The sequence below is a fragment of the Carcharhinus amblyrhynchos genome, chromosome 9 (genome assembly GCF_965287045.1).
Source record: "Carcharhinus amblyrhynchos chromosome 9, sCarAmb.v2.hapA, whole genome shotgun sequence".
Taxonomy (NCBI): domain Eukaryota; kingdom Metazoa; phylum Chordata; class Chondrichthyes; order Carcharhiniformes; family Carcharhinidae; genus Carcharhinus; species Carcharhinus amblyrhynchos.
The window spans coordinates 11,677,103-11,749,191 of record NC_137332.1 but is presented as its reverse complement, the minus strand read 5'-3'; the positions used below and the strand labels follow the sequence as shown (position 1 = coordinate 11,749,191).

Genomic DNA, 72,089 nt, shown 5'->3' with positions numbered 1-72,089 from the left:
GGCCAATTTTCATTTCCTAATTTTTTGTTCAGGCATCCTGATAAATGTCTAAGTTGCTTCTTGTCTTTCAGGTTTTCACGACACATTTTATATAAAGAGGTCCCATCCCCTGACTTATCCAAAGTTTGACCCATTGTTAAGAGACCTTGACCACTTGTGCTTCAGGATCTTCAGTGTCCTATTGTCCCTACACCCACTTCAGGAACTTCAGTGTCCTATTGTCTCTACACCCACTTCAGGATCTTCAGTGTCCTATTGTCCCTACACCCACTTCAGGAACTTCAGTGTCCTATTGTCCCTACACCCACTTCAGGATCTTCAGTATCCTATTGTCCAGACACTCACTTTCACGTTGGGGGGAGGATTTCCTCTCTTAACAACCAGTCTAAGGCTGCACGTTTGAGATAAGCACTCCGTTTCGATCAGCACAAGTAGTCACGTCTCCAACTTCACCTGATTCCCATCCAAGATGCAGTTAATCACAGCTTTCAAGCTAAGGAGACCCTTCACCTTATCTTAAAGCAATCAGCTGCGTTTGCACTTTTCCAGGATCTCAGCTTGCAAAACCTTTTGTACAAATGGCCAAGATCATAGGAGATTCATGGGATCCCCTTAATATCTCATTCCCTCCTTTTATCATTCCATGATAACACTAACCTCTTTAGAGGGGAACTTGTGCTCTATGATATGCTAGGCATTGGCATACACCCTTCAATAAGCCTAGCAGTAAGCAAACCACCAGGATCATGACTCCCATGTGCATCAGCATCCCTCCCAGTCTCCAAAGAGGTTACCAAAAAGCGAAGAGGATTGTAGTTCTTAAAGTGTTGCCCTTCAGTCCTAATTTTTTCAGCGGTTTTTAATATACTCAGCTAAATCAGTGATATTGTTGGAGGAGTCTGGAATGTATGTGAAGCACTCAGAGCCTATTAGGGCACAGGTGTTTCCTGTTGCTGCCAACAAGTAATCTCGGATAAAAATGGAAAGGGATGAGTGCCGTTCGAAGGGGAGGGTGCTGAACTGGGGGAAGGCGAGCTATAGCCGGATTAGGAAGGAGCTGAATGATGCTGATTGGGAGGGGTTGTTAGCGGGCAAGTCCACAGTTGGGAGGCTTTCAAGGGCAAACTGATAATGTTGCAGGAAAGGCATGTGCCGGTAAAGAGGAAGGATGGGAAAGGCAGGATTAGAGAGCCGTGGATCACAGGGGATATTGAGGGCTTGGTCAGGAAGAAGAGGGTGGCATATATTAGGTCGAAACAACTGGGAACGGAGAGAGTGCTGGAGGAATATAGAGAGAGAAGGAGGGAGCTTAAAAGGGGAGTTAGAAGGGCGAAAAGGGGGCATGAAATGGCTTTGGCTGATAGGATTAAGGATAATCCAAAGGCATTTTACTCATATTAGGAACAAGAGAGTAGTTAGAGGGAAAATTGGTCCTCTTAGGGACAAAGGAGGGGAGCTATGCATCGAGTCTGAGGGAATGGGGGAGATCCTGAATGAATACTTTGTGTCGGTATTCACGAAGGAGAGGAGCTTGGTGTCTTGTAATGTATTGGAGGGAGCTGTAGATCATTTGAGGGAAATATCCATTACGAGGGAGGAAGTGTTAGGGTTTTTAGGTATCATAAGAACGGATAAAGCTCCGGGGCCTGATGGCATTTATCCCAGGCTGCTTAGGGAGGTGAAAGATGAAATTGCTGGGCCTCTGACGCAAATCTTTGTCTCTTCTTTGGACACAGGTGAGGTCCCAGAGGACTGGAGGGTAGCTAATGTGGTACCGCTGTTTAAAAAGGGCAGTAGGGATAACCCTGGTAATTATAGGCCAGAGAGTTTGACATCGGTGGTAGGAAAATTGTTGGAAAAAATTCTTAGGGATAGGATGTATAAGCATTTGGAGCGCTGCGATCTGATTAGGGATACGCAACATGGCTTTGTTCAGGGTAGGCCTTGCCTTACGAATCTTGTAGAATTTTTTGAGGAGGTGACAAAAACGGTTGATGATGGGCAAGCCGTTGATGTCATCTATATGGGTTTCAGTAAGTCGTTTGACAAAGTCCCTCACGGTAGGCTGGTAGAAAAAGTTAAGGCACATGGGATACAAGGACAGGTAGCTAGATGGATTGAAAACTGGCTGGGCAATAGGAGGCAGAGAGTAGTAGTGGAAGGGTCCTTTTCTAGCTGGAGGTCTGTCACCAGTGGTGTGCCGTAGGGCTCAGTACTGGGACCTCTTCTTTTTGTAATATATATAAACGACTTGGAAGAAGGCGTACGTGGTGTGATCAGCAAGTTTGCGGATGACACCAAGATGGCAGGATTGGCGGATACTGAGGAAGATTGTCAGGTGACACAGCAGGATATAGATAGGCTGGTATACTGGGCAGATAGATGGCTGATGGAATTTAATCCTGACAAACGCGAGGTGATGCACCTTGGAAGGAGTAATGTAGGGAGGAGTTACATGATAAAAGGTAGACCAATTAAGAGTATAGAAATGCAGAGGGACCTGGGAGTGCAAGTGCACAAGTCTCTGAAGGTGTCAACACAGGTGGAGAAGGTTGCAAAGAAAGCTTATGCAATGCTAGCCTTTATAGGAAGGGGTATAGAGTATAACAGCTGTCGTCTAATGCTTCAGTTGTACAGAACGTTGGTTAGACCGCATTTGGAGTACTGCGTCCAGTTCTGGTCACCTTACTACCGAAAGGACGAGGAGACCCTGGAGAGAGTGCAGAGGAGGTTTACCAGGATGCTGCCTGGTATGGAAGGACTGGGGTATGAGGAAAGATTGGGAAAACTGGGGCTCTTCTCCTTAGAAAGACAGAGATTAAGGGGGGATCTGATAGAGGTGTGTAAAATAATGAAGGGTATAGATAGAGTAAACAGTGGCAGGCTTTTCCCTAGATTGGAGACAACTATCACGAGAGGTCACGATCTAAGGGTGAGGGGGGAGAAGTATAAATTGGATACTAGAGGAATGTTTTTCACACAGAGGGTCGTGGGGGTATGGAACACGCTACCAAGTAAGGTGGTGGAGGCAGGCATGCTGAACTTGTTTAAGGTTTACTTAGGCACATGAGTGAAACAGGGATGGAGGGTTATATAAGACGGTTTTAAAAAGGGTCAGAGCCTTGGGTCGATACTGGAAATGTAATTCTACATGTTAATGTTTTTGTCTCTTTTAATCCACAGGTGTCGGTCCACCTTGTTGTCAAACGAGGGGCATGCACACTGTGGGCCGTGCGTGGGCTGCTCTTGGATGTTTCCAGAGTAGCCTAGTACTTCGTGTCGATGTGTGTGCTTAAATCTGGACCAGCAGACGGGCACCACAACAGCTCAGTGACTATCACTGCTAGCTGTGCAGATACATGGATTTGGGCCTGTGTCTGTGGGAGTTTGCGCATTCTCCCTGTGGTTGCGTGGGTTTCCTCCGGGTGCTCCGGTTTCCTCCCACACCCCAAAGATGATTGGTGTACCAAATTGACCCTACACGATTCTCCCCTGAATCTGGCTACATTAGGGGTACCATTCGCATACACACGGGGCAAGGTAGGTGTAGGAAATGCTTTAAAATGGCGGCATGGGCTCGTTGGGCCGAAGGGCCTGTTTCCCACGCCGGGTTGTTCTTTGTTCTCTGTAAAGCCATTTGATTTTGGAGTGCCACCCTCCGTATAGCTGTGACTCCAGCTGAAACTTTGCAGATAGTGGTGCTTACATCCTCTAATCCATCTGCAGTATCATTAGCTATTTTCTCAAGAACTGATGCCATATTGATATGTTCACCAGGAAAAATAACATCCTCAAATCCAGCCTATTCAGCCCTTTCATAATTTTATATATTTCAATGAAATTTCCTCTCAAGTCTTCTAAACTGCTGTGAATACAGGCCCAGTTGATCTAATCTTTCCTCACATAACAATTCTGCTAACCCAGAAATCAGTCTGGTGAACTTTTACTGCACTCCTATGGCAAGGATATCCTTTCTTAGGCAAAAAGAACAAAACTGCACGCAATGGGGCGGTGCAGTGTCACAGTGGTTAGCACTGCTGCTTCACAGCACCAGGGACCTTGAAGCAAAGGCTATTGGTATGCCATTCTGGATGCAGACTGCACTAAGTATGTGCTGGGAGGTGCCTGCTGATATGTGTACTGCTGCTTTAACATCAAAATATTGTAGCACCAGAGGGGCTGCTCTCGCTTGTTTGGGTCTGCTGAAGATTGCTGTGTGCTGCTTCTGCCAGTCATGATGTGGATATGCCGGCGTTGGACTGGGGTAAACACAGTAAAAAGTCTGACAACACCAGGTTTAAGTCCAACTGATTTATTTGATAGTAAACTCACAAGCTTTCGGGTTTGTCCCTTCGTCAGGTGAATGGAGAGTTCTGGCCTCAGACAGAGCATATGAAGCACAGACAGTTTACAGATTACTGATTAGAATGCGAATCTTTACACCTAACCTGCTGTTCAAGTCCAAAAGTGGCCGACAATGTGTGTGGAAGGAGCACTGATCACAGGTTAAAGAGATGTGTATTGTCTCCAGACAGTACAGTAAGTGAGGTTTTGCATTGTCATACTGAACAGAATGGATTACTGTAAAGAAGTGTCCCAACAACTAAACAATGAGGAACACTACAGACAGTTACCCACAGATCCGACCAAAGAACACACTCGTCAACTCAACAATCTGATCAAGACCTTTGATCCGGACCTTCAGAGCACCCTCCATGCTTTCATTCCACGTACTCCCCGCGTTGGAGATCTCTACTGCCTCCCAAAGAGGCAAACACACCTGGCCGTCCCATCGTATCAGGCAATGGAACTCTGTGTGAGAACCTCTCTGGCTACATCGAGGGCATCCTGAAACCCATTGTACGAACAACCCCCAGCTTTTGTCGTGACACTACGGACTTCCGACAGAAACTCAGCACACATGGAGTAGTTGAACCAGCGACTCTCCTCGTCACAATGGATGTCTCGGCACTCTACACCAACATCCCCCACAACGATGGCATTGCTGCGACTGCCTCAGTACTCAACGCCAACAACTGCCAGTTTCCAGATGCAATCTTACAACTCATCCGCTTTATCCTGGACCACAATGTCTTCACCTTCAACAACCAGTTTTACATCCAGATACGCGGAACAGCCATGGGGACCAAATTTGCACCTCAATATGCCAAGATCTTCATGCACAGGTTCGAACAAGACTTCTTCACCGCACAGAATCTTCAACCGATGCTATACACTAGATACATCGATGACATTTTCTTCCTTTGGCCTCATGGTGAACAATCACTGAAACAATGATATGATAACAAGTTCCATCCCACCATCAGGCTCACCATGGACTATTCCCCAGAATCAGTTGCATTCTTGGACACACGCATCTCCATCAAGGACGGTCACCTCAGCACCTCACTGTACCGCAAGCCCAAAGACGATCTCATAATGCTCCACTTCTCCAGCTTCCACCCTAAACATGTTAAAGAAGCCATTCCCTATGGACAAGCCCTCAGTATACACAGGATTTGCTCAGATGAGGAGGATTGTGACAGACACCTCCAGATGCTGAAAGATGCCCTCATAAGAACAGAATATGGCGCTCGACTCATAGATCGACAGTTCCGATGCGCCACAGCAAAAAACCGCACCGATCTCCTCAGAAGACAAACACGGGACACGGTGGACAGAGTACCCTTCGTCATCCAGTACTTCCCCGGAGCGGAGAAGCTACGACATCTTCTCCGGAGTCTTCAACATATCATTGATGAAGACGAACATCTCGCCAGGGCCATCCCCACACCCCCACTTCTTGCCTTCAGACAACCACGCAACCTCAAACAGACCATAGTTCACAGCAAACTACCCAGCCTTCATTGAACATAGAACATAGAACATTACAGCGCAGAACAGGCCCTTCGGCCCACGATGTTGTGCCGACCAGTTAAAAAACAATGACTCTCTAACCTAAACCAAATCCTTTCCATCCATAAACCTATCCACGGATCTCTTAAATGCCCCCAAACTAGGCGCATTTACAACTGCAGCAGGCAGGGCATTCCAATCCCTCACCACCCTCTGGGTAAAGAACCTACCCCTGACATCCGTCCTATAACTACCACCCCTTAATTTAAAGCTATGCCCCCTCGTGCTAGCTTTCTCCATCCGAGGAAAAAGGTTATCACTGTCCACCCTATCCAAACCTCTGACCATCTTATATGTTTCAATAAGGTCCCCTCGCAGCTGCCTTCTTTCTAATGAAAACAACCTCAAATCCCTCAGTCTCTCCTCATAGGACCTCCCCTCCATACCAGGCAACATCCTGGTAAACCTCCTCTGCACCCTCTCCAAAGCCTCCACATCCTTCCTATAATGTGGGGACCAGAACTGCACACAATACTCCAAGTGCGGACGCACCAGAGTTTTGTACAGTTGCAACATGACGCTGCGGCTCCTAAATTCAATCCCCCTACCAATAAACACCAAGACACCGTATGCCTTCCTAACAACCCTATCTACTTGATTCCCAACTTTCGGGGATCTATGTACACATACACCTAGATCCCTCTGTTCATCCACACTATTCAGAGTCCTACCGTTAGCCCTATACTCTACACATCCATTATTCCTGCAGGAGAACAGTGACCACAACACCACACAACCCTGCCACAGCAACCTCTGCAAGATGTGCCAGATCATCGACATGGATACCATCATCACACGTGAGAATACCATCCACCAGGTACACGGTAAATACTCTTGCAACTCGGCCAACGTTGTCTACCTGATACGTTGCAAGAAAGGATGCCCCGAAGCGTGGTACATCGGGGAGACCATGCGGACACCATGACAACGGATGAATGAACATCGCTCGACAATCACCAGGCAAGTCTGTTCCCTTCTTGTTGGCAAACACTTCAGTGGTCACGGGCATTCGGCCTCTGACCTTCGGGTAAGTGTTCTCCAAGGCGGCCTTCACGACACACGACAGCGCAGAGTCGCTGAGCAGAGACTGATAGCCAAGTTCCGCACACATGAGGACGGTCTCAACAGGGATCTTGGGTTCATGTTGCACTATCTGTAACCCCCATGACTTGCCTGGGTTTGCAAAACCTCACTCACTGTGCCGTCTGGAGACAATACACATCTCTTTAACCTGTGATCAGTGCTCCTTCCACACACATTGTCAGCCACTTCAGGACTTGAACAGCAGGTTAGGTGTAAAGATTTGCATTCTAATAAGTAATCGCTAAACTGTCTGTGCTTTATATGCTCTGTCCGAGGCCAGAACTCTCTATTCACCTGACGAAGGGACAAACCCGAAAGCTCGTGAGTTTACTATCAAATAAATCGGTTGGACTTAAACGTGGTGTTGTCAGACTTTTTACTGCTTCTGCCAGTACTATTCAACAGCCTGGGGGAGGAGTTGACAAAGAGATCCACTACAACACAGAATAAACTTAGAAAAATAATTTGTCATACCAAGGAAGCACCGTAAAACATGCTTGTCCGTGGGAATGGTTACCTGTCATATAGCCGTTGTCTTGTCTGGGTCGGGCTTTACACCAGCAGCTGTGAGTAAAGGACCTACATAAGGTCCCTGGTTGACCCTGAGTCTATATTAAGCAGGGTTGATCTTCAGCTGTATGGACCTGATTCTCTCAAGGATGAGATGAAGATGTGTATCATTGCATTGTACAATCCCAGACCAGGGTCTTATTGACAATGGTCTCGTGAGGTGGGCCTGTGAAGAATTGCTCCGTGCACTGTGAGAAGATCTTGCTGCTACTGGAGATCCCATAGAGCATACGAAGAAAACAATATTTGTCTACTGGAGGCATGGGGAAGGGGGCAGCACAGCAGCACAGTGATTAGCACTGCTCCTTCACTGCACCAGGGACCGGGTTCGATTCTTAGCTTGGGTCACTGTCAATGTGGAGTTTGCACGTTCTCCCTGTGTCTGCGTGGGTTTCCTCCGGGTGCTCCAGTTTCCTCCCACATTCTGAAAGACGTGCTGGTTAGTTGCATTGACCTGAACAGGCACCAGACTGTGGCGACTAGGGGGATTTCACAGTAACTTCATTGCAGTGTTAATGTAAGCCTTACTTGTGACTAATAAATAAACTTTTAAACTTTAACTTGAATGTAGTAAATTTCGAGGATTCAGGCGATCTGCCAGAACCCACATTTCACATTCAGGATGCTGAAAATCTTGCTTTTGGGCATGTCTGCACTCATCCATTCCACTCTCTTCATCGGGTGATAAGGCCTGAGCAGTACCTTGTTCAAGTGCACTGGGCCAGTGCATATCATGACTGTGCTATCTCTCTTTACTGCAGCCGCCATTGCTGAAACCCATTCTATGGCCTTGTCTACAGGAGTCATGATATCTGATGTTGTCGTCAGGTACAGTTCATTAGTGACTTCCTGCTTCACAGCAGCTTTTCATTGCTCAGCAGTGCCACTCTGGAGATGCTGAGTGCCTTTTAATGCAGAACATTGCCTGGAAGCTCACAGGCATCCCTGACTAGTTTTGCTTTTGGTATTCACCCTAATTGGAGAGTGATGGGAAGGCTATCCATGAGCCTTCCCAACTTGGACCTAATTGGGACAATGACGATAAGACCATAAGACATAAGAGCATATGTAGGCCATTCAGCCCATTGAGTCAGCTCTGCTATTCAATAAGATTATGACTGACCTGATATGATAATCCTCAACACTTTCCTGCCTTGTTCCCTTTATTCCCTTACTGATTAAAAATCTGTCCATCTCAGCCTTGAACATACTGAATGGACCAACCTCTACACCTCTCTACAGTAAAGAATTCCACAGATCACTACTCTTCAGCCAGAGTACAAGAGTTGGAAAAATCATGGTTAGGCCATTTTTGGTGTATTGCATGCAGCTTTGGTCGCCACACTACCAGAAGGACGTGGAAGATTTGAACAGAGTGCAAAGAAGGTTCACCAGAATGTTGCCTAATCTCAAGGGTGTTATCTATGAGATAACTATGAGTTTTCATGCTTAGAATTTGCTGCCAGAGGAGGTGGTGGAAGCAGGTACATTAAAAACATTTAAGAATCATTTGGATGGTACATGAATAGGGAGGGAATAGAGGGAAATGGACCAAGAAAGAACAGTTTTTTTTCACTTTAGTTTGGGCATCACGATTGGTGCAGGCTTGGAGGGCCGAAGGGCCTGCTCCTGTGCTGTACTTTTCTTTGTTCTCTTCTTTGCTCTTTGTTCTTTGAGACAAGAAAGTTCTCCTCATCTTTGGCTTAAATGGGCAATCCCGTATTTGAGATTATGCCCTTCCATCCGACACTCTCTACGAGGGAAAACAACCTCTCAGCATCTATCCTATCAAACCCTTTGAGAATCCTATATGTCTCAATTGATTTGGTTTGATTTGATTTCTTATTGTCACATGTATTGGTGGGAAGTATCCCTGTTCATCCATAAGGTCACCTCTCATTCTTTTAAACTCCAATGAGTACAGGCTCAACCTACTCAATCTCTCATTAAAAAAACCCTTTCATGCTCAGAATCAATCCAATGAACATTCTCCAGCTGCTTCCAATGCCAGTAGACCTCTTCTTAGATAAAGGGACCAAAACTGTTGACGGAATTCCAGAAGTTCCTGCTCTATTGTAGTGGATAATTTGAGTCACCCAATATATATGCAGATTAAAGTCACCCATAATCACAGGTGTTCTTTTATCACATGCATCTCTGATTTCTTAACTAAATGCTATTCCCAACATTACTACTACAGATTAGAGGTCAGTAAACCACCCCCACAAGTACTTTTGCCCCTCGGTGTTTCTTAACTCAACCAATACAGATTCCACATCGTCTGTACCAATATCTTTGCTCAATGTTGTACTGATATCTTCTTTAATCGACAATGCAACTCCAACAATGCCAATGCCAACTTTAAGGGCGTTCAAATGGTCAGTGGATAGGCATATGGATAACATTGGAATAGTTTAGGTTAGAGGGTCATTAGATTGGTTCCACTGGTCGGCGCAACATCGAGGGCCGAAGGGCCTGTACTGCACTGTAATGTTCTATGCTCTAACACTTTTCCTTTCTGTCTGTCTTTCCTAAACACGGAATAGTCTTCAATGTTTTGTTCCCATACTTAGTCACATTGGAGCCATGTCTCCATAATTCCAACAATATCATTTTCCTTTACATCTAACTGTGCAACTAATTGTACTTCAAAAGTGCTGAGCATTCAGGTACAAAACCATAACGCAGGTCCTTTCAACGTTCCTTGTCCTGTTCCTACTATTTTTTACTGTAGAGTCACTTTGCTTATTCTCCTTGCTTTCTTTTCTCTTGCTCTTGGTTCTCCCTTCTCTCCCATTCTTACATGGGTTCCCATTCACAGATGTCTTTCTGAATCTACGGGCTGACTTCTTAGAAGTCATTCTCATCTTTAGACCATGAACAAGTGGTTGGGTAGCACTTTGGGTGGCCTTGAAATGGAGTGCCCATTTAATGGAGTGCTCAGCTGAAGGGAGGCTGAGTGAGTAAGAGGCCACCTTCCAAAGTTCCCGTGGTTACCCCTGTGAGCACGTCACTAACTATTCCTCTTTTTCTCCTCTGTTCCTGAATTCTAGAGGTTCCCATGACATTGGCAGCCTGTTTCAGAACAATTTTACTTCACAAAACATACACGCTTTTAGATGGTTCTGAATAGTATTCCAGCATTTGAATTGCAGGAATATTGAACTTTAGAACATAAGAAATAAGAACATAAGAAATAGGAGCAGGAGTAGGCCATCTAGCCCTTCGAGCCTGCCCCGCCATTCAATAAGATCATGGCTGATCTGTTGTAGCTCAGTTCCACTTTCCCGCCCTCTCCCCATAACCCTTAATCCCCTCTCTTATCAAGAACCCATCAACCCGCTTCTTAAAAATATTTAGCGAGGCAGCCTCCACCACTTCAACGGGCAGAGAATTCCAGAGATTCACCACCCTTTGAGTGAAGAAGTTCCTCCTCAACTCCGTTCTAAACCGCCTCCCCTTTATCTTGAGGCTGTGCCCCCTAGTCCTACTGTCTTTTTTGAGCGGGAAGAGTCTCTCCACCTCTATCCTATCCATCCCATTCATCATCTTATACGTCTCAATGAGATCTCCCCTCATTCTTCTAAACTCTAACGAGTACAAGCCTAGTTTATTCAGCCTCTCCTCATAGCTCAATCCCCTCAACTCCGGTATCAGCCTAGTAAACCTCCTCTGCACTCCCTCCAGGGCCAAAATATCCTTGCGCAGGCGCGGCGCCCAAAACTGCACACAGTACTCCAGCTGCGGCCTCACCAATGCCCTATACAGCTGCAGCAAGACCTCCCTACTTTTATATTCAATCCCCCTCGCTATGAAGGCCAGCATCCCATTTGCCTTCCTGACCACCTGCTGCACCTGCAAGCTGGGTTTTTGCGACTCATGCACAAGGACCCCGAGGTCCCTCTGCACCGTCGCCTGCTGCAGTTTTTCGGTGCTCAGCAGAAATATATTCCTATGGTAAAGAAGGAATGTAGGAGAAGGGATAATCAGCTGCGGTTATTGAAGGAAATAAAGGAGAGTATTAAATTAAAAGCTGATACTTTTAGAGTGGCTAAATGTAGTGGATGAGTAGAAGATTGGGAGAGGTTTAAAAATCAACAAAGAATGATTAAGAAGTCGATAAAGAAAGGAAGGATAGACTATGAAGCTAAACTAGCACTAAATATAAAAAAGGACAGTAAGAGTTTTTACAAATATATAAAGAAGAGGAGGCCGGCTAGAGTGAATGTTGGACCCTTAGAGGATGAGAGGGGGGATTTAGTGGTGGGAGATGAGGAAATGGCTGAGGCCTTAAATAAGTTTTTTGCCTCGGTCTTCACGGAGGAGGATGTGAATAGTTTGCCGGATATTAATGATAGAAGGATGGTAGGAGTTGAGGGCCTGAAAGTGATTACTGTCACTAGAGAGGTAGTGCTTGATCGACGAGTGGGACTGATGGTGGACAAGTCCCCAGGACTGGACGGAATGCATCCCAGGGTTCTGAAGGAAATGGCAGAGGTGATAGTGGATGCCTTAGTGATTATTTACCAAACTTCGCTGGATTCCGGGGAAGTGCCGGAAGATTGGAAAATGGCTAATGTTACGCCGCTGTTTAAAAAAGGTAGTAGGCAAAACGCAGGGAATTATAGGCCAGTTAGTTTAACATCTATTGCTGGAAAAATGCTTGAATCCGTCATTAAAAAAGAAATAGCGAGGCACCTAGAAAAGAATTGTTTGATAGAGCAGACGCAGCACGGATTCGTTAAGGGGAAGTCGTGTTTGACGAATTTATTGGAATTCTATGAGGATGTGACTAGTGCGGTAGACAGAGGGGAACTGGTGGATGTGGTGTTTCTCGATTTTCAAAAGGCGTTTGATAAGGTGCCACACAAAAGGTTGCTTCAGAACGCTGGGGGCATGGAATTGGGGGTAAGGTGTTAGCGTGGATAGAGGATTGGTTGTCTAATAGAAGGCAGAGAGTTGGTATCAATGGGTGCTATTCTGATTGGCGGTAGGTAACTAGTGGAGTGCCGCAGGGATCGGTGCTGGGGCCTCAGCTATTTACCATTTATATAGACGATCTGGAGGAGGGGGCTGAGTGTAGGGTGACGAAATTTGCTGATGACACAAAAATGAGTGGAAAAGCAAATTGTGCGGAGGGTGTGGAAAGTCTGCAGAGGGATCTGGATAGGCTGAGCGAGTGGGCGAGGACCTGGCAGATGGAGTACAATGTTAGCAAGTGTGAGGTTATCCACTTTGGCAGAAATAATAGTAGGAGGGATTACTATTTAAAGGGCGAAAAGCTGCAGCATGCTACGGTGCAGAGGGACCTGGGGATCCTTGTGCATGAGTCGCAAAAACCCAGTCTGCAGGTACAGCAGGTGATCAAGAAGGCAAATGGGATGCTGGCCTTTATAGCGAGGGGGATAGAATATAAAAGCAGGGAGGTCTTGCTGCAACTGTACAGGGCATTGGTGAGGCCGCAGCTGGAGTACTGTGTGCAGTTTTGGTCGCCACACTTGCGCAAGCATATTTTGGTCTTGGAGGGAGTGCAGAGGAGGTTCACTAGGCTGATACCGGAGATGAGGGGGTTCGACTATGAAGAGAGACTAAATAGACTGGGTCTGTACTCGTTGGAGTTTAGAAGGATGAAGGGGGATCTTATAGAGATGTATAAGATAATGAAAGGGATGGATAGGGTAGAAGTAGAGAGATTCTTCCCGCTCAGAAAGGACTGCAGGACTAGAGGGCACAGCCTCAAGATAATTGGGGGGGGGGGGGGGGTGGAGTTTAGAACGGAGTTGAGGAGGAACTTCTTCACTCAAAGGGTGGTGAATCTCTGGAATTCTCTGCCCATTGAAGTGGTGGAGGCTGCCTCGCTAAGTATATTTAAGTCACGGGTAGATAGGTTTTTGACAGACAAGGGGATTAAGCGTTATGGGGAGAAAGCAGGAAAGTGGAACTGATCCACTTCAGATCAGCCATGATCTTATTGAATGGCAGGGCAGGCTCGAAGGGCTAGGTGGCCTACTCCTGCTCCTATTTCTCATGTTCTTAGAACATTTGACACACAGGCGGTTCTTGCCTGGATAAGCTTGTAACCAAGCATTAAAGTAAGTCCTATCTTTACTCCAGTCTTTTCCTGCCGGAATGCACATTCCATCAGTGAAGTTGTACAACGCTCCGTAGCCCATGGGATTCCGGCCCACCAAGGTCTGTTGCGTTTGAAGAATTGGGTCGACATCATTCTGAGGTGGGGTGTTTCTGAAGAGACCCCCAGGCAATAAGCCTGCAAAGCTGAAGTACCCATTTGGATTACATGACCTATGGGTTTGAAACCAAAGGAGCCTGGGACACCGCGTGTTAGAAATCAGTACTATTAATTTAACTCCTTCTATTCCAGCTGATGTCCGAAGGATAATTTTGGTTAGGGAAGTCTTAACATTTCTATCTCTTCAGGTGGCTCTGGCAAGCAGTGCCTTGGTCAAGTCCACGATATTGCCTATTTAAAAATAACGTACACCCCATAGAGAAGAAAACTGAATATGAATGCCCAATTGCAATGTGTTGCAGAGCACTAACCTATGCCTAGTAACATTCAGTATGAAGTCTCACAACACCAGGTTTAATTCGAACAGGTTTATTTGGTAGCAAGCACCACAAGCTTTTGGGGTGCTGCCTTCGTCAGGTGAGTGGAGAGTTCTGATCACGAACAGGGCACATAAAGGCACACACTCAGTTTACAGAATACTAATTAGAATGTGAGTCTTTACAGCTAATCAAGTCTTAAAGGTGCAGATAATGTGAGTGGAGATAATATTAAAACTGGTTGTTGAAGGTGAAGACATTGTGGTCCAGGATGAAGTGGATGAGTTGTAAAATTGCATCTGGAAACTGGCAGTTGTTGGTGGTGAGTACTGAGGCAGTTGCAGCAATGCTATCGTCGTGGAGGATGCTGGTGTAGAATACTGAGATATCATTGTGATGAAGAGTGCTCCTGGATCAACTGCTCCATGTGTCCATAGTGTTGCGACAAAAGCTGAGGGTTCTTTGCACAATGGGTTTCAGGATGCCCTTGATGTAGCCGGAGAGGTTCTCACCTAGGGTCCCATTGCCCGAAACGATGGGATGGCTTGTGTGTTTGCCTTGTGTATCTTTGGGAGGCAGTAGAGATCTCCAACACGGCAAGTACTTGGGATGAGAGCACGGAGGGTGCTCTGAAGGTCCGGATCAAAGGTCTTGATCATAGAACATAGAACATTACAGAGCAGTACAAGCCCTTCAGCCCTCAATGTTGCACCGACCAGTGGAACGATTCTAATGACCCTCTAACCTAAACTAATCCAATATTATCCATATGCCTATCCACTGACCATTTGAACGCCCTTAAAGTTGGCGAGTCCACAACTGCTGCAGGCAGGGCATTCCATGCCCTTACTACCCTCTGAGTAGAGAACATAAGAACATAAGAACATAAGAAATAGGAGCAGGAGTAGGCCATCTGGCCCTTCGAGCCTGCCCCGCCATTCAATAAGATCATGGCTGATCTGTCGTGGCTCAGTTCCACTTTCCCGCCCTCTCCCCATAACCCTTAATCCCCTCTCTTATCAAAAACCCATCAACCCGCTTCTTAAAAATATTTAGCGAGGCAGCCTCCACCACTTCAACGGGCAGAGAATTCCAGAGATTCACCACCCTTTGAGTGAAGAAGTTCCTCCTCAACTCTGTTCTAAACCGCCCCCCCTTTATCTTGAGGCTGTGCCCCCTAGTCCTACTGTCTTTTTTGAGCGGGAAGAGTCTTTCCACCTCTATCCTATCCATCCCATTCATCATCTTATACGTCTCAATGAGATCTCCCCTCATTCTTCTAAACTCCAACGAGTACAAGCCTAGTTTATTCAGCCTCTCCTCATAGCTCAACCCCCTCAACTCCGGTATCAGCCTAGTAAACCTCCTCTGCACTCCCTCCAAGGCCAAAATATCCTTGCGCAGGTGCGGCGCCCAAAACTGCACACAGTACTCCAGCTGCGGCCTCACCAATGCCCTATACAGCTGCAGCAAGACCTCCCTACTTTTATATTCAATCCCCCTCGCTATGAAGGCCAGCATCCCATTCGCCTTCCTGACCACCTGCTGCACCTGCAGGCTGGGTTTTTGCGACTCATGCACAAGGACCCCGAGGTCCCTCTGCACCGTCGCCTGCTGCAGTTTTTCGCCACGTAAGTAATAGTAGAGAACCTACCTCTGATATCTGTCCTATAATTACTACCCCTCAGTTTAAAGCTATGTTCCCTCGTGTTAGCCATCACCATCCGAAGAAAAAGGCTCTCACTGTCTACCCTATCTAACCCTCTGATCATCTTGTATGCCTCAATTAGGTCCCCTCTTAACCTTCTTCTCTTTAACGAAAATCACCTCAAGTCCCTCAGCCTTTCCTCATAAGATCTTCCCAGCATACCAGGCAACATCCTGGTAAACCTCCTCTGCACCCTTTCCAATGCTTCCACATCTTTCTTATAATGCAGCGATCAGAGTGTTTACAACTCATTTGCTTCATCCTGGACCACAATGTCTTCACCTTCAACAACCAGTTCTTCATCCAAACACATGGAACAGCCATGGGGGCCAAATTCGCTCCTCAACATGCCAACATCTTCAAGCACAGGCTCGAACAAGACTTCTTCACTGCACAGGACTTCAGCCTATGCTATACACTAGATACATCGATGACATTTTCTTCCTTTGGACACATGTTGAACAATCACTGAAACAAGTATATGATGACATCAATTAGTTCCAACCCACCATCAAACTCACCATGGGCTATTCTCCGGAATCAGTTGCATTCTTGGACACACGCATCTCCATTAAGGATGGTCACCTCAGCATCACACTCTACTGCAAGCCCACACATAACCTCACCATGCTCCACTTCTCCAGCTTCCACCTTAAACATGTTAAATAAGCCATCCCGTATGGACAAGCCTTCTGTAGACACAGGATCTGCTCAGATGAGGAGGAACAGACATCTCCAGATGCTGAAAGATGCCCTCAAGAAAACAGGATATGGCGCTTGACTCATCGATCAACAGTTCTGACGTGCCACAGTGAAAAACTGCACCAACCTCCTCAGGAGACAAACACAGGACTTGGTGGACAGAGTACCTTTCGTCATCCAGTACTTTCTCGGAGTGGAGAAGCTACGACATCTTCTCCAGAGTCTTCAACATGTCATTGATGAAGACGAACATCTCGCCAAAGCCATCCTCACACCCCCACCTCTTGCCTTCAAACAACTGCACAACCTCAAACAGACCACTGTCCGCAGCAAACTACCCAGTCTTCAGGAGAACAGTGAGCACAACATCACATAACCCTGCCACAGCAACCTCTGCAAGACATGCCGGATCATCGACATGGATGCCATCATCTCATATGAGAATACCATCCACCAGGTACACGGTACATACTCTTGCAACTCGGCCAACGTTGTCTACCTGATATGCTGCAGGAAAGGATGCACCGAGGCATGGTACATTGGGGAGACCATCCAGACGCTATGACAACGGATGAATGAACACTGCTCAACAATCACCAGGCAAGACTGTTCTCTTCCTGTTGGTGAGCACTTCAGCTGGCACTCAGCCTCTGATCTTCAGGTAAACGTTCTCCAAGATGGCCTTCGCGACACACAACAGTGCAGAGTTGCTGAGCAGAGACTGATAGCCAAGTTCTGCACAGAAAAGGACAGCCTCAACCTGGATCTTGGGTCCATGTCATACTATTTGTAACCCCTATGACTTGCCTGAGTTTGCAATATCTCACTTACTGTCCTTTCTGGAGACAATACACATCACTTTCACCAATGCTTAATGCTATCTCCACTCACATTGTCTGCACCTTTAAGACATGATTAGGTGTAAAGACTCACATTCTAATCAGTATTCTGTAATCTGAGTGTGTGCCTTTATGTGCCCTGTTTGTATCAGAACTCCCCACTCACCCGACGAAGGGGCAAAGCCCCAAAAACTCGTGGTGTTTGCTACCAAATAAACCTATTGGACTTTAACCTGGTGTTGTGAGACTTCTTATTGTGTTTACCCCAGTCCAATGCCGGCATCACCACATCATAACGTTCAGTATACCAGGCGGTTTCCCATGTTGGGACCATGGTGGGTTCAGCCTTTATCCTTTGGATTATAGTCACTTGCACGAATACTCTGTCCCTGCTGCTGAGCAAGTACAGCTGCCTACAATCCATCATTTTCCTCAGGCAATCCCTAAGATGGTGCTGTCACAAAGCCAGCTTCAAATCTGAAAAAGCCTGTACTTCTGCATCTTGTCCCTTCTATCTTTTCCTGACAGGCTCTTCCTCTCTTTATCAAATCCTGGAAGGGCTTAACCAATTGGGCATTGTTGTGGGAAATTACCACTTCAGAGTCAGACTGGGGATGCAACAATACAGTTTTATTTAGAAACATAGAAAAACTACAGCACAAACAGGCCCTTCGACCCACAAGTTGCACCGAACATGTCCCTACCTACTAGACATACCTATAACCTTACTAAATTCTACTAAATTCTATGTACTTATCCAAAAGTCTCTTAAAGACCCTATCGAATCCACCTCCACCAACACCGTCAGCAGCCGATTCCACACACTCACCACTCTCTGAGTGAAAAACTTACCCTTAACATCTCCTCTGTACCGACTCCGTAGCACCCTAAACCTGTGTCCTCTCGTAGTGACCATTTCAGCCCTGGGAAAAAGCCTCTGAGAATCAACTCGATCAATACCTCTCATCATCTTATACACCTCTATCAGGTCACCCTTCATCCTTTGTCTTTCCAAGGAGAAAAGACTGAGCTCACTCAACCTATCCTCATAAGGCATGCCAACCAATCCAGGCAACATCCCGTAAATCTCCTCTGCACCCTTTCTATGGCTTCCACATCCTTTCTGTAATGAGGCGACCAGAACTGAGCACAGTACTCCAGGTGGGCTCTGACTAGGATCTTATACAGCTGCAGCATTATTTCCCGACTCTTAAACTCAATCCCTCGATTGATGAAGGCCAGATCACCATATGCCTTCTTAACCACATCCTCTACCTGCGAAGCTGATTTGAGCGTCCAATGAACCCGGACCCCAAGATCCTTCTGATCTTCCACACTGCCAAGAGTCTTACCCTTAATATTATAATCTGTCATCCTATTTGACCTGCCAAAATGAATCACCACACACTTATCTGGGTGGAAGTTCATCTGCCACTTCTCCGCCCAGTCTTGCTTCTTATCATTGTCTCACTGCAACTTCTGACATCCCTCCACACTATCCACAACACCTCCAACCTTTGTGTAATCAGCAAATTTACCAACCCATCTCTCCACTTCCTCATCCAGGTCATTTCTGAAAATCACAAAGAGCAAGGGTCCTAGAACAGATCCCTGGGGCACTCCACTGCTGACTGACCTCCATGCAGAATATGACCCATCTCCAACCATTCTTTGCCTTCTGTGGGCAACATAAGAACATAAGAACATAAGAAATAGGAGCAGGAGTAGGCCATCTAGCCCTTCGAGCCTGCCCCGCCATTCAATAAGATCATGGCTGATCTGTCGTGGCTCAGTTCCACATTCCCGCCCTCTCCCCATAACCCTTAATTCCCTCTCTTATCAAAAACCCATCAACCCGCGTCTTAAAAATATTTAGCGAGGTAGCCTCCACCACTTCAACGGGCAGAGAATTCCAGAGATTCACCACCCTTTGAGTGAAGAAGTTCCTCCTCAACTCCGTTCTAAACCGCACCCCCCTTTATCTTGAGGCTGTGCCCCCTAGTCCTACTATCCTTTCTGAGCGGGAAGAGTCTGTCCACCTCTATCCTATCCATCCCATTCATCATCTTATATGTGTCAATGAGATCTCCCCTCATTCTTCTAAACTCTAACGAGTACAAGCCTAATTTATTCAGCCTCTCCTCATAGCTCAACCCCCTCAACTCCGGTATCAGCCTAGTAAACCTCCTCTGCACTCCCTCCAAGGCCAAAATATCCTTGCATAAGTACGGCACCCAAAACTGCACACAGTACTCCAGCTGCGGCCTCACCAATGCCCTATACAGCCGCAGCAAGACCTCCCTACTTTTATATTCAATCCCCCTCGCTATGAAGGCCAGCATCCCAAAGCCAGTTCTGAATCCACAAAACAATGTCCCCTTGGATCCCATGCCCCTTCACTTTCTCAATAAGCCTTGCATGGGGCATCTTATCAAACGCCTTGTTGAAGTCCATATAAACAACGTCTACAACACTTTGTCAATGTGTTTATACACATTCTCAAAAAATTCAATCAGACTCGTAAGGCATGACCTGCCTTTGACAAAGCTGTGCTGACTATTCTTGATCATACTAAACCTCTCCAAATGTTCATAAATCCTGCCTCTCAGGATCTTCTCCATCAACTTACCAACCACTGAGGTTAGACTCACTGGTCTATAATTTCCTAGGCTATCTCTTCTCCCTTTCTTGAATAAAGGAACCACATCCGCAATCCTCCAATCCTCCAGAATCTCTCCCATCTCCATTGATGTTGCAAAGATCATCACCAGAGGCTCAGCAATCTCTTCCCTCACCTCCCACAGTAACCTGGGGTACATCCCATCCGGTCCCAGCAACTTACCTAACTTGATCCTTTTCAAAAGCTCCAACACATCCTCTTTCTTAATGTCTACATGCTCAAGCTTTTCAGTTTGCTGCAAGTCTGCACTAGAACCACCAAGATCCTTTTCCACAGTGAATACTGAAGTAAAGTATTCATTGAGTACCTCTGCAATTTCTACCAGTACTACACAAACTTTCCTACCATCATACTTGATAGGTCCTATTCCTTCATATCTTATCCTCTTGCTCTTCACATACTTGTAGAATGCCTTGGGGTTTTCCTTAATCCTGCCTGCCAAAGACTTCTCATGACCCATTGGATCCCCTAATTTCCTTCTTAAGTTCCTTCCTACGATCTGTAAACTCTTCTAGATCTCTAGCATTACCTAGCTCCCTGAACCTTTTGTAAGCTTTTCTTTTCTTCTTGACTAAATTCATTACAGCTTTCGTGCAGCATGGTTCCTTTAACCTACCATAACTTCCCTGTCTCATTGGAACATTGCTGTACAGAACTCCAGACAAATATTCCTTGAAAATTTGCCACATTTCTTCTGTACATTTCCCTGAGAAAACCTCTTTCCAATTTATGCCTCTAATTTCCTGCCTGGTAGCCTCATAATTCCCCTTACTCCAATCAAACACTTTCCTAGCTTGTCTGATCCTATCTCTCTCCAATGCTAATGTAAAGGAGATAGAGTTATGATCACTATCCCCAAAATGCTCTCCCACTGAGAGATCAGATACCTGTCCAGGTTCATTTCCCAATTTCAAATCAAGTACAGCCTTTCCTCTTGTAGGCTTATCCACATACTGTGTCAGGAGACCTTCCTGAACACACCTAACAAACTCCTCCCCATCTAAACCCCTTACTTTAGGGAGATTCCAATTGATATTTGGGAAATTAAAATCTCCTATCACAACAACTCTGTTGTTATTCTATCTTTCCAGGATCTGTTTCCCTGTCTGTTCCCCAATATCCCTGTTACTATTGGGCGGCCTATAGAAAACACCCAGCAAAGTTAATGACCTCTTTCTATTCCGACCCTCCATCCTCAGAGACCCCGTAGACAATCCCTCCATGGTGTCCATCTTTTTTACAGCCATGACACTATCTCTGATCAACAGTGCCACTCCCCCACCTCTTTTGCCTCCCTCCCTCCCTGTCCCTTCTGAAACATTTGAAACCCGGCACTTGAAGTATCCAGTCCTGTCCCTGAGTCATCCAAGTCTCTGTAAAGGCCACCACATCACATTTCCAAGTAGTGATCCACGTTCTAAGCTCATCCACTTTGTTCACAACACTCCTTCGGTCTGAGGGCTCCCCTTCTCCATCACCTGCCTATCCTCCCTCTCACACTGTCGACAAGCTTTCTCTATTTGTGAGCTAACCTCCTCTCTCCCAGTCACTTCACTTAGATTCCCACCCCCCAACCATTCTAGTTTAAACTCTCCCCAGTAGCCTTAGCAAACCTCCCCGCCAGGATATTGGTCCCCCTGGGATTCAAGTGCAACCCATCCTTTTTGTACAGGTCACACCTGCCCCTAAAGAGGTCCCAATAATCCAGAAACCTGAATCCCTGTCCTCTGCTCCAATCCCTCAGCCACACATTTACCCTCCGCCTCCTTCCATTCCTACTCTCACTGTCTCGTGGCATAGGAGCAATCCCGAGATTACTACCTTTGCAGTCCTTTTTCTCAACTCTCTACCTAACTCCCTATATTCACTTTTCATGGCCCCCTTCCCTTTTCCTACCTACGTCAGTGGTACCAGTATGTACCATGACATCTGGCTCCTCCCCCTCCCACTTCAGGATATCTCGGATGCGATCAGAAGCATCCCGGATCCCGGCACCAGGGAAGCAAACTAATATCCAATTTTCTCGACTGCTTCCACAAAATTGCCTGTCTGACCCCCTCACTGTCGGGTCCCCCTATCACTACTGCTTTCCTCCTCCTTTCTTTACCCTTCTGAGCTACAGGGCCAGACTCCACGCTGGAGGCACGGCCACTGCTTCTTCCACCAGGTAGGCTGTCCCCCACAACAGTACTCAAACAGGAGTACTTATTGTTAAGGGGCACATCCACTGGGGTACGCTCCAGCACCTGACCTTTTCCCTCCTTGTCCGTGACCCACTTGCCTGCCTCCCGTGGCCCCGGTCTGACCACCTGCCTGTAACTCCTTTCTATCACCTCCTCGTTCTCCCTGGCCAGACGAAGATCATCGAGCTGCAGCTCCAGCTCCCTAACACGGTCCCTTAGGAGCTGCAGCTTGACGCACCCGACGCAGATATGGACATCTGGGAGGCCAGGAGACTCCAGGATCTTCCACATCCAATACTGAGAACAACAAACCGGCCTCACACTCATAATTCCCCTTTTCTTCAAATTCCACAGGAAAAGAAACTAAAAATTAAACCTACCCTGCCTCACCCATTTCTCCCTAATCCCGTTGACATGGAGATGCCGGTGTTGGACTGGGGTAAACACAGTGAGAAGTCTGACAACACCAGGTTTAAGTCTAACTGACTTATTTGATAGTAAACTCACAAGCTTTTGGGGTTTGCCCCTTCGTCAGGTGAATGGAGAGTTCTGGCCTCAGACAGAGCATATAACAGCACAGGCAGTTTACAGATTACTGATTAGATTGTGAGTCTTTACAACTAACCTGCTATTCAAGTCTTGAATATTCAAGACTTGAGTTTACTATCAAATAAATTGGTTGGACTTAAACCTGGTGTTGTCAGACTTCTTAGCTTTCATATATGGGGGAAAAAAAAGAAACCCTTTCCAGGTCACCCCTCGGCCTACTTCCACTTTACCCTTAAAGAAACTTGTAAAAAAAAGGAAACCCCACGAGAAACTAAGAAAAATAGTCAATCGCTTACCCTTCACACTCCCGCCACAAGTTGCTCCTCTCTGCTTACTCCAATGAACAATTTAATGAAGCTTTGTGGAGAAAAGGCACTCTGCAGTACTCGGCACCTACCTTCTCTCAATGATACAATAGGAGCACTCCATCTTTATACCTTTTACTCAATAGATGGACTGGATGTCATGAATACATTGTTGTAATCAAGAAGATGAACGATTATTTAACACAACGTTATAGACAGATACAGACGTGAGCATTTTAATATCGCATTGTTCTATGAATGGATACATTTCCTCTTTATCAATGACCTATTGATTTATTCATACAGTAATTGGTTTTCCTGCATTTAGGTATTCCCATTCCTATTTGTGGCTAATCTCTCTATCAGACCCCATTGTCCCAGGACTGTCTTCATCTGTAAGGTAACTGGCTTCCTGCAGTATTTGTTCCCTGTATGTTTAATTCAAATAACTGTCTGTCCTGTACATTTAAATTTCAAGTAGCTGTCTGTATTAAAAGTCAGTGCCTGCTTAATGTCTTTTAACCCTTCACGTGCCGGGCAGCTATGTTATGCCAGGTATCCAACTTTATGATTTTTTCTCCACCACAGACATAATCTTCCAAAAACTTCCTACAATAGCTAAAAAGTCTTCAATGCGTGTTTTAACTCTTTAGTGGTGAAAAGCCTTTGTACAATCTTTTTTTCCCAAATTCTATAATCTAATAACATCTTTGAAACAGAAATCAAACCTTTCAATTTGATCCCAGGCCAGAACTTGTTTTGATTGTTGTTCTTGTCTTAAATAACATCATTTTATTAAGATAACTTGCTCACAGCACATTTTCTTATGTCAGAATTATTCCAAACTGAGTAAACAGTTTGTGGGCTTTCAATGCCCATTAGTGTCTATCTTATCTCTTCTTTCTTTGAAGGAAACTTTGTCCCTTCATCCATAGCTATCACTTAAACGGCATTCTACTTCCTAGAATCCCTTTAAATGTTTCCATTGTATCCAATAAATCTCACTTTTGATTCTGTTGTCCTCTGTTTGCTACCAGCTCCTCTATAATATTTATTTTATTACCCTGTTCATTTTCTTTTCTCATTTATTCCACTGAATTATTTCCCTCATCTATAATTATATTAACCTGTCAATTTGGTGTTATAGGCGAGCTCTGCCTTTTGGCCCACCTGGCATTGAATACAGTTTTCAACCTCCCCAAATTCAAAGTTTACAACAGGATGTGCTTTGTGTTCAGAACTACGACTCCAGTTTTGTGGTTGACTCAATACTTTGCATATCCATATCACACATTTTAATTAAAATGCATTATGGCAACATAATAATTCCCATCATTGAACATGCGCTCCCATTCTACCTTATGTAACTCCCCACTAAACATTCACTCCCCTTTCTGTTACATTTTTGACTTTATGTCTTAAAATTACTTCAAGTCTTACAACACAAAGATCCATCCTGTCTGGGACAGAATGGGTTAATTCTCTGCTTGTTTCAGCAGGGGCAGAATAAATTCACTCAGACTGACATCATCACTTCAAACACTCCAGAATAATTCTTTCCATTTATCTTTTCACTGTCAGTTCTATCAAGAATACATTTTCGAATTTAACAAAAAGCCTGATCCAGATTAATCCAAAATAAGACTTATTTTTATCACTTTTAAATATCCTTACTAAATTAAGACTTTTATACTTTCTTACAATCTCTTCAGTTTAAGCTCAAAATTTACATGATTAATTATTCCTACAGCTGTAACCAACACAGGCAGATACAAAATCAAATCAACTGTGTTCCTAAATGGTTAACTCTCCTTACAATTTTTCAGATGTAATGTAATGCCATCTTGAAATTGATTTTCTTTTCCCAAGATGGCAGAGGGTCAAATCTCTGTCCAATTCCTATTCTTGAAAATGACCATGGCCACCAAGATTAAGAAATTCTGACCCTGCCTCAATTGCACTATCGTAAAATTTCAACTGGGGGAGAGTCTCCTTTTGAGGAAGGATGTGGTGGCATTGGAGGCAGTTCAGAGAAAGTTCACCAGATGATTCCAGGGATGAAAGGGCTGATGTATGAGGAGAGATTAAACAGTTTGGGCTTGTACCTGCTGGGGTTTAGAAGGATGAGACGGGATCTGTTTGAGGTATATAAAACATAGACCAAATGTTTCCTCTTATGGGGCAATCTAGAACAAGAAGTCACAGCTATAGGTTGAGATGCGATAGATTTAAAACTATGATGAAGAGGAACTACTTCTTGCGGATGGTAGTACATTTGTGGAAATCTCTGCCTCATGGCGTGGTGGCATCTGAATCAATGAATGGTTTCAAGAAGTTGCTTGATAGATTTCAAATTTTAAAAAGGGGTAAGGGGATATGGGGAAAAGTTGGGGAGCTGGATTTGAGACCTGAGAGAGATCAGCCATGATTTGATGGAATGGTGAAGCAGGCTCAAAGGGCTGAATTTGCCTACTTCTGCTTCTAATTCTTATGTTCCTATCAGTAGAGAGTTCATTCTGAGTCTTCAGATTTCACAAAAGTATAATTGTTCTGCTCCGCAGTGAGGTCTAGAGTGCAACCTATCACATTCCATCAGTGACCATAGAGTTGCTACTCTTTATTTGTTCAGAACTCTTGTTAATCTCTGTGGCAATCTCACAATTCTGTCATTGGTGTGGGGGATTTCCAATTTCCTCTTGAATTCTCATGGGAGCAGCGATTGGAAGTATCTGGCAGTTGAAGTTAAATGCTTAATTTTCGATGATTTGTATCCTTTTCTCCCACACCCACTGGCGCTCTCTTAATTACAGTAAGAAGTCTCACAACACCAGGTTAAAGTCCTACAGGTTTATTTGGTAATCCCTACCTGATGAAGCGGCAGTGCTCTGAAAGCTAGTGGCTTGTGCTACCAAATAAACCTGTTGGACTTTAACCTGGTGTTGTGAGACTTCTTACCGTGTTTACCCCAGTCCAATGCCGGCATCTCCACATCATTTGTTTTAACTATCCATTCAGTTCTGGCTCACGCAGTATCCCAATGTTATTGCCAAATCATGAGATCACTCAGTATATATTAATCGGACAAGTTACAGTGTAGGAAGATATTGGTGCAGTCAGGGTTCAACAATGAGGTTCCAAGAAACCTTCGCCTTTGTGCTCAGCTGCATTGTGTGTGATTATGTTATAAATTCTTCTGGAGCAAGGCTGGAGAATAATGGATATAGAGACATAGTAATTGCTATTAACCCTAGAGTCCAACGTGATGACAACCTTATTGAAAATATTAAGGTGAGGCATTGATGTGTTGTCCCAAGAAAAGTAACAGTTCTTGCTTTGTGACTGTTTGATGTTGTATGTTATTGCTTAGAATTCAGGATTTGGTGAGGAGAGGGAGACTTAGAGGAACATGTTATATCCTTTTCCCTGTCGTTTCTCGATTAATGAAATATGGTATTGATTTGAAATTTGTCTTTGCTTTACAGGAAATAGTGACTGCTGCTTCTTCCTACCTCCACAACGCGACCAAGCAACAAGTTTATTTTTCAGATGTGAAAATCCTGCTGCCTAAAACATGGTCAGTTAATTCCAGCTCGGTTCACAGATCCAGGACTGAATCCTACGAGAAGGTAAGAAATGAGTGGCGAAATGTGAGAAATGTCTTTCAGCTACTCCCTCTGCAACCCCGAGAATTTCTCAAACCCCCTTCAGCACTGGGCAGGGGGTGGGGGCGGATTTGCGCCCAATTTCTGACAAAGTTTCAGCGGCGGAGAAGGAAGGGGGTGCAGCTCCGAGGGAATTTTCAGCGAAGTCTGGCTGCAGACTTTCAATAAACTGTGTACTTCGCCTGAAGATTAGCAATTACTTAACGGCTTCTCTCCCACAACAAGTCAGGGGGTAATTCAATAACAAGGAAAAGCAAATGATATATATGAAATTATGTATTTTCTACGTTACAAATTCTAAAAGAAGTATATATTGTATGTACAAAGCTAATTTATACAGATTGCACTAAAACGTCTAAATTTTGAATTGTATATTACATTTTATGTGAATTTCATTGCAAAGAAAATACCCATTTTATCATGAAAATGGTGTGTTAGTTATTGGTAATATTGTACCTGAGTGTTGGGTTTTTCTCTCTTACCCATTCGAAAGCTTTGGATTACAGATGGGTTGAGCTGGAAGGGGCAGCCTGTGTGGACGGAAAATAAACTTCACTCTGATTAGCTTTACTCTAATTAGAATTATAGAATCCCTACAGTGTAGAAGGAGGCCATTTGGCCCATCAAGTCTGCACAGACCACAATGCCACCTATGCTCTATGCCCAGACCCCACATATTACCCTGTTAATCCCCCTGACACTAGGATCAATCTAGCATGTCCAAGCAACCTAACCCGCACATCTTTGGATTGTGGAAGTAAACTGGAGCACCCAGAGGAAACCAATGCAGACACGGGGAGAATGTGAAAACTCCACACAGACAATTGAACCTGGGTCCCTGGCACTATGAGGCAGCAGTGTTAACCATTGTGACACCTTGCCTCCGCGCACAAGGATGACATGCAAATTTGTGAACTTTTTTTGGGGTGGTTAGTACTGCTGCCTCACAGTGCCAAGGATCGTGGTTCAAATCCCAGCTTGGGTCGCATTGCAGAGTTTGCATGTTCTTCCTGGGTCTGCGTGGGTTTCCTCCAGGTGTTCTGGTTTTCTCCCACAGTCCAAAGACATGCTGGTTAGGTGCATTGGCCAAGCTGAATTCTCCCTCAGTGTACCCAAATAGGTGTCGGCGTGTGGTGACTAGGAGATTTTCACAGTAACTTCATTGCAGTGTTAACATAAGCTTTCTGACACCAATAAATAAATTTTAAACGACTGGTGTGTAGTTATTTGGAGTGTTGTCTTTTTGTTTAAACATGTGTAATAGTTGGAAAATAGGAAAGTGGAAGTGTTTAGTTTTGAAAGTAGTATAATATGGAATGTAGAGATGTTGGTGTGTCAATCCCCAGGCTGTGGGCTGAGTGAAAATTCTGAAATTGAGATTGGTCTGTTTATCTTAAGCGTGGGTATTACAGATTATAGAATCCAAGCATGTAGACAGAGTTAATGTACAGATTAGCTACAATCCTTCCAGAGCGAATGGCTTTCTCCAATTCCGAAATGCATGGTGCCACTTGTTTGAGATCCAAAAGTAAAATTAAACAGATCTATTTGTGTAACACATTATTACTCCCACAGACGCACAGAAAGTGAGATTATCCATTTTCTGAGAAGGAAAATAACTATTCTGTTTTGAACAGCACAGTGTCAGGGTGAAGTATTTGATCTGAGATCCTGGCCTGGGTTCTCCGATCTTGTTCAGGGTCCAGAGAATCCCAGCTGCTAGCGAGGTTGGAGAAATCCTGGCTCTTTTGCAATTGGTGTGCCATCCAGTTAAAGAAGTTTTTCCATTTGTGCAGGGCTTTGCAAAACCTCTCCTCATCCTCCAGGTACCATTGCCTGAAAAGGACATTGCCAACCCTAGGCTCCCATTGGATTGCACCATCATTACGCTTGTGTACTGCAGTGTTTGCCGTTGCCTTCTTGATTTAATTTGATTTATTATTGTCACACACATTAACATACAGTGAAATGTATTGTTCCTTGTGCGCTGTAGAAATAAAGCATTCTGTTCATAGAGAAGGAAACAAGAGAGTGTACAATGTAGTGTTACATTCATAGGTAGAGTAGAGAAAGGTCAACTTAATGCAAGGTAGGTCCATTCAAAAATCTGATGGCAGCAGGGAAGAAGCTATTCTTGAGTTGATTGGCACATGACCTCAGACTTTTTGATTTGATTTATTATTGTCGCATGTATTAGTACACAGTGAAAAGTATTGTTTCTTGCATGCTATACAGACAAAGCATATCATTCATAGAGAAGCAAAAAGGGTGCAGAATGTAGTGTTACAGTCATAGCTAGAGTGTAGAGAAAGATCAACTTAATGCAAGGTAAGTCCATTCAAAAGTCTGACAGCAGTAGGGAAAGGGCTGTTCTTGAGTCAGTTGGTATGTGACTTCAGACTTTTGTATCTTCTTCCCGAAGGAAGAAGATGGAAAAGAGAATGTCCAGGGTGCGTGAGGTCCTTAATTATGCTGGCTGCTTTGCCGAGACAGCTGGAAATGTGGATAAGTCAATGGATGGGAGGCTAGTTTGTGTGACGGATTGGGCTACATTCATGACATTTTGTACATTTTTGCGGTCGTGGCAAGCAGGAGCCATACCAAGCTGTGATACAACCTTCTATGGTGCATTTAGCCATGCTAAGAAATTGCCCCTTAGGATTCAGGGATGCGTAGGTTAGAGGGATTAGTGTGTATTTGTGAAAGTTCGTTAGACTCATAGCTGACTTGCCAAATTTCCTTTGTCTTCTGAGAAAGTAGAGACACTGGTGGGCTTTCTTAACTATAGTGACGGCATGGGAGGACTGGTTGTATTGATCTGGACACCTGCAGTATGGCTGACCAGGAAGCCCTCCCACTCTTACCACCTGCCATTAGGATTTATAGGCTGATAAACAATCTGTTTTGCCACATCATGAAAGCAAGTTCTGTGCTCATTAAGTCCTGAGATGGGACTTGAACCCAGAGCTTCTGATTAGAGGTAGGGCCACGACCGCTGTGCCACAAGGCCTACCCTCCAATACAAAAGGAAATATCAAATAGTCAGTAATAAATCCAGTAAGGAATTCAGGAGAAATATCTTTGGCCAAAGAATGGTTAGAAGCCAAGCCACATCACGTCAACCTGCCCTGCAGCTATAAAGCTCCCCTTGGATCGTACATTTGAGAGTTCTGGGTTGATCAGTCCCCACAGCGCCAGGAATGCATTAATGGGCTCTGCCAGGAATGCACGAGGAGGAGGAGGAAGAAGACCCAGTGGATCCCAGACACAGAAGGGTTTGTCTGGTTAGAGATGGTGTTGTGGGTTTAAAGCTGCCAGCGGGTAGGAAAAAAGGAGAGGTCTGCTGCCCCCCCGCCCCCCTCACCCCCACCAATCCGTATAGACAACCCCTGAAGATAGAATTCTCCCACTCCCCTTTCCTTCCTCTTCTTTGAAGAGTTGATATTAAAAATTGGGCTGCTTACTCACGCTCAACTGCCCACACCAAACATTTTATGTCATGGGCAGTGTATTATCAGAATCAACTGGCTTGGTAAAAAGTCTAATTGACCCTTGATTATCTATTGAAATATGGCAAGCAGGTTCCCAATTTGAATGCCATCCCTCTCTTCCTCTCCCCCACACCCCCACAAGTCCCCCACCCCACTATTATGGGGCCAAAAACACACCCACCTGGAGCACGTACTAAGCATCCCAAGGTGGTATTTGAGGCCAATACCATAAATCTATTGAAGGGGAAGTGAGATAATGACTTGTGGATAAAAAGGTGTAGAAGCGAACTCTTTTATGTTTAGATGAAGTAGTTTCTTGCAGAGCATAAACACCAGCACAGACAAGTGGCTCTGAATGGCCAGTTTTGTGCTGTGCACTGTATGCAACTGAATCCTAAAAATATTAACGATCTGTGTACATATCATGGGAAAATTTTCAGAAATTAGTAAATTCCATAGGGCAGACCAATCATAGTCAATGTTGGGTAAAATCCTGCCTGAGGTCAACGGCCATTTCCATGGTCCACCGCTCACCTGTTCCAATTTCCGTGGGGAGCAGGACGATCAAATTCTGGCTGATATTGCCAATCGTGAGAATGGTTTGATCCTTAGTTGCTCATAAATTGTGGTTGCAGCTTCAGAATACTAATTATCAGAATACTACTACAGGCTAAACTTTCTGATTTATAACAAAGAATAATCTTCACACCAATCCATTAAGTAATTTTGTGCCCTGATGAATCCATTACCTTCCCCCCTCCCCTGCCAATACTTTACAAAGGAGATCACTTCATGAAGTTGTGCTGCCAGGACAAAGCCTGGGAGGCACTTATTGTGAATTCAGCACTCACTCCCTATAGATACCATGTTTGATGGACAGAAAACCATCAGAAGCATTAAATAAATGGTTTCCTGTCCTATTCTGCATAGAAAATGTTGGCAGCACAGTGGTTAGTACTGCTGTCTCACAGTGCCAGGGACTCAGGTTCAATTCCAGCCTTGAGTCACTGTCCATGTGGAATTTGTACATTCTTCCTGTGTCTGCATGGGTTTCTTCTGGGTCCTCTGGTTTCCTGTCACAATTAGGTGGATTGGCCATGCTAAATTTACTCTAAATATCTTGTGATGTGGAGGTTAGGGGGATTAGCAGGGTAAATACGTGGGGTTATGGGGATAGAGTCTGGGTAAGGTGCTCTGTTGGAGATTCATAAGAACATAATAAGAACATAAGAAATAGGAGCAGGAGTAGGCCATCCAGCCCTTCGAGCCTGCCCCGCCATTCAATAAGATCATGGCTGATCTGTCATGGCTCAGTTCCACTTTCCCGCCCTCTCCCCATATCCCTTAATCCCCTTGCCTATCAAAAACCTATCAACCCGCATCTTAAATATATTTAGCGAGGCAGCCTCCACCACTTCAACAGACAGAGAATTCCAGAGATTCACCACCCTTTGAGTGAAGAAGTTCCTCCTCAACTCCGTTCTAAACCGCCTCCCCTTTATCTTGAGGCTGTGCCCTCTAGTCCTACTGTTCTTTCTGAGCGGGAAGTGCCTCTCCACCTCTATCCTATCCATCCCATTCATCATCTTATATGTCTCAATGAGATCTCCCCTCATTCTTCTAAACTCTAACGAATACAAGCCTAGTTTATTCAGCCTCTCCTCATAGTTAAACCCCCTCAACTCCGGTATCAGCCGAGTAAACCTCCTCTGCACTCCCTCCAAGGCCAAAATATCCTTGCGTAAGTGCGGTGACCAAAACTGCACACAGTACTCCAGCTGCGGCCTCACCAATGCCCTAAACAGCTGCAGCAAGACCTCCCTACTTTTATATTCAATCCCCCTCGCTATGAAGGCCAGCATCCCATTAGCCTTCCTGCACCTGCAGGCTGGGTTTTTGCGACTCATGCACAAGGATCCCGAGGTCCCTCTGCACCGTTGCCTGCTGCAGTTTTTCGCCATGTAGGTAATAGTCCTTCCTACCATTATTCCTACCAAAGTGGACAACTTCACACTTGCCAACATTAAATTCCATTTGCCATTTCCTAGCCCATTCGCCCAGCCTATCTAGATCCTTCTGCAGACTCTCCACACCCTCCGCACAATTTGCCGTTCCACCAATCTTGGTGTCACCAGCAAATTTCGACACCATACACTCGGTTCCCTCCTCCAGATCATCTATATAAATGGTAAATAGCTGAGGCCCCAGCACCGACCCCTGGGGCACTCCACTAGTCACCAACCGCCAATCCGAATAGCACCCATTGACCCCCACTCTCTGCCTCCTATTTGACAGCCAATCCCCTCCCCACGCTAACACCCTACCCCCAACTCCATGCCCTCTAACGTTCTGTAATAACCTCTTGTGCGGCACCTTGTCAAACGCCTTCTGAAAATCAAGAAAGACCACATCCACCGGCTCTCCTCTATCCACCGCCCTAGACACATCCTCATAGAGCTCCAATAAATTCGTCAGACACAACTTCCCCTTAACAAAACTGTGCTGCATCTGCTCTATCAAACAATTCTCCTCAAGATGCCTCCTATTTTCTCCTTGATCATGGATTCTAACATTTTACCTACAACAGACACCATTCGATGGTGCAAATGGCCTCCTTCTGCACTGCAGCCATTCTATAATTCTATGAAAATGGCAATCACATTTCCAGCCCTTGTTCTTATTTTCAAATCTCTCCATGACCTGCCCCCATCCCAACTCTGTAACCTCCTCCAGCCCCATGACCCACCATAGTCTCTGCACTCATCTAATTCCAGCAACTTGACATGAGTCTCTTCGATTTTAATTGGTAGTCATGGCCTCATGGCCCTGAAGCTCTGGGATTTCCTCCTGAGACCTCTCCATCTCTCAAGCTCTCTCTCTCCTTCAAGACACTCATTAAAACCTACTTCCTTGACCCAGTTCTTGGCCTCCTGGCCCACTATCACCACATATGATTCTGTGTTTGGACAAGGCTCCTGCGAAGGGATGTTTTACTACCTTAAAGGCAGGATATAAATGCAAATTGTTTGGACTTTATAATTAGGAGTAGTGGACAGACAATTTTTAACATGGATAATTAATTGTGTGGACTGAATACCTGCTGTGCTCCCTGAGGACAAGGTTCCATGCCTGGAATAGTTTCTTAAAATTACTCTTTAAATTCCTGTCACTGCCCCCCCACACCAGTCCCTAATTCAATGACAAAGGAAGCAATGAATAGAATTGTTAGACTGTAGAGAAAATAATTCCACTGCTTTTTGGGCCCAGCCTCTGCTCTGTACGCAGCCAGGAAGAATGTAGGATGCTGCAATGAGCCTTGGATCTCAGTGATTTGAGCAGAGATGTGAGAGACACCAGGGGCTTGCACAGGGCATTATCAACCTGTATTCATGTTCTCCAGCACCACTACAGTAATCCCTGCTTAAAGTACTTTTGTGTGAGTGCAGCGTGGGCTTCAACAAAATGAAAGGAAGCAAATTTAGTTTCTAGCTTTGACTGTTCCAGTTCCAAATAAGTCACATTCATGCATGGTTCAAAAACACTTACAAATAAATACAGTTAGCAAATCAGGCATACTTGCTATAAATCGTGTTGTCAGTCTTAAAGCTTTCAGAGACAGATTTTGTGGAGAGCGCGTGAATTCTCAGGGACAGTCTACACATGCCTTTAACTTCAGCTGTCCTATCAATGCAACTTAATTTTTTCACTGTCACAGAACTAGCTGTTCCTATCACCACAACAACATCTGATGGATAACTCATGACCCTTTCAATCAACCTCATCAAGAGCTTCAGGGGAAATAACCATCTATAAACAAAAATCCATAAGCTCCATCCAAAGTAAACCACATGACTAAAATGAATACTTATCCTGCTCTCCCAGCATCTGAGCTGCCATCCTACCAGACATACTGACTGACCGCAGAGAAAAGCTAAATTTTTAAACATAAAGCAAACTACAGAACCGAATCACTTATTACAGAAAAGATTTTCCTTGCTTCTTTACATAATCATTTGCATTACCATTATCACAGCTCAAGAAGCAACAGCACCACAAGGAAAATCTTTTCTGTAATGAGTGATTCGGTTCTGCAATGGGCTGCTTGAGGTTTGGGTGAAGACAGATTCAAGCACAGCTTTCAAAAGAGAATTATTTAAAGGAAAACAATTTGCAGAACTACAGGGAAAATGGCGGTGTGGGTGTTGACGTGAGGTGAGTTGCTCGAAAGAACTAACAGGGATTCAATGGGCTGAATGGCCTCCTCTTTCGTTCCCAATCGCAGACAATTTTGTACACAGCTCTCAGTCTGTGAATCATGTCTAGTCAGGCAACTATGATTACACAACACAATAGCTGCTGACTGGATATGTACTCAATTAATGTTTACGTGGACTTTAGCAATGCCTTTGACAAGGTACCGCATGGTAGGTTGTTGCATAAGGTTAAACCTCACGGGATCCAGGTGAGTTCGCTAAATGTACATAAAATTGGCTTGATGACAGAAGCCAGAGGGTGTTGTAGATGGTTGTTTTTCAAACTGGAGGCCTGTGACCAGCAGTGTGCCTCAGGGATCAGTGCTAGGTCCACTGTTATTTGTCATTTATATTAATGATTTGGATGAGAGTATAGGAGACATGGTTAGTAAGTTTGCAGATGATACCAAAATTGGAGGCGTAGTGGACAATGAAGAAAGTTATCTTGGATTGCAACAGGATCTTGATCAATTGGGCCAGTGGGCTGATGAATGCCAGATGGAGTTTAATTTAGATAAATGAGAGGTGATACATTTTGGTAGATTGAACCAGGGCCGGATTTACTCAGTTAATGGTAGGGCACTGGGGAGAGCAAAGAAATCTAGGGGTATCTGTTCATAGCTCCTTGAAATTGGAGTCACAGGTGGACAGAGTGGTGAAGAAGGCACTCAGCATGCTTGGTTTCATTGGTCAGAATATTGAATACGGGAGTTGGGATGTCTTGGTGAAATTATACAAGACATTGGTAAGGCCACACTTGGAATACTGTGTACAGTTCTGATGACCCTATTGTAGAAAAGATACTATTGAATTAGAAGGAGTACAGAAAAGATTTACTAGGAGGCTACCGGGACTTGATGGTTTGAGTTATAAGGAGATGCTGGATAGATTGGGACATTTTTCTCTGGAGCGTAGAAGGCTGGAGGGTGATTTTGTAGAGGTCTATGAAATAATGAGGAGCATAGATCAGCTAGATAGTCAATATCTTTTCCCAAAGGTAGGGGAGTCTAAAACAAGAGGGCAGAGGTTTAAAGTGAGAGGGGAGGGATACAAAAGTGTCCAGGTGGCAATTTTTTGACACGGAGTAGTGAGTGTCTGGAACAAGCTGCCAGATGTAGCAGTAGAGGCGGGTACAATTTTGATTTTCAAAAAGCATTTAGTTAGTTACATGGGTAAGATGATGTGGAGTTGCCGGTGTTGGACTGGAGTAGGCGCAGTAAGTAGTCTCACCACACCAGGTTAAAGACTAACAGGTTTACTTGGTAACACGAGCTTTTGGAGCATTGCCCTTTTTGGAACATTGGCCCTACACTCGCCTGATGAAGGGTCAATGCCCCGAAAGCTTGTGCTACCAAATAAACACATTGGACTTTAGTGTGGTGTTGTGAGGCTAATGGGTAACATGGATATGGAAGGATATGGGCCAAATGCAGGCAACTGGGACTAGCTTTGGGGTTTAAAAAAAAGGGTGGCATGGAAAAGTTGGGCTGAAGGGCCTGTTTCCATGCTGTAAACCTCTATGACCCTATGGACCCGATTTTACCATTAACAGGTGCAAAACTTGATAAAGTCGGGCGTGAGGTGATTAACACGTTCCGCGCCCACATCCGCACAGATGCCCACTTTACCAAGGCCCGAAAATGGCCGTGATCCGAACCGCGCAATGGCGATTTAAATGCATTTAAATTGAATTAATGGGCTGCCCCCCCAATTTTACTAGCATTTCCCCCTTTACCATCACATTCATGCGTCCAGATTTGGTGCGAAGCTGACATGCTCGGCAAAGGTCAGTTTCCGGTGCTGCAGCTTCTGAAGAGGTAAGTGCAGAGCTTCTGGTCAGATTGGTGGTGTGGGGGAGGGAGGGAGGTGGATCACATCTATCACTGGAGAGGGGGGTGGAGAAAAGAGAGGCCAGACCATTCTCCGGTCGGTGGGGGGGGGAAGGAGGCCAGATTGTTCCCTGGTGGGGGGCTGGGGAGGCTAGATCGCTCTCTGGAGGGGGGGAAAACGGGATCCGCTGCCACTCTGTGGGCGATCAGTGGGGACGAGGGGGGACAGAGGGTTGCAATTGGTCTGGGTAGTGAGGTGGAGGTGGGTAGATAAGGGGGCAATTATGTTGTAGGGGTGGGGCAGTGTCAGTGGGGGCCATCGCTCCCAGGTCGATTTATTCGCTTTTTGCGGTCGGAAGCGATGTGACAAGGGTACGTTTTTCAAATAGTTTTCTCGCTGCACATGTGCAGTTTGGTGATTTGGGGGCAATAAGCCCCACACACAGCGCGATTCAGACTCCTGAGTTTTTTTCAGCCTAAATGTGTATGGGGGCGCCTGAGAACAGATTTCCAGGTTGGATCTGAATCACACCCAGATTCAGCACTTAGAGCCCAATTTTGCGATTTTTATTCTAAGTGCTGAATCTGGGTGCAATTAAGATCCGATCTGGAAATCTGTTTTCAGGCGCCCTCAGATGCACTCAGCCTGAAAAAACAATCACAAATCTGAATCATGCTATGGGCGGGGCTTATCGCACCCAAATCGCTGAACTGCGCAAGCGCAGTGAGAAAAAATTTGAAAAATGCGCCCCTGTCTCATCGCTCCTGGGCTGCAAAAAGTGGATTAAAGCGGCCTGAGAGCGATGGCCCCCACTGACATTGCCCCAACCCCACAACATAACTTTCCCCCTGATCCCCCCCCCCCCCCAACCTGGCCAACTCTGATCCCTTCCCCCCGCCCACCAATCGCCCGCAGCGGACTCCTTTACAGTCCCCCCCAGCCAGAAAACCATCTGGCCTCCCTCCAGCCGTACCCACTCCTGCCGGCCAGAAAACCATCTGGTCTCCCTCCTACCCCCTGCTCCAGCCCTCCCAACACCTCTCCCTCTAGAGAATGATCGGGTCTCCCTCTTCCCCCCACCAGAGACACATCTGACCCACCTCCTCCTCCCTCCCCCCTGCAACCAGAGAATGATCTGGTCCACCTCATTCCTTCCCCCAACCACTGATCTGAGTCAGAGAGCCACTGGAAGCTCTGAATTTATCTCTTCAGAAGCTGGAGCGCCCGAAACAGACCTTTGTTGAGAATGTCTGTTTTGTGCTGAATGTGGATGTGCGAACATGACGGTAGAGGGGGAAATGCTGGTAAAGTTGGGTGGGCAGCCCATTAATTCAATTTAAATGCACGCAAATGCATTTAACTCAACGCTGCGCCCGTTTTGGGCACGATTTGGATCGTGGCCATTTTTGAGCCTTGGTAAAGTGGGCATCTGTGCGGACGTGGCGCAGATTGCACTAATCACCTCACGCCCAGCTTTATCAAGTTTCTGTTCCCAAAAACGGGCTTGATGCAATGGTAAAATCGGACTGTGTGTGTGTGTGTGTGTGTGTGTGTGTGTGTGTGTGTGTGTGTGTGTGTGTGTGTGTGTGCTGGGGTTTGTTGGTGTGTGTGTGTGTGTATCTGTTTTTGTGTATGACTGTGTGAGCTTGTGCAGTGATTCTCTCACAAAAATATCTGTTTGTCTTTCCCTAGGCTGATGTGATCATTGCTGAACCATACCTTAAATATGGAGATGACCCGTACACTCTCCAGTATGGTGGATGTGGTGAAAAGGGCCGATACATTCACTTCACCCCAAACTTCATACTAAACAACAGTCTGACTGCAGCTTATGGCCCAAAAGGTAAATAACCTAAAGAAAATTAATACCATTATTGTTGTACTTTGAGAATTAAATTTTGCTCAATTAGCGAGAGAGATAGAGAGAGGGATGGGGAGATTGTAGTGGGGTACTGGCAATGTGGCTTGCTAATGACCCAGAGGCCTAGGCTATTGCTGTGGTGACACAGGTTCAAATCCTACCACAGCAGCTCACGGAATTTGAATTTAATTAGCTATTTTCAGCCAGAAATGTTGAGTGGATGATCCATCTCAGTCTCCTCCAGAGATCCCCAGCATCACAGACACCAGCGTTCGGCCAATTTGATTCACTCCACATGAAATAAAGAAATGGCTGACGGAACTGCAAAAGCCATCGGCCCTGACAACATTCCAGCAATACAACTGAAGCCTTGTACTCCAGGACTAGCCATGCAATAGCCAAGCTGTTCCAGTATAACAGGACTCTACATAGTAAAACACCACTCCCAATGAACAATCAGCACAACACTAGCATCTACCTGGTAATGTGGAAAATTGCCCAGCTATGTACCATCCATAAACATAGAAACATAGAAAAACTATAGCACAAACAGGCCCTTTGGCCCACAAGTTGCCGCTGACCATAACTCTACCTGCTAGGCTGACCTATAACCCTTAATCCTATTAAGTCCCATGCACTCATCCAGAAGTCTCTTAAAAGGCCCGATCGAATTTGCCTCCACCACCACCGGCAGCAGCCAATTCCACTCACCGACCATCGTCTGAGTGAACAACTTACCCCTGTCATCTCCTCTGTACCTACTCCCCAGCACCTTAAACCTGTGTCCTGTCGTGGCAATCATTTCAGCCCTGGGAAAAAGCCTCTGAGAATCTACCCGATTTATACCTCTCAACATTTTATACACCTCTATCAGGTCATCTCTCATCCTTCGTCTCTCCAAGGAGAAAAGACTAAGCTCCCTCAACCTATCTTCATAAGGCATGCCACCCAATCCAGGCAACATCCTTACAAATCTCCTCTGCACTCTTTCAATGGCTTCCACATCCCTCCTGTAATGAGGTGGCCAGAACTGAGCACAGTACACCACGTGAGGCCTGAACAGGGTCTTATAAAGCTGCAGCATTATCTCCCGACTCCTAAACTCAATTCCTGGATTGATGAAGGCCAGTACACTGTACGCCTTCTTAACCACATCCTCTATCTGCGAGGCTGATTTAAGAGTCCTATGGACTCAGACCCCAAGGTCCTTCTGATCCTCTACACTGCTAAGAGTCTTACCCTTAATATTATACTCCTTCATCCCATTTGACCTGCCAAAATGTACCACTACACATTTATCTGGGTTGAAGTCCATCTGCCACTTCTCCGCCCAGTCTTGCATCCTATCTGTGTCACGCTGCAACTTCTGACATCCTTCCAGACTATCCACAACACCTCCAACCTTTGTGTCATTGGCAAACTTACCAACCCATCCCTCCACTTCCTCATCCAGGTCATTTATAAAAATCACAAACAGCTGGGATCCCAGAACAGATCCCTGGGGCACTCCACTGGTGACCGGCCTCCATGCAGAAAAAGGCCCATCCACAACCACTCTCTGCCTTCTGCAGGCAAGCCAGTTCTGGATCCTCAAGGCAATGGCTCCTTGGATCCCATGCCCTCTCACTTTCTCAATAAGTCTTGCATGGAGGACCTTATCGAACGCCTTGCTGAAGTCCATATAAACCGCATCTACCTCTCTTCCTTTATCAATGTGTTTAGTCACATTTTCAAAGAACTCAACCAGGCTCGTAAGGCACGATCTGCCTTTGACAAAGCCGTGCTGACTACTTTTGATCAAACTAAACTCCTCTAAATGTTCATAAATCCTGTCTCTCAGGATCTTCTCCATCAACTTGCCAACCACTGAGGTTAGACTGACCGGTTGGTAATTTCCTGGGCTATCCCTAGTCCGTTTCTTGAATATAGGAACCACTTCCGCAATCCTCCAATCCTCCGGAACCTCTCCTGTCTCCATTGATGATGCAAAGATCATCGCCAGAGGCTCTGCAATCTCTTCCCTCGCCTCCCACAGCAACCTGGGGTACATCCCATCCAGTTCAGGCGACTTAACTATCTTGATGCTATTCAAAAGTTCCAACACATCCTCTTTCTTAATGTCCACATACTCAATCTTTCCAGTCTGCCGCAAGCCTACAGTACAACCACCCAGATCTTCTTCCACTGTGAATACTGAGGTAAAGTATTCATTAAGCACCTCTGCTATTTCTACCGATTCTATACAAACTTTCCCACCGTCACATTTTATAGGTCCGATTCCTTCACATCTCATCCTTTTACTCTTCACATATTTGTAGAATGACTTAGGGTTTTCCTTAATCTTACCTGCCAAGGCCTTCTCATGACCCCTTCTGGCAGGACAAATAGAATATGGAGAGTGAATGGGAGAGTGACTTCCCTTGACATCAACATTTTACTGTATATGGCATCAAGGAGCCCAAGTAAAATCGGTGTCAGTGGGAATATGTGGGAAAACTCTCCACCTATCGGGTCATACTTGGCACAAAGGAAGATAATTGTGCTTATTGGAAATCAATCATCTCAGTACCCGCAGGTACTCTTCAAGGCAGTGTCTGAGGCCCAATCATCTTCAGCTGTTTTATCGATGACCTTCCTTCCATCATTAGCTCAGAAATGGACATGTTTGCTGATGATTACATAACATTCCTCAAATAGTTTATGTCCCTATACAGCAAGACCTGGGCAAAGTTCAGCCTTGGTAACAATAAATGTCTCATAAACGCCAGGCAATTTCTATTTCCAACAGTAGAATCATAGAATCCCTATAGAGCAGAAGGAGGCCATTTGGCCTATCGAGCCTGTACCGACAACAATCCCATCCAGGCCTAATCCCCATAACCCCACATATTTACCCGACTAATCCCCCTGACATCAAGGGACAATTTAGCATGGCCAATGCGCCTAAACTGCACATCTTTGGACAGTGGGACAAAACTGAAGAATCTGGAGGGAACACACGCAGACACGAGGACAAAGAGCAAACTCCACACAGATAGTGACCCAAGCCAGGAATCGAATCTGGGTCCCTGGCACTGTGAGGCAGCAGTGCTAAACACTATGATATTATGCCACCATAATTAGAGTCTAGCTATCTCCCCTTGACATTCAATGGCATTGTGATTGCTGAAGTTCACACTATCAACCTCCTCAGGAGTTACCATTGTTCAGGAACCGAACTGAATTAGCCTTATAAACACTTTGGCTACCTGAGTAGGTCAGAGGCTAAGAATTCTGCAGTGAGCAACTCATCTCCTGATTTCCCAAATCCTGTCCACCATCCACAAGGCACCAGGTCAGGAGCGTGATGGAATTCTTGCTGCTTGCCTGGATGAGTGCTCCAACAACATGCAGGGGTTTGACACCAGCCAGGACAAAGCAGCCCAATTGATTGGCACCCCGTTCACAAACATTCACTTCCTCACCACCAATGCACAGTGGCAACAATGTGTACCATCTACAAGATGCACTGCAGCAACTCACCAAGGCTCCTTCGACAGTGTCTTCCAAACCCGTGACCACTGCCACCTAGAAGGACAAGGGAAGTAAACACATGGAAACATCACTTTCTGCAAATTCCCCTCCAAGCCACTCACCATCCTGACTTGGAAATATGTCAGCTATTCCTTCACTGTCACTGGGTCAAAAGTGGAAGCTCCCTCCCTAACAGCACTGTGCCTACACCACATGGCCTGCAGCGGTTCAAGAAGGCAGTTCACCCACTACCTTCTCAATGGTAATTAGGGATGGCCAATAAATGTTGGCCTAGCCAGCAGCACCCTCATCCTGTGAATGAATAGATAAGAAAAAAAACACCATCCCAGTTGCTAACCCTGAAGGTGATGAAGATGAATGCAGTGGTTCCTGTGACAACAAGTAGGGAGGTACATTTAAGACAAAATTGGACTCAGTGAAAGAACTAAAAGCAATATTACAAACAGAGCAATATATTTTTTATTAGCTCCGTTCCCATCAGTTCAATTGAGCACCACATCCATGAAACCCTTTAACAGAGTAATTCTATCCCATACTCAGAAACATTGTGATAGAAATCAGTTCCAGCACTAACATGGAGGAACAGAAGAATGAGTTTTTTTGTGAAGCCACAAAGTAACTTGAAGCCACTGAGTGCATTTTACATACAAGAGAGTTAAACACCAATATTTAAACATTCCGATGCATCAATTCCATTTATATCTGAGTGAAAGTGACAGCAAAGGTCTCATTTTAAACAAAAGTGCTTCTGTTTCTACAGAGAGAGTTTTTGTTCATGAATGGGCTCATCTTCAGTGGGGAGTTTTTGATGAATATAACAATCAGGAGCCTTTCTATTTATCTAACGGCACATATGAAGCAACAAGGTAGGACAATTGTAACTGTATGATTTTGATCACTGATAAATGTCCTTTGGGATTTCTGTGGGGTCACGAGGGGCATCACTGCAGCATTGTGGGGCAGTCCGGGGATAGACAGTGCTGGAGCTCCAACGTCCTGATGGGAAGGGCAATCCAACAATGAAGGGACCTTCAGATTGGGACACCCCCACTCCCCAGCTGAGATGGGGAAAAGGTACAAAGCCACTTTCCCACACCACCTGCCCCCACTTTCATCAGCCTAAAAATTACGTGGATGGAAAAGGCCGTTAAATGGCCAGTTAAGGGCCTTATAGATAAATGGGCAGATTTCCCACCGGAGGGGCCAGCTGTCCGGGTGTGAAGTTGCGCCTGGGTTTGGGTGGACAAGATCACAGGGGGAATCCCATCCATTTAATTTTGCATTCCCCTTGTCTCAGAACCCACCGGGGACTGGTGAGGGATGGGATGGAAGGGAGATGGAGTAGGAGAGGGGGTACTGGGGGCAGGTGGGGGTTTGTGCAAAATTTGGCCTGACAGGTCTAATTTTGCTGGTGGGCAAATTATTGAAAAATGATTGCGGGACTGCAAATATTGTCATTTAAAAAGGCACAAATTAATTAAGAACTGTCAACATGGATTTGTGAATGGAACATTGTGTCCATCCATTCCCACACCTCCACTACTTGCCTTTGAACAACCGCGCAACCTCAAACAGACCAGTGTACGCAGCAAACTATCCAACCTTCAGGAGCACAGTGACCAAGACACCACACAACCTGCCACAGCAACCTCTGCAAGATGTGCCAGATCATCGACACGGATGCCATCATCGCACATGAGAACACCACCCACCAGGTACATGATACATACTGTTGCGACTCGGCCAATGTTGTCAACCTGATACGCTGTAGGAAAGGATGTCCCAAGGCATGGTACATTGGCAAGACCATGCAGACACTACGACAATGGATGAATGGACCCCACTCAACAATCACTAGGCAGGAGTGTTCCCTTCAGTTGGGGAACACTTCAACAGTCAAGGGCATTTGGCCTCTTGTCTTCGGGTAAGCATTCTCCAAGGCTGCCTTCATGACTCACGACAACGCAGAATCGCTGAACAGAAACCGATAGCCAAGTTCTGCTTGAGGACGGCCTCAACTGGGATCTTGGGTTCATGTCATACTATCAGTAATCCCCACGATTTGCCTGGGCTTGCAAAATCTCACTAACTGTCCTGGCAGGAGACAATTCACATCTCTTTAACCTGTGCTTAACCCTCTCTCCACTCACATTGTTGGGACTTGTAAAGACTTGATTACCTGTTAAGACTTGCATTCTAACCATTATCTTGTAATTGAGTTTGTGTCTGTATATGTCCTGTTTGTGAGTCAAACTGTTTATTCACCTGATGAAGGGGCAATGCTCTGAAAGTTTGTGCTACCAAATAAACCTGTTGGACTTTAACCTGGTGTTGTGAGAAGATTTACTGTGCTTACCTCAATCCAACACTGGCAACTCCATATCCGTCTACCTTGATTGAATTTTTGGGGTAAGATGGAAGGTCAATGGGGGTAACACATTTGACATAGTTTACATGAATTTTAGCAAGGCTTTTAATCTTTCTCTACACCCTAGCTATGACTGTAACACTACATTCTGCACCTTCTTTCCTTCTCCTCTATGTACCTTGTGGTATGCTTTATCTGTATAGCGTGCAACAAACAATACTTTTCACTGTATATTAATACATGCTACAATAATAAGTCAAATCAAAGATTTATTTATTAGTGTCACAAGTAGGCTTACATTAACACTGCAATGAAGTTACTGTGAAAATCCCCTAGTCGCCACACTCTGGCACCTGTTTGGGTACACTGAGGGAGAATGTAGCATGGCCAATGCACCCAACCAGCACTTCTTTTGGACTGTGGGAGGAAACTGGAGCTCCTGGAGGAAACCCATGCAGACACAGGGAGAACATACAGACTCCACACAGAGAGTCACCCAAGCCAGGAAAGGAACCCAGGTCCCTGGTGCTGTAAGGCAACAGGGCTTACCACTGTGCTACCGTGTCACATTCAGTGATAGTAATACCATTGACTATCAACGGTGATGGTTAGATCCACTCTTGCTGGAGATGGTCATTGCCTGACAATGGTGTGGTATGACGTTACTCGCCACGTGTCAGCCCAGGTCTTGCTATATTTTGACATGTATTTCTTCAGTTAGAGAGGAATTATAAATAATGCTGAACATTGTGTAGTCATCAGTGAACATCCCAATCACTGCAGAATTCCTAGCCTAACCTCGGTAATGGTGACCATCAATTGTAAAAAAACCATCTGGTTCTCTAATGTCCCTTAATACAGGAAATTTACTAACAGGCCCAGACATGAGTTCAGACCCACAGCAAGGTGGTTGACTCTTAATTGTCCTCTAAAATGGCTGAGCCAGCCATTCAGTTCAGCCCAAGTGGAGATGGGTAACAAATGCTGGCCATTTGCACCTACATACCATGAATGAATAAAAATAAAATGCAGGTCAGAGGCTAGGATGCATAATGGCAGCAGTGTGTACAAAATGCACCTAAGGATCATTCTAAGACTCCCTTGGCAGCACCTTTCAAACTCACAACTGCTGCCATCTAAAAGGATAAGGATAGCAAATCCATGGAAATTCCCCTTCAAGTCACTTGCCATTCCCACTTGGAATTATATTGGTTGTTCCTTCACTGTCGCTGAGTCAAGGACCTGCAACTTCCTCCCTAACAGCACTATGTGTGTACCTATACCACTGCAATTCACGAAGGCAATTCACCACCACCTTCTCAAGGGCAATTAGGGATGGGCAATAAACGCTGGTTTAGCCAATGACACCCGCATCCCATGAATTATTAAATAAAAAGAAAGAGGGACCCAAATGAGGATTAACTCTTTTTTTACCCAGCAAGAGCATGACAGACCAATGGCCTCCTATTTTCTTTGGCTAGGATTTTCTGATTCCCACAGGAACCATTGCAGACAGGGTGGAAAATTAGGTGGATCAGCAAAAGATCTGTTGACAATGGGTGTGACTTCCTGGTCTCGGTGTAAAATCCCGGCGTCTCTTTCTATTTTATTAAATGATTTCTCATTCTAGAAACGTTACTCAAAATTATAGAATTTCCTTTGATTATTTTGGTTTCAGATGTTCAAAGGAGATAAAAGGCAGGATTGCTGAGTGTGGTGAGAAATCCTGTCGATCATGTGACATTGACTCCAAATCAAGGTTACCGAAGGGCGATTGTAAATTCTACCCAAACAAAACACAGACTTCGTCCTCCTCAATAATGTGCACAACTGGACTGTCAAATGTAAGTAAAAGATACTTTCTCAAATAACACTTTGTTCCAGCAACCTTATCCTTGCCCTTGCAATTCCAGTTGATGTGATAACTGGATGGGAAGATCCCAAAATAGCTTGAAAGATTGTGGGGGCGATCTTACTGAACAAATTGTGAGTGCCAAATGAGCGTAAAATGGGAGAGTTTTAGACCCATTGTTTCAGTGAGAGAAAAAAATCAAATCTTATGACACTGAGAAAAACAAATGAGCAAAGTGTGATTCTCACCAGTGGGAGGAGTGGACAGAGTCTATTCACGCTGGGAAGTCGGCTGCAGACTGCTGGAGGGCACTATTGCACAAGTACCCTGATCTCTCACTGCACTATGTACAAGAGTGTACAATGCATTGGGAGATTATCATTTCCCCCACTCCTCCTCTTCATTGGGCATTGTCTATCCCACTCCCCTAATCGCTGCTCCCCCCCCTACATTTGCACCTCCCGCGGATTGCAGCCCTGCTGTCGATTACTGCTTCGGTGATCCCCAACTGCACAGTATGCAGCTCCCATGTGCCAGCTCCCTTTACGCCCCACTCCCTCAGGCCACATTCCTCCCCTTAGCACGAACACTTTGACATAGACAGGGTGCCAGGCTGGCAGTGTCAGGGTGCCCAGTGGGCTTTGCTAGGTTGTAAGACTGGCACCTTGGGTGAGTTAAGAATCGAACCTGGGCCACTGTCCAGAAACCTAAGTGGTCCAGTCACATAAATGCTACAGCTGGAAGAGGTTGGACTGATGTAGGTCATTGACCTGAAACATTAATACGATTTCTCACTGCACAGCTCCAGCATTTTCTATTTTATCTCAGATTTCCAGCAGCTACTGCATGTTTTGCTTTTGCTGGGTAGCCTAACCTTTCGATTCCCCAAAGCCCCTCCATCACCTACAAAAGTCAGAAGTATCATGGAACAATTTCCATTTGTCTGGCTGTGTTCAACTGTGGGGTGGATCTAATGAGGGGTTGCAGGATTGTGGGGCTGGAGGGAGGGGGTTGGTGAGCAGACAAATTACCAACCCCCTCAACTAAAAAATCCATTCTCATTGCACCAACCAAAATCTCTGCAGATTGTGAGTGACTGGAATCCATTGGAGGAACATTGGAAAATCCCTGCCTCAAAGGGGCATTAAGAATTAGAACATAAACATAGAACAGTACAACACAGGAACAGACCCCTTGGCCCACGATGTTGTGCCAAACGTGATGCCAAATTAAACTAATCGCTCCTGCCTGCCCTTGGTCCGTATCCCTCTATTCATTGTATATTCCAGTGCTTATGTAAATGCCACTTAAACACCTCTATCGTATCTGCCTGCACCAATATCCTTGGCAGCGCATTCGAGACACCTACCACTCACTGGTCTCTCATATCTCTTTTGAACTTTCCCTCTCTCAACTTAAGTGTGTATTAGACATTTCCACTTTGGGAAGAAGATTCCCATATCAATGCCTCTCATATTTTTACAGATTTCTATCAGGTCTCTCCTCAGCCTCCGCCAATCCAGAGAAAACAACCCTAGTTTGTCCAGCCTCTGCTTATAGCTCAACCCTCTAATCCAGGCAGCATCCTGGAAAACCTCTTTTACACCTTCTCCAAAGCCTCCATGTCCTGTCTGTAATGTGGCGACCAGAACTGACCACAATACTCTCATTTCAGCCTGAACAAAATTTTATAAAACTGCAACATGACACCTTGACTCTTATACAGAATGCTCTGACCAGTAAAGACAAGCATGCCATATTCCTTCTCTCCCATCCTGTCTACTTGTGTGGCGACTTTCAGGGAGCTATGGATCTGAAGCCCAAGATCCCTCCATACAACAATGCTGTTCAGGATCCTGTCATTAACTGTATACTTACCCTTATCATTTGATTTAGAAACATAGAAGATAGGAGCAGGAGGAGACCATTTGGCCCTTTGAACTTGCTCTACCATTCATTACCATAATGGCTGATCATCCGACTTAATAGCCTGCTTTGTCTCCATAACCTTTGATCCCATTTGCCCCAAATGCTATATCCAGCCACCTTTGAATACATTCAATGTTTTGGCATCAACTATTTCTCAAAGTGCAGCATTTCACACTTTCCCACATTAAACTCTGCTGTGGGTCTGGAGCCACATGTAGGCCAGACCTGCTAAGGGAGGAATATTTCATTCCCTCGAAAATATTAACAATTCCGTGGCGATTTTACAACAATCAACAATGGTTTCATGGTCATGATTGGATTCTAAATTCCAGATTTTTATTGAATTCAAATATCGGTTGACGATGGGAGAGCCGTTGATGTCATCTATATGGATTTCAGTAAGGCGTTTGACAAAGTCCCTCACGGTAGGCTGGTAGAAAAGGTTAAGGCGCATGGGATACGAGGCCAGGTAGCTAGGTGGATTGAGAACTGGCTGGGAAATAGGAGACAGAGGGTAGTTGTGGAGGGGACCTTGTCGGGCTGGAGGCCAGTGACCAGTGGTGTGCCGCAGGGCTCAGTACTGGGACCTCTCCTCTTTGTAGTCTACATAAATGACTTGGAAGAGGGCGTAGGTGGTGTGATCAGCAAGTTTGCTGATGACACCAAGATGGCAGGGTTGGCGGGTACGGAACTGGATTGTCAGGTGATACAACAGGATATAGATAGGTTGGTGCAGTGGGCAGATAGGTGGCAGATGGCATTTAATCCTGACAAATGCGAGGTGATGCATTTTGGACGGAATAATGCAGAGAGGAGCTATGTGATAAAAGGTAGGCCGATTAGGAGTATAGACGTACAGAGGGACCTGGGAGTGCAGGTTCACAAATCCATGAAGGTTGCGTCACAAGTGGAGAACGTTGTTAGGAAGGCTTATGGGATGTTAGCCTTTATAGGAAGGGGCTTAGAGTATAAAAGCTGCCGTCTAATGCTTCAGATATACAGAACGTTGGTTAGACCGCATTTGGAGCACTGAGTCCAGTTCTGGTCACCTTACTACCGGAAGGATGTGGAGTCTCTGGAAAGGGTGCAGAGGAGGTTTACCAGGATGTTGCCTGGCATGGGGGGACTGGGTTACGAGGAAAGGTTGGAGAAACTGGGGCTATTCTCCTTGGAAAGACGGAGATTGAGAGGGGACATGATAGAGGTATATAAGATACTGAAGGGAATAGATAGAGTTAATAGTGAGAGACTGCTCCCTAGACTGGGTACGAACACGAGAGGTCATCACTTAAGGGTGAGGGAAGGGAGGTATAATTTGGAGGTAAGAAGAAGGTTCTTTACGCAGAGAGTTGTGGGGGTCTGGAATGCGCTACCGAGTAGGGTGGTGGAGGCAGGAACGTTGGACTCATTTAAGATGCAGTTAGATAGGCACATGAGTGAAACGAGAATGGAGGGATATGGTAGGGGCTATTAAATAGGGTTATGGATTTGGGCCTGTGTCTGTGGGAGTTTGCGCATTCTCCCTGTGGTTGCGTGGGTTTCCTCCGGGCGCTCCGGTTTCCTCCCACACCCCAAAGATGTGCTCTTAGGCTAATCGGTTTCTACCAAATTGACACTAATCCTTCCCTGAATCTGACTGAGTAGGGTCCCATTCGTAGACATGCAGGGTAGAATAGGTGTAGGGTGATGTGGCGGCGCGGGCTCGTTGGGCCGAAGGGCCTGTTTCCCGTGCTGGGTTGTTCTTTGTTCTTTGTTCTTTGTTCATCTGTCATGATGTGATTTGAACCTGGATCCTCAGAGCATTCCCCTGGGTCTCTGGATTACGGGTTCACTAACGATACGACTGCACCAGCACCTCAGAGGGCCAGGAAAGGTTAAACAATTTGCTGTTGATCTGGAGTTGCATATGGGCCAGAATAAGTGAGGATGGCAGATTACCTTCCCTGAAGGGCAGTTATGAGCCAAATGGATTTTGACAAGAATCGATGGTCACCATTAGTGATACTAGCATTCAATTCCAGGTTTTATGAATTGAGGCCAGTTCCACCAGCTACCACAATGGAATTGGAACTTATATCCCCAGAGCACGTGTCTGAGCAATTGTATTGTTAGGCCAGTAACATTACCACTGCACCACCCTTTGCTTTACGAGATGCCTTTGTTTGGGAGAGATCAGTACAAACTGTTGTTACTCGCAAATAATTCACTTCAAAGAAGAATTTCATATTGAAGCATTTGGCCTTCTCGTCTTTTTCCTGGTCACAAAAATGTAATGTCCCGGATCTTGCGAAGATCAGCAGTCCTCACAGAAAAATGCCCGATCTGCCAAATCCTGATGAGTAAGAAGTTTCACAACACCAGATTAAAGTCCAACAGGTTTATTTGGTAGCACAAGCCACAGGCTTTCGGAGCACTGCCCCTTCATCAGGTGAGTGGGATTTGTGTTCACAAACAGGGCATATATAGACACAGACTCAATTTACAAGATAATGGTTGGAATGCGAGTCTTTACAGATAATCAAGTCTTAAAGGTACAGACAATGTGGAGAGAGGGTTAAGCACAGGTTAAAGAGATGTGTATTGCCTCCAGCCAGGACAGTTAGTGAGATTTTGCAAGCCCAGGCAAGTCGTGGGGGTTACAGATAGTGTGACACAAACCCAAGATCTCGGTTGAGGCTGTCCTCATATGTGCGGAACTTGGCTATCTGCATTGCTGTGAGTCGTGAAGGCCGCCTGGGAGAACGCTTACCTGAAGTTCAGAAGCTGACAGTCCGTGACTGCTGAAGTGTTCCCCAACAGGAAGAGAACACTCCTCCCTAGTGATTGTCAAGTGATATTCATCCGTTGTTGTAACGTCTGCATAGTGTCCCCAGTGTACCATGCCTAGGGACATCTTTTCCTGCAGCGAATCAAGTAGACAAAGTTGGTCGAGTTGCAAGAGTATGTACTGTGTACCTGGTGGGTGGTGTTCTCATGTGTGATGATGGCATCCGTGTCGATGGTCTTGCAGAGGTTGCTGTGGCAGAGTTTTGTAGTGTTGTGGTCACTGTTCTCCTGAAGGCTGGGTAGTTTGCTGGGTACAACAGTCTGTTTGAGGTTGTGCAGTTGTTTGAAGGCAAGAAATGGGTGTATGGGAATGGCCTTTGCGAGATGTTCATCTTCATTGATGACATGTTGAAGGCGCTGGAGAAGATGTTGTAGTTTCTCCGCTCCAGGGAAGCGCTGGATGACGAAGGGTACTCTGTTCGCCATGTCCCTGATGAAGGGGCAGTGTTTGTGGCTTGTGCTACCAATAAACCTGTTGGACTTTAACCTGATGTTGTGAGACTTCTTACTGTGCCTACCCCAGTCCAATGCAGACATCTCCACATCAAATCCTGATGAGCCAGAAATGTGGACTGCAACATCCTTCAGAAAACATCATGGATTCATAGCGGGTAGGCAGAGAAGTGTGGATAGGGAGTAGGTGGGCAAATGTGGGTAGAGGGTAGGCGGCTAACTGTGGATAGAGGGTAGGTATGTAGGTGTGGTTTGGGGGTAGGTAAATAACTGTGGATTGGGGGAGGTGGGCAAGTATGGGTATATGTTAGATGGGCAAGTACAAGTTGGGGTTGGTGGATAAGTGGGTGCAGAGTGGATGGGTGCATGTGGATAGGGATTGTGTGGGGAGAGCATAAGTGTGGGTAGGGGTGGGCAGAGGGAGGGGGTGAGTATGGATAGGAGGTAGGTGGTTAAGTTTAAGTAGAGAGTAGGCATCTCAACAGGGTTGTCTTGTTGGAAGGATGGTCAGATCTGGTCAGATAGGTAACTAGGTGGTCGAGAGGTTAGCCAGGTTTTTCAGGGGGCTAGTTGCGTCATGCCAGGGCAAGTTGGCTGATTGAGGGTATTGGATGTTTGGGGAGGGTGTCAGTGGATTTAGAGGGGTCTGGAGGGGTAATTGAAGCATTGGGGGGTAATCTGGGGGCTGAGGAGCAAGTCAGAGGTTCAGCGTGAGTGAGTTGGGGTCAGTTCTGCAGTTACCAAGGTGTTAGAACAGGATTTTTCAGTACCTATCCAGGCAATAAGTAGGAAATGTTCCAATTCTCCAACTCTAATTCAGAGTCTGAGACATTTCTGCAGGGTGTTGGGGATAAGGGAATTGCCCATCGAAGATTAACTTCCCAGACAATTCCTATGGAGGTCTAAACATTGCGTCTTCCACAAGGTCCCGATGCACACCTTACCCCCAAGTCTGATCCCCTACAATCCAGAGAGGAGAATATTTGGCCAATTAGGGTTATATTGCGAACACTGTCCCCAGGTGTACAACTGGATTTTAGATTCCTTCCTGATAGAGAATCCACCCAATTTCCTTTGGAATCAATGCGATGCCAATCCATGGGGTTTACAATGGGCAGGTGATGGTTATGACAGTTTACTGATCAGGTGGTGAGGTTAAAAATGACCCATCTCCTCTGTGTCCGCCTGCTTCAATGGCAGCATCCATCACCCTGAGTCAAAAGATCATAAATTCAAATGTATCAGAGATTTTTACATTTTGTAGAATTTGTTGAATGTTTTTAATCAGAGCCTTTTCTCCTATAGTCTCTTTTAACGCAGGGCATCTTTTTTTAAAATATGCAGGTGGTTGAATTCTGTGACAATGAAACTCACAATCCTGACGCACCAAACATGCAGAACAAAATGTGTGATTACAGGAGCACTTGGGATGTGATCAGCAAGTCAGAGGATTTCAGAAACAATCGCCCACCCCACTCTGGTTCAGTGATACCAACATTTACAATCCTACAGGCCAAAGACCGTGTGCTCTGCTTAGTCCTCGATACTTCTGGAAGTATGGCATCGGTAAGACTTGTCCCAAAGATTATTTCACAGAAATTGTTGATTTGGGCACAAGTCCAAGCTGATGTGTGGCTTCAACAAGCTAAATGAGGTCAGAATCTGAGTATTGTGCTGACTGACTCAGCTTCTAAATCCTCTCCCAGACATAAATCAGGAGTGTGATGAAGTTCTCCCCACTTGCCTGAGTGCCGTCAGTACAATAATGACCATTCGGTCCCAGTCTGCTTGCAGAAATAAAAATCAATTATCAATGGCTGCATTCTTCAGTGGAAATTGGAACTAAATTTAACTCTTCTGTGTAGCTGTGAGGATGAAGGATAAATATGGCAAGTATCAGGAACCCTGGATAATGAGGGATTTAATGAACCTGATCAAAAAGAAAATGGAAGCATTCGCAAAGTCTAAAAGGCTTAGGATGGATGAAGCCCTTGAAGAATATAAAGAATGGCTTAGGACAGATGAAGCCCTTGAAGAATATAAAGAATGCAGGAAGTAACTTAAGGAAGGAGTTAGGAGGACTAAAAGGGGTCACAAAAAGTCCTTGGCTAACAGGATTAAGAAAAGTCCTAAGGCATTTTATACATATGTAAAGAGGAAGAGGGTAGCCAGGAAAGGGTTGGTTCACTCAAGGGTAGTGGAGGGAATCTATGCATGGAACCAGGGGAAATGGGTGAGGTACTAAATGCATACTTTGCCTCAGTATTCACCAAAGAGAGGGACTCGATGGATGAGAAGCCTAGGGTAGGGTGTGTAGATATTCTAGGTCACGTCAATATCAAAAAGGAGGAGGTATTGGGTGTCTTAAAAAGCATTAAAGTAGATAAGTCCCCAGGGCCTCATGGGATCTAGCCCAGAATACTGAGGGAGGCAAGGGAGGAAATTGCTGGGCCTTTGACAGAAATCTTTGTATCCTCATTGGCTACAGATGAAGTTTCAGAGATTGGGTGATAGCTAATGTTGTTCCATTGTTTAAGAAGGGCAACAGGAATAATCCAGGAAATTATCGGTCAGTGAGCCTTACGTCAGCAGTAGGGAAATTATTGGAAAAGATTTTTTTGGGACAGGAATTACTCATATTTGGAAACAAATGGACTTATTAGTGATAGACAGCATGGTTTTGTGAAGGGGAAGTCGTGCGTCACTAACTTGATTGATTTTTTCAAGGAAGTGATAAAAACGATAGATGAGGGAAAGACAGTGGATGTTGTTTACATGGACTTCAGTAAAACCTTTGAAAAGGTACCCAAGATAGACTGGTATGAAAGGTGAAGTCACGTGGGATCAGAGAACAGCTGGCAAGATGGATACAGAACTGGCTTGGCCACAGAAATCAGAGGGTAGCAATAGAGGGGTGCTTTTCTGAATGGAAAGCTGTGACTTGCGGTGTTCCACAGGGATCAGTTCTGGGATCTTTGTTTTTCACAGCATATATAAATGATTTGGAAGAAATTGTAGCTGGTCTGATTAGTAAGTTCACAGATGACACAAAAATTAGTGGAGTTGCAGATAGTGAAGAGGATCGTCAGAGGATACAGCAAGATATAGATCAGTTGGAGACTTGGGCGGAGAAATGGTAGATGGAATTTAATCTGGACAAGTGTGAGATAATGCATTTTGGAAGATCCAATGCATTTTGGAATTTATACAGTAAATGATAGGACCCTCAGGGTTATTGACAGGCAGAGAAATCTGGGGGTACTTGTCCACCAATCACTGAAAGTGGCAACACAGGTGGATAAGGTAGTCAAGAAGGCATGCTTGCCTTCAGTAGTTGGCACTTTGAGTATAAAAAGTGGCAGGTCCTGCTGCAGCTGTACAGAATCTTAGTGAGGCCTCATTTAGAATATTGCGTACAATTCTGGTTGCCACACTACCAGAAGGGTGTGAATGCTTTGGAGAGGGTATAGAAGAGGTTTACCTGGATGTTGCCTGGTCTGAGGGTAATAGCTATGCAGAGAGGTTGGATAAACTCGATTTGTTCTCACTGGAACGATGAAGGTTGAGGGGTGACCTGAGAGAGGTTTACAAGTTCTATGGCATGGACAGAGTAGATAGCCAGATACTCTTTTCTAGGGTAGAAAAGTCAAGTACTAGGGGACATAGGTTTAAGGTATGTGGGGATGTGAGTTTCTAACACAGAGGTTGATGAAAGTCTGGAACGCAGAGGGAGCAGGTACGATTGCGGTATTTAAGGGGCAACTTGATGAATAGGATGGGAATGGAAGGATATGGACTCCGTAAGTGCATTGGGTTTTAGTTTAGGCATCATGATCGGTGCAGGCTTGGAGGGCCGAAGGGCCTGTTCCTGTGCTGTACTGTTCTTTGTTTTTTTTTTAAATGCAATGTATAAGTAAGTCAAATGAATTACTGAGCGCATTGTCTTCTTTTCATTAAATAGGAGAATCGTATTATCAGACTCCGCCAAGCAGCTGAGATATTCTTACTGCAGATCATTGAAGTACAGTCACAAGTTGGAATTGTCACTTTTAGCAATGCTGCAAATGTTCAAACACGTTTGAAAGTGATTAATAATGATGATGTGAGGAAAGAACTTGTCCAACTATTACCTAGTGAAGCTACTGGTGGAACAAATATCTGTGCTGGTGTTCGGTCTGGGTTTGAGGTAACATCTGAAAAGCACAACGAATTTAAATAACCCCTTATTGACAGTTATTACATTATTCCCGTGTTGACAATGACCAACTGTTTTGCAGGTGCTTCGTGGCGATGACGGTGCCACACATGGTGATGAAATTGTTCTGCTGACTGATGGGGAGGACAGTGGAATAAACAGTTGCTTTGCGGAGGTTGAACAGAGTGGCGCAGTTATCCACACAATAGCATTAGGACCAAGCGCGGCTGCAGAATTGGAACATCTATCAAATTTAACAGGTGATAAATGCTGAAAGGCCCAATTATTGTGCATCAGGAGAACAACATGAAAGTGTCTTTGTTTTAAATTCTTCTCCATTAATTGTAGTTGAGGCATGAAGGGGTTTAAAATAATTTGGCTCATGTCTCAATTCGAATAGTGGATAAGGGAATTCCAGGTGTTTGCGTTTCAATTATTTCCGATGGGAAACTGGTGGGGTTGTTTTCCTGTTTCTGGTCCTGGTGCTGCCTTATTTTAGCCACAAACACAGCTAACAGAAAGGAAATTATACCCAGTGCATGTTTAATTCATCATAAGCAACATCACAAAATTGAAGAATAGTGCGATAAAACCAGTATATGTTTCCATATTTCTGACCTGTCACATTGGACTCTCCAAGCTTCCTGTAAGTATGAAAGGGGTGTGCACACTGGATAACCAGGCCATTTTAACACCTTCTCCCTCACCCCCACACCTATCATTCACGCTGAACAGCCTGCATTAAGATTGAAGCTAAACTTCTCAATACTTTTATTGACAACTTTTTTCATTGGACAGTTTCTGTCACATTGCAGAAATCCCTTTTTTAACTTAGGTCTGAATTGGAATGTGTTTTATCAATGTTTATGATGTGTTTTTCTCTTACCATTCTTTAGGAGGTTTACAGTTTTCAGCCACTGATAACATGAATACAATTGGATTAATCGATGCCTTTAATGGATTAGTATCAGGAAATGGTGATATTAGTCAACAGTCAATTCAGGTTGGATTACTCTCGGAAAGTGACTTTCCAATTATTCCTGTGCTGACTTGACAGTAAAATATAATAATTCTATTTTCTTGATTTCAGCTTGAAAACTCTGGGGAATTGGTTGATAAAGGTGGTTGTTTGGCTGGTAATGTTCCTATCGATAAAACTGTTGGAAATGACACATTTTTTGTCATGACATGGGAGAAGGAGATGCCAGAGGTATTTGTACAAGATCCCAGTGGACACATTTACCAGAAACCTTCTTTTGTGTTAGATCAAAATCTACGTACAGCCCGACTTAAGATTAACGGCACTGCCCAGGTATGGATCAAAACGTATCTTTTATGCTTCACAATCTGCAGTGTCTTTACTCACAAAAAATCCTTTTTTGTCTGGTAGTTTTGTCTAAGTTCTGCTTGCTTGCTGCCATCCATCTGTAATTCAGGCGAGTCCCCATTCCATATAACAATCTTTCACATGCTCTCTATCATTGGCCAGCTGAGTACACCATGCAAATGAAAAGAAGCCAATGGGTTCTTTTCCTAGCTGTTTCCATGGTGTGAAATGTATGATTTCTGTATGGTGCCGTTTGCATGAATTGGTGAGAAAGCTGGGCTTTGGGAAACATTCATTCAATCTGAATGATAGCCTTGGAACTTAACCCACAGAGACACCACAGTTAAGTCCAATCCTGAGTTCACCTGACTTCTGCATTCACACATTTCTTGCCATGATGTCTAGAAAGACAAAGACAGTTAGCCCCTTAAACCTGTTGTGCCATTTAATTCGACTATGGCTGATTTGCATCTTCACCCCACTTCCTCATCTTAATTCCATATCTCTTAAATTTTTTGCCCTCAAAAACCATTTGATCTTAGTTTTGAATGTTTCCTTTCTCTCCTGGCTCCAGAAAACTCCAGATTCCAGTGACTGCTTGTATGTATAAGGGGCTTCACTCCTTTATGGCTGATCTCTAATTTTAAGGCCATGCGTCTTTGTTCTAGAATTCCCAATGGAGGAAATAGTCTATCCACGTTATCAAATCCTTTAATCTTAAACCTCCCAATTAGATCACCTTTACTCTTGTATACTCAAGTGAATACCGCCTTAATCTATGCAACCCTTCCTCATATATTAATCCTTTTAGCTACAGAAACATTACGGAGAATCTGTGCTGTACCATCACCAAGACCACTATACCTTCCTGTTGTGTGATGCCCAGAACCAAACAACTTCAGATGTGGTCAACCCAGAGTTTTATATAACTTTAGCCGAGCCTTCATTTGAAATGAATGCTGACAGTCCTTCAAATTATTATTTAGCTTCCATTCATTTTTTATGCATGGATGACTTCAGCAGCAAGTTCCCATGAAGTCACACACAATGCTGGCATGACAATATATCATCATTCCTGTGCTTGGTCATATTCGTCACACTCCCCACCTAGCAGCACTGTGGGTGTACCTTCACTACAGGAACTGCAGCAGTTCAAGAAGGCAACTCACCGCCACCTCCTAAAGGACATCTAAAGATGGACAATGAATTGTAAATGGATTCACAGTTCCCTATTTCTTGTAAATATTCTGGTCTTTCTTTCTTGGGTATGTGTGGCATGATGGCACAGCGGTTAGCACTGCTGCTCACAGCACCAGGGGCCCAGGTTTGATATTGTCTGTGTGGAGTTTGCACATTCTCCTTATAAGAACATAAGAACATAAGAAATAGGAGCAGGAGTAGGCCATCTAGCCCTTCGAGCCTGCCCCACCATTCAATAAGATCATGGCTGATCTGTCGTGGCTCAGTTCCACATTCCCGCCCTCTCCCCATAACCCTTAATCCCCTCTCTTATCAAAAACCCATCAACCCACGTCTTAAAAATATTTAGCGAGGTAGCCTCCACCACTTCAACGGGCAGAGAATTCCAGAGATTCACCACCCTGTGAGTGAAGAAGTTCCTCCTCAACTCCGTTCTAAACCGCCCCCCCTTTATCTTGAGGCTGTGCCCCCTAGTCCTACTATCCTTTCTGAGCGGGAAGAGTCTCTCCACCTCTATCCTATCCATCCCATTCATCATCTTATACGTCTCAATGAGATCTCCCCTCATTCTTCTAAACTCTAACGAGTACAAGCCTAATTTATTCAGCCTCTCCTCATAGCTCAACCCCCTCAACTCCGGCATCAGCCTAGTAAACCTCCTCTGCACTCCCTCCAAGGCCAAAATATCCTTGCGTTAAGTACGGCGCCCAAAACTGCACACAGTACTCCAGCTGCGGCCTCACCAATGCCCTATACAGCCACAGCAAGACCTCCCTACTTTTATACTTTTATATTCAATCCCCATGTCTGCATGGGCTTCCTTTGGGTGCTCCAGTTTCCTCCCACAGTCCGAAAGATGTGCTGGATAAGAGCACACAATGCTACACGCTAAATTCTCCTTCAGTGTACCCGAACAGGCACTGGAGTGTGGTGACTGGGGGATATTCACAGTAACTTCATTCGTGTAAATGTAAGCCTACTTGTGACTAATAAATAATAAACTAAGTGTAGAGGACTGCACATTTCCCCATGTTGAACTCCATCTGTCACAGTCTTTTTCACTCAATTAATCTATCAGCGACTCTGCTACATTCCACTCGCATCTGCACTATTTATCGTGCTTTCTGCCTTAGTGTTGATCATGAGCAGGTGCCCCGGGCACTTCCTGCTTCTTCAATGAGTGACACTGAGGCCAGGTGTATTGTCTCTCCACTGCCATAGCTCATATCACCTCAGTACGTACAAACCAGAAACTGAATTGAGGAGTTTCTGGGCCCAGACTGAACAACTTCAGGAAGCACTTACAGCGACTCAACCAGACCACAGGGGCACCTCCTCCCAAACCCAAGAGCTCTGCTGCTTGGAATGAATGAGGCTGCAAGGATGCCTTCAGAACAAGTTCCTTCCCAAGGTTTTTTTTATTCATTTGTGGGACATGGGCGTCACTGGTTTGCCAACATTTATTGCCTAAACCTAGTTGCCCAAGGGCAGTTGAGAGTCAACCATACTGCTGTGGCTCAAAAATCACATGTAGGCCAGACCGGGTAGGACAGCAGATTTCCTTCCCTAAAGAACATTAGTGAACTAGATGGGTTTTTCCGACAATCAACAATGGTTTCATGGTCATCATTAGATTCTTAATTCTAGATTTTTTATTGAATTCAAATTCCACCATCTGCTGTGGCAGGATTCAAACCCCGGGTCCCCAGAACATTAGCTGAGCTTCTGGATTAATAGTCTAACGATAATATCACTCAGGCTATTGCCTCACACAATGCTGGCATGACAATATATCGCCACTAGGTCAAAATCCTCACATTTTCCACCAAGCAGCACTGTGGGTGTACCTTCACTACAGGAACTGCAGCAGTTCAAAAGGCAGCTGACTACCATCACCTTAAGGACATCTAGGAATGGACAATAAATTTTAGCTGATAATCCAGATATAAATTTAAGAAAAACGTTGAGATATTGAGGGAACTGGTATCTGTCCCACAATTAAAAATTAGCATTTTTTTCCCAGACAGGACTTTGGAAGTACAGCATCTGTAATCGTGGAACCGAACAGGTTATAACTATCACAGTAACATCCCGAGCAGCAGATGAGAACATTCCTCCAGTAATAGTCAATGTGGAAATCAGCGAAAAGGATTCATTCGATGGAAGAACAATCTACGCAGAAGTCAGTCAGGGATATTTACCAGTCGTATTTGCAAATGTGACAGCCATTATTGAATGTCCCACTGGTACCCCAGTTGAGCAGAACCTTTCTGATGATGGCTTAGGTAAGATCCATAATATGAGCCTGTGAAATTGAATGTGTATTTAAATAGTAGATATTTGAAATGTGGATATATTCAATTTTAGCTTCCTTTGCATAAAACATTTTGCCAAACAAGTGATTTGGATATTATACTAAACACTAGACTTAGAGAATTCTTGTTAGGGAATAACCTTGTTCAATCACTAGTACTGAATGCAAATTAACAACGTTCATTGCATCAAATTAATACTCAACATTTCAGTAGTTGAAACGTGGCTGTGAATCGTCAGACATTCTGGGGCTTCTTAGTTCCTTGACCCTGGTCTTTTGAATCCCAAAGTTCTTCCAGTTTTTAATTTAGGATCAGGTTGACTAGTTGCAGTAATTGAGCCAAACTCCAGTTTCCCATCACCAACCACCTTTTATTGTTCACCAAAGAGAATGGCCACACCTGCGGCTTACAGGTAGATAGTCAACACCTTGGAACTTACAACAACAGTCTGGGTTAAGCAGGGTTGAAAACCCTCACTGACCACTTTTCTATCTGAGTCTCCACCTGCTCAACAAGGAAGCTCATACTCCACGTAGCCCATGTGGAGATCTATTGATCTAATGTATATGCAAAATCCCTTTGTAGCATTAAAGATTCAGCTGTAATTTCCCAGTCTACCTTAACTGCTGTAACTGCATAAAGACATACAGTCATAGAGATATACAGCACAGAAACGGACTATTCCGTGATTTCTAGCCACTCGCAAAGTGTTTTTCTCTCTCTTTCTCTCTAGTTGAAAGCAGCTTCCTGACAAAAACTGTTCTTAAGTCCATTATTTTAATCCTAAAACTGGTTTCTCATCAACAGATTGATTCTTACAGGAACCCACAAACATGGGACAATTATGTTAGCCATTTCTGAATTCTTACAACAATCCCCAAACTCTGATAATTACACATTGACTGGCAATGTCTTACACAAATGCTAAATCCCCTGTGCAAGCTAGATACTAACTCATAATCCCTCTAGGCAAATTCTCTTTAGCAAGTGTTCTCTGACAAGCATAAACACAAAGAACATAAGAACGTAAGAAATTGGAGCAGGACTAGGCCATCTAGCCCCTCGAGCCTGCCTCGCTATTCAGTAAGATCATGGGTGATCTGATAGTGGTTCAGCTCCACTTACCCGCCTGCTCCCCATAACCCTTAGTTCCCGTATTGATCAGAAATCTATCTGCCTGTGACTTAAACACATTTATCAAGGTAGCCTCCACTGCCTCAGTGGGCAGAGAATTCCAAAGATTCACCACCCTCTGAGAGAAGAAGTTCCTCCTCAACTCTGTTCTAAATTGACTCCCCCTTATTTTGAGGCTGTGCGCTCTAGTTCTTGTTTCCTTTCTAAGTAGAAATAATCTCTCTGCCTCTACCATGATTAGCCCCTTCATTCTCTAAGATGTCTCAATAAGATCTCCCCTCAGCCTTCTAAACTTCAATGAGTACAGGCCCAATCTACTCAATCTCTCCTCATAAGCTAACCCTCTCATCTCTGGTATCAACCTGGTGAACCTGCTGTGCACTCCCTCCAAGGCCAATGTATCCTTTCACAAATAAGGGGACCAAAATTGCCCACAGTACTCTAGTTGCAGCCTCACCAGTACCTTGTACGATTGTAGCAAGACGTCCCTGCTTTTATACTCCATCCCCCTCGCGATAAATGCCAACATTCCATTTGCCTTCTTGATCACCTGCTGCACTTGCAAACTGAGTTTTTGCAATTCATGCACAAGGACCCCCAGGTCCCTCTGCACAGTAGCATGTTGTAATTTTTCACTATTAAAATAATAGTCCATTTTACTATTATTCCTTCCAAAGTGGATAACCTCACACTTGCCAACGTTATACTCCATCCGCCAGACACTCGCCCCCTCACTTAGCCGATCCAAATCTCTCTGCAGACTTTCCGCATCCTCCATGCAATTCGCTTTCCCACTCATCTTTGTGTCATCAGCAAACTTTGTTACCCTACATTCGGTCCCTTCCTCCAGATCGTCTATGTAAATGGTAAACAGTTGAGGCCCCAGCACCGATCCCTGCAGCGCACCACTAGTCACCAACTGCCAACTGCAAAAGCACCTATTTATTCCAACTCTCTGATTCCTGTTAGACAGCCAATCCTCAATCCACACTAACACTCTACCCCCAACTCCGTGTACCTTAATCTTTTGCAGCAATCTTTTGTGACCTACTTTTATACCCAGAGGGACAGACTTCTTTTGAGAAGAGAAGATGGCTGTGGCACTGCCTGGCATCCTGCTGAACCTAGAGGCAGCCCGCAGTATATTAGGCACTCGGCCCTATAGTCTGTCTGTAATGAGGTGGCAGTGTGAGATTCATGTGTTACCTACAAGCACCAGACCTGGCATGAGAAGGTCACAAATTGTGATCACTCTGCCCAAACAACGACACAGCTCAATTTTTAGACTCAAGATTCTTATTTTTTATCACTAAATGATGCGACAATGTGTACAGGATCAATGAATTACATTTATGTCAATTCATCGATGAAATACATCTTAAGATTTGAAATTAGTTCCCCCAAACATTTTATCTTTCACTTAATTATATAGTGAGAGTCAGTGCCTTTATGTTGAAGGATTTAAGAAGTGCTACCCAAGTAGAGTATCATTTTTTTTTGTGCCCTTCTCAGTGTCGAGATGTTGACCCTTTCTTGCCATTCAGGTGCTGATATTGTCAAGAATAATGGTATCTACACCAAATACTTCCATAATTTTTCTGAAAATGGAAGATACAACTTTAAAGTGCGTGTTGAAGGAAGGGAAGGGGCTACAAAGATGGCAATCCGAACAGGAACACATGCCTTTTACATACCAGGATACACGGAAAATGGTAAGAAATACATTACAAAAACAACAGGATAACTCGGGAGAGGGAAGGACCACTCAAGGATAAAGGAGGGAACTTGTGCTTGGAGACAGAGGAGGTGGGTGAGATCCTCAATGAGTAATTTGTGTCAATATTCACCAAGGAGAAGGACATGGAGGATAGTAAGATTAGTGTGGAGCATCCTAATATACCAGGGCATTTGGAGATCAAGAAAGAAGTGGTGTTGAGCTTCTTGAAGAGCATAAGGTAAGTTCCCAGGGTCCGATGGGATCTATCCCAGGTAGAAGGACAAGAGAGGAGATTGCTTCCATCGGGAAAAAGACACAAAAGTGTGAGGTCACGTACCAACCGACTCAAGAACAGCTTCTTCTCTGCTGCTGTCAGACTTTTGAATGGACCTACCCCACATTAAGTTGATCTTTCTCTACACCCTAGCTATGACTATAACTGTCTTGTTTCCTTCTCTATGAATGGTATGCTTTGTCTGTATAGCGCATAAGAAATAATACTTTTCACTGTATGTTAAGACATGTGACAATACATCAAATCAAAAATCAAATAAATAGTTTGTCACTTCCTCAAAAATCTCAACCAAGTTAGTGAGACATGACGTCCCTCATACAAAACCATGCTGTCTGTTGCTAATATGACCATTCAGTTCCAAATGTGTGGGGTGTGTGGGGTCCTTAATTATGCTGGATGCTTTGCTGAAGCATCGGGAAGTGTTGACAGAGTCAATAAATGGGAGGCTGGTTTGTGTGATGGATTGGGCTACATTCACAACCTTTTGTAGTTTCTTGCGGTCTTGGGCAGAGCAAGAGCTATACCAAGCTGCGATACAACCAGAAAGAATGCTTTCTATGGTGCATCTGTAAAAGTAGCTTAGAATGGTAGCTGACATGCCAAATTTCCTCAGTCTTCTGAGAAAGTAGAGGCGTTGGCTGTTGCCTGGTATGGAAGGTATTAGCTATGAGGAGGGATTGAATAAACTGGAATTGTTCTCATTGGAAAAATGGAGGCTGAGGGGTGACCTGTTAGAAGTTTATAAAATTGTGGGGGACATAGAGAAGCAGAACAGCTGGCAGCTTTTTCCCAGGACAGAAATGACAATTGCAAGGGGGCACAAGTTCAAGGTAAGGGGGGAAAGGTTCAGTAGAGATGTGTGGGGAAAGTTTTTTACACAGAGTGTGGTGGGAGCCTGGAATGCACTGCCAAGTGTGGTGGTTGAGGCAGACATGTTAGCAACATTTAAGACTTATCTGGATAGACACATAAACAGGCTGGGTATAGAGGAATACAGGCAGTTGGTCGAGGTAGGACAGCACGATCAGTGCAGGCTTGGTGGGCCGAAGGGCCTGTTCTGTGCTGTACTGTTCTTTGTTCTTTGCCAGTCAACCTTACCTGCACATTTTTGGACTGTGAGAGGAAACCTGAGCACCCGGAGGAAACACACGCGGACACAAGGAGAACGTGCAAACTCCACACAGTCACCCAGAATCGAACCCGGGTCCCTGGCACTGTGAGGCAGCAGTGTTAACTACTGTGCCACCCCTTTGTATAGCATGCAACAAACAATACATTTCACTGTATACTAATACATGTGATAATAATAAATCAAATCAAGTCATATCAAATCCCTATGTCTGTGTCCCTCCTTGATCTATGCCTTGGCTGATTGTCTTATAGGCAGCAGCCACTGCCTCCCAGTGGCACTGCTGAGCTTAGAAGAGCAGCCGGCCTCTGACTGGCCAGCAGCTACCAGGGTGGGTCCTGTGACATCAGGGCCTTTGATCTGGGGGGGTAGGAGATGTCCGCTGTTGCTGACCATTTACATGCCTGGGTGGCACAAGTTTTGTTGGGCCTCCTCAAAAAGAGAAGACGCAGGAACCTCAGCAGTTCTCCAGCCAGGAGCTAAGACCCCTATCATCTCTATGGCTCTGCCCAACAACTCTAACCCAATATTAATTAATTCTATATAATGCCAGCTGGCATATTCTATTTTATGATCTATATATGTTGATCCTTGGAAAGAGATATCATTCTATTCCAACAAATTCTGAACTGCGCAGAAGGTACAGAAAAGATTTACCAGGATGTTGCCTGGCATGGAGGGCATTAGCTATGAGCAGAGGCTAGAGAAACTTGATTTGTTCTCACTGGAATGATGGAGATTGATAGAAGTCTACAAGATTATGAGGGGCATAGACAGAGTGAATAAAGAACAAAGAACAAAGAACAATAGTCAGAAGCTTTCTCCCAGGGTGGAAGAGTCAATTACTAGGGAGCATAGGTTTAAGGTGCGAGGGGCAAAATTTAAAGGAGATGTACGAGGCCAGTTTTTTAAACAGTGGATGCCTGAAACTCAATGCTGGGGGAGGTAGTGGAAGCAGATACAATGGTGAGTTTTAAGGGACATCTGGACAAGCACATGAATAGGATGGGAATAGAGGGATATGGTCCTCGGAAGTGAGGGAGTTTTAGTTCAGTCGGGCAGCATGATTGGTGCAGGCTTGGAGGGCCGAAGGGCCTGTTCCTGTGCTGTAATGTTCTTTGTTCTTTTGTAATGAATGGCAGTGTCTCAGGAGTCATATTTGGTATCAGATTCCTAAATGTTAGTAATGGACATAATCCACTCTAAACATTTACTGTACAATAAAAATAATTTGTCTCATAAAAGCATTCTGCATCCACCAGCTGGAACTGTCTGGGAGGCTCAAATGTTCTGTTCCTTTTATAAAGAATTAGATGTCAAAGCAGCAAAATATTCATGGATAATAAATTCCAGAGGGAGAAGAGATCTTGAATGGAATGGTTAGATAAAACTTTTTAGGTGGAAAACTATTTGTGAAAACATGCTCCTTGCTAGGTTAGCTGCTGGCTGGGATGTCGAAAAGTACAGGTCATCAGTTCAGGATAAGGTACTGGCCAATTTGGACTGAAGTTCGGAGAAATTTCCTTATTCAGAGGGTTATGTGTCTTTGGAAATTCTAATCCCAGGAATGGGCAGATTGTCCCGTCAGGAGAGTCTGGACAGTCTAGGTTTGTTCAACTGGAGTTTAGAAGAATAAAAGATGATTTGATTGAAACATTTAAGATCCTGAAGGGCTTTGACAGGATTGGTATGGAGAGGATGGTTTTTCTTATGAGACAATCTAGAAGTAGAGGACATTGTTTAAGAATAAGTGACTCCCCATTTAGGACAGAGAAGAAGAGAAATATTTACTTGAGGGTTGTGGGTCTCTGGAACTCTCTTCCTCAAAATGTGGTGCAAGCAAGGTTTTCGATATTCTTAAGACAGAGATAGATTGATTCTCAATAAGCAAGAGGGTGAAAGGTTATCGGGGCTGAAAGGTTATCGAGGGTAGGCGGGAATGTGGAGTTGAGCTTGCAAACAAATCAGCCACATGATCTTATTGAATGGTGGCACAGACTTGACTGACCTACTCATGCTCCTAATTTATATATTCGTTTGACTCTCTCCCATTCTTAATGCCTGATCCTCAAACAGTTTGGCTTCATTAAAATATGCCTTTCTTAGCCTTACATTGTTTAACCAGAGCCAAAGGTTGTCCTGGGGGAAATTGCAGGCAAGTCTGGTAGATCAAGTCTTTTTGTTGAAGGGTATTGCCAGTTGAGTCAGTGTAATCTGGGTCTAAGAGAGACATGTCTTCCTTTTCATGTAGACAATATTCAAACAAATCCACCATGGCCTCCAGTCAACATGGAAGATCTTGCGACTGATTTCAGAGATTTCAGCAGGGTGAAGTCAGGAGGAACAATTTCAGTTCCTGTAGGAACACCTCCTGTTGACTTACCACCGTGTAAAATCACAGACCTTCAAGCAACAATAGTCAAAAATAAAGTTGAGCTTGAGTGGACGGCACCAGGAGAAGATTATGATCAGGGAGCAGGTAATTGTTGCTGAATTTAAGTTGCTAGTTAAGTTGCATAGCGCTGAGCGGACCACTGCGTACGCGCCAATCTGTCAGCTCTGAGATCGGCACACCTGCAGTGGCCCTCATCTTCCAGCCTCCTGATCGCTGGCCCGCCCTGTGACCCAGCATCGTTGGCCCTTCCGCCCCTCTCCCTCCCCGACATGGACCGATTGCTGGCCCCCCAAGTATGCCCGGGTTCAGCCTCGCAATCCCCCCAATCTATCAACCTGCCCTGCTGCAGCAATGTTCTCCCGCCCCATCCCTAATTTCCCTCTGACCAGTAGTTCCGACGCCCCACCCCGCCGTAGTGCCAACCCCACCCCATCAAGGTGCCCAACCCATTCCAAAGCCCAGGCCAATCGCTGGGCTCCTTCCCTCCTCCACCAATCCCTACTGCAGAAGGTCAGTGGGACTCCCACCTTACTGATCACCCTCTACCATCAGTGCCCACCTCTATCAGGCCCCTGCCCCTATTAGCCCCTGTCTCCTTGGCACTGCCCCATGTCCGATAGGCAGTGCCAGGGCGGTAATTTGTTCTTTGCCCCTTGAGTAGTGCCAGGCATCCAGGCTTGCACTAACAAGATGCCTAGGCCCAAGGGGCACTGCCCATGCCCAATCCTCTGGGGGGGTGGGGGCTGATTTCTCCCCTCCTTCTTTCCAGCAGGGTTAGGCCACTAGCTCCCCGCAAGTGGGGAGCTACTGTAAACCCCTCGGGAATGAAATATTCCTGGCAGGTGGAGAGAGGCTCGCAGGCCCGGAGATCTTAGTCCCAGGTCTGCTAATGAAATTTAAAATACATAGAAATGAAGCCCTGTAGATGTAATGCAACTCTGCGCCTATTTCCAGCGCTGGGAGATGTGCTCAGGGCCAGTCACCCTGCATGGATTGTGCTAATCTGGGCCCACTTAAATCTCCCAGCCACTGCATTCAAAAATCAGCGCAGCCAGATGGGAGAATCGCCCCATCATGTTATCAAATAGATCAATGGCTTTGTGCCCTGCTTTGAAGAATACATTATGATTTATGAGTTCTGATGTATCAATGTACGTGGCATTGCCTGAAAAAGAGCAGTGAATTACAGCCCCAGTCTTGGTGGTGAGGAGGGATAAGGGAGCATCAATGCTCTTCATCACATAGCACCAATGCACATTGCTACCCACTGAGGAGGCAGGACCACAATACATTGTCTAATCTTCAATAAAGGACAGTCTAAGTAATGGACCAAAGTGTCACTTCAAGACCTGGGGTCCTTAAATCCTGGGAAAATCCCTCGCTGAGTTGAACAAGATGCGGTTCTCCAGCAAGCAGCCAAGACTCCCGTCACCTCCAGGGGATTCTGCCCTACATCTGTAGACTGAAATGAGGAGGAATTTCTTTACTCAAAGAGTGGTGTATCTTTGGAATTCTCAACCCAAGAGGGCAGTGAAAGCTCAATCATTGAGCATGTTAAAGACAGAAATCAATTGATTTCTGGATACTAAATATGTCAAAGGGTATGGAGATAGTGTGGGAAAAAGGCGAAGAGGTAGATGATTTGCCACGATTTGTTTAAATGGTAGAGCAGGCTCGATGGACCGAACAGCCTTTGTTCCTGTCATATTTTCAACTTTATTCAAGCAGCATTTAAGTGGAGGAAGTACTATCCGATCTATAAAGTTGAAGATCCCCGACGTTTTTATGATGCTATGTAAATGAGTTAATTTCCTTCTAATTTGTTTTATTTCTTTGTTTCTTAGCGTCTCGCTATGAGATGAGAATGAGTGACAACCTCCTACGGCTACGGGACAACTTCTCAACAGCCTCACCGGTTATCTTGACCAACATGAACCCACAACCATTTGGTTTGAGAGAAAATGTTACATTTGTTCCTGAAAATACAGAACTACAAAATGGGATAACTTTCTACTTTGCTCTTTGTACGTATGATAAGATCAATCAATCCTCTGCAATGTCTAACATAGCCAGGATTTCTGTCTATGTACCATTGATCGAGCCCCTAAAAGGCAATAATAGTATGTGGAAGGTTGTTTGCATTGTAGTAGTTGTCACAATCCTTGTGTGTTTGATCAGTGGGATTATTAATTATGTGATGCAGAGAAAAAAATCTCAAACTTATGTACCAGCGTAATGTCCTTTGTTAAGAGCCCCGCTGATTTTAGATGTGCGGACATCCCAAAACCCAGAAGGGCAACTTGGAACACTGGCTTCTTTAGAGTGTATTTTTTCAATTTGATATGATGTGAAGAAATATATGCAAGCCAGACAGGAAGGGTCCAGTCTTGTTGTGCCCATTCAAGTAAAAGAATATATATTAACGTGTAAAAACACATAACAAGAAAGGTCACAATACACAACCGAGATCTCCTTAACTATAATATCGGCCAAACACACCCGATATACTCTGGAATTTACTCTATTCTCATCTATCTACATTTCAGAAATGATCCTCATCCAAAACAACATCCCATACAGTATAACTCAATGAACTAAATCCAACAAATAGTTAGCAACCACCAGTTACCTTTAAGTTTAGGAAGCCTCTCTTTGGTTTAGCAAAGTTTTCCTTTGAGGTTTTCAGACCAGCAGCTTGTAGCCTTGAATCCTGTTTTCTGGGAGAGTTCCTCTTCCCAGCTCAGCATGGCTATGATCATAACTGTTTTCCAGCTGCTTCTCTTTCTTCTCTCCACCTCTCCTGTCAGTGCAGAACTAAGCGCTACTGATATACCATATTTCCCTTTTGATATCCTTCTCCCTCAATGACTTGCCTTTGAAACCAGGCTTCTAGCATATAGTGTGATTTTTTTTGCAGTAACTTCATTGCAGAGTTAATGTATGCCTTACTTGTAATTAATAAATAAACGTTACTTTAATTATATTCTTAAATCTCCAATTTGAACTAATCTCTTCTGCAGTTTTAACACCTAAATTCTGTACTCTATTGTTCTCTAATGCACTTAAGTAAGAACCTGTTTACCCTGCTTCAAAGCTAATTTGCATATCAAAACCATAGAACATAGAACATAGAACATTACAGCGCAGAACAAGCCCTTCGGCCCACGATGTTGCGCCAACCAGTTACAAAAACAATGACCCACTAGCCTATACCAATCCCTTTTCGTCCATAAACCTATCCAGAGATCTCTTAAACGCCCCCAAACCAGATGCATTTACAACTGCAGCAGGCAGGGCATTCCAATCCCTCACCACCCGCTGGGTAAAGAACCTACCCCTGACATCCGTCCTGTAGCTACCCCCCCTTAATTTAAAGCCATGCCCCCTCGTGCTAGCTTTCTCCATCCGAGGAAAAAGGCTATCACTATCCACCCTATCTAAACCTCTAATCATCTTATATGTTTCAATAAGATCCCCTCTTAGCCGCCTTCTTTCCAACGAAAACAACCCTAAATCCCTCAGTCTCTCCTCATAGGACCTCCCCACCATACCAGGCAACATCCTAGTAAACCTCCTCTGCACCCTCTCCAACGCCTCCACATCCTTCTTGTAATGCGGGGACCAGAACTGCACACAGTACTCCAAGTGCGGCCGCACTAGAGTAGTGTACAGTTGCAACATGACGCTGCGACTCCTAAATTCAATCCCCCCACCAATAAACGCCAAGACACCGTACGCCTTCTTAACAACCTTATCTACTTGATTCCCAACTTTCAGGGATCTATGTACACATACACCTAGATCCCTCTGTTCATCCACACTATTCAAAGTCCTCCCGTTAGCCCTATACTCGACACATCTGTTGCTCCTACCAAAGTGAATTACCTCACACTTCTCCGCATTAAATTCCAGGATTATCACAACCAGGATTATATTACTTGGAGTTTGGCAGAGTGAGAGGGAATCTCATAGAAATTTATAAAATTCTAACAGAATCAGACAGGGTAGATTCAGAAAGACTGTTCCCAATGGTGGGAGAGTCCAAAACCAGGGGTCATAGTTTGAGGATAAGGGGTAAACCTTGTAGAACTGAAACTCCTTCACCCAGAGGGTGGTGAATGTGTGGAATTCACTACCACAGAATATAGTTGAGGTCAAAACATTGTCTGAGTTCAATAAGAAATTAGATATAGCTCCTGGGGCTAAAACGATTAAGGGATATGGAGGGAATCAGGACATTGAATTTGATAATTAACCATGATCAAGATGAATGACAGAGCAAGCTGGGAGAGCCAAATAGCCTACTTCCGCTTTTAATTTCTATGTTTCTAAAACCCCTCTAGACAGCTGCCCTCTTAACAATTATTCTTTCATCTCATTCATCAACCTTTATCTTTGACAACTTGCAGTAGGATTGGATGTGCAGCATGCAGTTACTAATGTTGATAATTCAAATACTCAGATTACACTTCATACAAATTAAAACTTAGTGTTCAGGGGTGGGGATGAAAATCTATAGGTTTTCCCCAACATTTACACCATTTTCTAGGGTTTCCATTGGCTTGGGAAAGTTAGGAAACTGCATGGGCTTAAAACTCCTGTAATATCACAAGCACGTTCCAGAATACCCGAGCTTTGATTTCCCCCTGATTTATCTATCTCATTTTTATGGATTTTGGCAATTTTTGTTGTTCTTACTAAGAAGGATTCTGTGCAATTGATTATTTTTGATGTTATTTTTGTTGCTTTGCTTTAATAAACAATATTTCTTGTAACCAGAGTATACTGTTTTCATTGACTGACTGATACCATTTTCCCTTCAGATAACTCTAGTACCTGTGTGAGTGCCACTAGTTCTGCCACTTGGGCAGATAGGCCACCGTCAATCCTTCCTGACATTGCTGTTTCTAATTTGTCATTCACTACTGCCCACCCTGTCCGGGGTGATCCTTCCACACATTTGCGTGACCCATCTACAAAAAGGGTCTCCTCATCTGTTATTAAGGGTATATTCTTTATCCTATCTTCTCCTTCGTCCATATCTATATCGTTACAATTGTGTGGCTCTCCTTCGTCTAAAATCCCTTCTGCTGGATTATTCCCTGTGCCCTTTATTATTATCACGGATTTGCTTGGAGGTAGGAGATCAGCTTCCCACTTAGCCCTTCTCATGTTTGAGACTGACCTTAGGTTTCCCGTGCTGAACATTTCCATCAGGATG

At 44.8% G+C, this 72,089-nt stretch overlaps 1 protein-coding gene across 1 annotated transcript; it reads left to right on the top strand.

Moving 5' to 3' along the window:
- The first annotated feature begins 26,202 nt into the window (after positions 1-26,202).
- Positions 26,203-69,134, top strand: LOC145347586 (calcium-activated chloride channel regulator 3A-1-like). The gene is made up of 14 exons (XM_080195172.1): positions 26,203-26,390; positions 26,585-26,728; positions 38,031-38,181; positions 42,494-42,599; positions 45,780-45,945; positions 52,506-52,727; positions 55,123-55,347; positions 55,439-55,616; positions 56,253-56,359; positions 56,447-56,668; positions 59,907-60,168; positions 62,877-63,044; positions 66,725-66,952; positions 68,713-69,134. Exons 1-14 carry the CDS (start codon positions 26,229-26,231, stop codon positions 69,102-69,104), a joined length of 2,733 nt encoding a protein of 910 aa, XP_080051298.1. The 5' UTR covers positions 26,203-26,228; the 3' UTR covers positions 69,105-69,134.
- Positions 69,135-72,089: the final 2,955 nt, after the last annotated feature.

Excerpts from the sequence above, each read along its gene's own strand:
- LOC145347586 (XM_080195172.1), top strand. The coding sequence starts at position 26,229 with ATGAGGTTCCAAGAAACCTTCGCCTTTGTGCTCAGCTGCATTGTGTGT. Across the intron at positions 55,617-56,252 it reads ACATCTATCAAATTTAACAG|GAGGTTTACAGTTTTCAGCC; the intron begins GTGATAAATGCT and ends ACCATTCTTTAG. Across the intron at positions 60,169-62,876 it reads CCTTTCTGATGATGGCTTAG|GTGCTGATATTGTCAAGAAT; the intron begins GTAAGATCCATA and ends CTTGCCATTCAG.